The 65530-nt window shown below is 62.5% G+C and overlaps 5 protein-coding genes and 1 long non-coding RNA gene across 15 annotated transcripts; 4 read left to right on the top strand and 2 right to left on the bottom strand.

The window, feature by feature from the left end:
- Positions 1–7136: 7136 nt before the first annotated feature.
- On the bottom strand, positions 7137–37682 carry COL11A2 (collagen type XI alpha 2 chain). Its single transcript, XM_036414728.2, is given in 68 exon segments — positions 7137–7612; positions 7954–8160; positions 8895–9007; positions 9821–10088; positions 10177–10230; positions 10378–10413; positions 10638–10691; positions 10788–10895; positions 11085–11138; positions 11267–11320; positions 11401–11508; positions 11774–11827; positions 12166–12219; positions 12330–12383; positions 12519–12572; positions 13026–13133; positions 13662–13715; positions 13835–13888; positions 14116–14169; positions 14389–14442; positions 14570–14677; positions 14824–14877; positions 14962–15015; positions 15945–16052; positions 16126–16184; positions 16187–16232; positions 16386–16439; positions 16996–17085; positions 17400–17507; positions 18005–18058; positions 18198–18251; positions 18427–18480; positions 18573–18617; positions 18691–18744; positions 18822–18866; positions 20520–20573; positions 20730–20783; positions 21959–22066; positions 22373–22426; positions 22624–22668; positions 22768–22821; positions 23005–23049; positions 23269–23322; positions 23421–23465; positions 23653–23706; positions 23871–23915; positions 24297–24350; positions 24506–24550; positions 24631–24684; positions 24763–24816; positions 24981–25034; positions 25130–25183; positions 25272–25325; positions 25487–25543; positions 25779–25865; positions 26356–26430; positions 26746–26808; positions 26984–27025; positions 27126–27185; positions 29715–29894; positions 30568–30630; positions 30863–31114; positions 31242–31319; positions 32181–32372; positions 33926–34088; positions 34509–34719; positions 34845–34994; positions 37420–37682. Coding segments are annotated over 68 exon segments (5451 nt in total). The 5' UTR covers positions 37493–37682; the 3' UTR covers positions 7137–7471.
- Positions 37683–38738: 1056 nt separating this feature from the next.
- On the bottom strand, positions 38739–45680 carry RXRB (retinoid X receptor beta). Of its 7 annotated transcripts, none has more exons than XM_036414671.2 (10): positions 45277–45680; positions 44377–44624; positions 43747–43903; positions 43280–43459; positions 41532–41704; positions 40990–41119; positions 40671–40803; positions 40464–40567; positions 39954–40059; positions 38739–39816 (listed from the first exon to the last, which is right to left on the bottom strand). In XM_036414671.2, exons 1-10 carry the CDS (start codon positions 45506–45508, stop codon positions 39669–39671), a joined length of 1611 nt encoding a protein of 536 aa, XP_036270564.1. In that variant the 5' UTR covers positions 45509–45680; the 3' UTR covers positions 38739–39668. The 7 variants fall into 7 exon arrangements, with proteins under 7 accessions (XP_036270564.1, XP_036270565.1, XP_045428758.1 ...); XM_036414672.2 differs by having other exon boundaries at positions 40464–40555; XM_045572802.1 differs by lacking the exon at positions 45277–45680 and adding an exon at positions 44755–44961 and having other exon boundaries at positions 43747–43800.
- A 130-nt stretch (positions 45681–45810) lies between these two features.
- Positions 45811–50254, top strand: SLC39A7 (solute carrier family 39 member 7). Its single transcript, XM_036414678.2, has 8 exons — positions 45811–45958; positions 46249–46651; positions 46739–46907; positions 47524–47577; positions 47701–47853; positions 47970–48110; positions 48309–48505; positions 49515–50254. The coding sequence occupies exons 2-8, from the start codon at positions 46253–46255 to the stop codon at positions 49785–49787; spliced, it is 1386 nt and encodes a 461-aa protein (XP_036270571.1). The 5' UTR covers positions 45811–45958; positions 46249–46252; the 3' UTR covers positions 49788–50254.
- A 291-nt stretch (positions 50255–50545) lies between these two features.
- Positions 50546–52662, top strand: HSD17B8 (hydroxysteroid 17-beta dehydrogenase 8). Of its 3 annotated transcripts, XM_036414684.2 has the most exons (9): positions 50546–50675; positions 50803–51020; positions 51109–51225; positions 51340–51432; positions 51522–51607; positions 51709–51793; positions 52011–52053; positions 52224–52298; positions 52475–52662. In XM_036414684.2, exons 1-9 carry the CDS (start codon positions 50630–50632, stop codon positions 52489–52491), a joined length of 780 nt encoding a protein of 259 aa, XP_036270577.1. In that variant the 5' UTR covers positions 50546–50629; the 3' UTR covers positions 52492–52662. The 3 variants fall into 3 exon arrangements, with proteins under 3 accessions (XP_036270577.1, XP_045428764.1, XP_045428765.1); XM_045572808.1 differs by lacking the exon at positions 52011–52053 and having other exon boundaries at positions 51361–51432; XM_045572809.1 differs by lacking the exons at positions 51340–51432; positions 52011–52053.
- Positions 52663–54152: 1490 nt separating this feature from the next.
- Positions 54153–59506, top strand: RING1 (ring finger protein 1). 2 transcript variants are annotated; one of them, XM_045572807.1, is made up of 8 exons: positions 54153–54313; positions 54406–54523; positions 55345–55505; positions 55601–55816; positions 57403–57792; positions 57941–58211; positions 58619–58750; positions 59500–59506. In XM_045572807.1, the coding sequence occupies exons 2-7, from the start codon at positions 54446–54448 to the stop codon at positions 58718–58720; spliced, it is 1218 nt and encodes a 405-aa protein (XP_045428763.1). In that variant the 5' UTR covers positions 54153–54313; positions 54406–54445; the 3' UTR covers positions 58721–58750; positions 59500–59506. The 2 variants fall into 2 exon arrangements, with proteins under 2 accessions (XP_045428763.1, XP_036270575.1); XM_036414682.2 differs by lacking the exon at positions 59500–59506 and having other exon boundaries at positions 58619–58975.
- Positions 55823–57315, top strand: LOC123651344. Its single transcript, XR_006739989.1, has 2 exons — positions 55823–56415; positions 56451–57315. It is a non-coding gene; the product is annotated as an uncharacterized LOC123651344 (long non-coding RNA).
- Positions 59507–65530: the final 6024 nt, after the last annotated feature.

Here is a 65530-nt window from a genome sequence, read left to right as displayed (position 1 = left end):
AATCCAGTGTGCTGCCTCTTCCTCAAGTTCTCCGTCTACCGAGTGCCCTTTCCTGAGAACGTAAACCACTTAAATCCTGGCAGGAAGGCATGGTAACGTGGCCATGTTTATCCTCCAGGGCTCGGTGACCACTGCGTCCGGGGAGGAGCCTGGGATGTCATTGCCGTTTTACCCAGGCCTGGAGAAATAAACTTCTTGGTGGTAACCAATGCTTCTTGTTGAATAGGAGGACAACTGATAGCAGACCTCCTGAAATGTGCTTTATTTCATTGTTGTGCCCAAGTTCATGTTGTACTCTAACCAGGAAGGCGTGGAGCCATTCCTCCTAGTGATCACAGGTGGAACTGACGCCGAGCCTGAATGTTTAAAAAATACCTTTTATTGATGTTTTTAGAGATAGAGGAAGAGAGGGGGAGAGAAATGTCGATGTGAGAGTGATACATTGATCAGTTGCCTCCCGTATACACCCCAACCAAGGATGGAAACTGCAACCTGGGCACGTGCCCTGACAGGAATCAAACCGGCGACCTTGTGGTGCACGGGAGGACGCTCAATGCACTGAGCCACACCAGCCAGGGCTGAGCCTGCAGCTGCTGCTAAAACTCACACAGGACAATGTGTGTCAATCATTAAGAATGTTTTCTAAGTTTAACAATCACCATAAGCTCAGGATTATAAATAACAGGCAGGAGAGCATAACATATTATTGTTATTTTAAAATATTTTTATTGATTTTTTTACAGAGAGGAAGGAAGAGGGATTGAGTTAGAAACATCGATGAGAGAGAAACATCCATCAGCTGCCTCCTGCAGATCCCCTACTGGGGATGTACCCGCAACCAAGGTCCATGCCCTTGACCGGAATGGAACCTGGGACCCTTCAGTCTGCAGGCTGACGCTCTGTCCACTGTTTGGCTAGGTCTATAGTTATTTTTTATATTGTTGTTTGCATCAGCTTCTGGGAGCAGACATCCCATAGCTCTGTGTTCATCAGATCTCCTTAAACTCCTCTGAGTCGGTCAGTGGGGCGTACATCTCCAGTTTCAAAGATGTGTGCATATCAGTTTTTCAGACATAGGCCGGGTTTAGAATAGTTCATTAGGGTTTTTTTAATCATTTTAATTAATATTTGAGACCAGGACAGAAGTCATATTTGTTTCTGTCATTTCATCGAGCTGCGATATCCTGGTTCCTAGGCTGATGCTCAACCAGGGAACCAGGGCTAAAGTGTTCTTTAAAACGGGGGAGTGTTAAATAGGTCCTGTCTCCACCTAGAGGCCAACAGCGGGACCTGGACTTGGAACAAACAGGAAGGGAACTTGTCAGCACTGTGAGAGGGTTGGAGTGACAGGCAGGCCTGCACAGGACGTGGGTTAGAACAGATGTGGCTGAACGTGTAGGCTGCGGCAGCACCACGCCACCGACATGACTTTGCTTCATTCCCACTGGACGGCTGTTGTTGTGCTGGCTGCTGTCATTTTCTTACTGACAACCTCGAGGGAAAGGTCCGTGCCCCTGTATAGTGGGGTGCTGCATGTTTTAAAAATTCTTGTGGCACACCAGTTGGAAACGGCTGGTCAAGACAAACCCAGTAAACAGGAAAGGGGGTTTTATTAATAAAGTACAGAACCTCCACAAAGACACAATCAGGGCCCACTTATCTACTAGGCATAGCAGATACCATGCATAGGACCCACAATATTTTGGGGGTTCATGAAAATGTTTACATCTTTTAAAATACAAATAAACTTTTAGAATGAAGAAAATATCTTAATTTACAATATTAACATATTATGTATGACCAACACACTCATAAAATATACTTCTGGGTTTTTTTAGGAAAGTGTCCAGAAAGGACAAAAATGCCTAGGGCCCATGGACATAAGGGTCACGGACATTCACGTACTGAAGAGCAAAGCAGCAAATGACAAACAGTAGAGGTGCTGACTCCAAGGACAGAGAGCCCATGACATCGTGGCTACAGTGCTGAACATGACTTTGGGGTGGCCCCGGGGAAGAAGGGGTGGGGGAGTGCAAGTCATGAAGAGGCTGGCTGGAGCATGCTGGTCAAATGCACAGAGAGGGGAAAGATGCAGACACCTCTTGGTGTACCTCAGTAATCCCACCTATGCCCCCAACACTTCTCTACCCCTCCCCCGTGCTCCATATTCACTGAGTGGACAGATTATTATGATCTCTGAATGAGTAATAATCTGGCCATTCAGTGTGTCCCCTCTAATATACATATTAGAGGCCCAGTGCATGAATTCGTGCATGGGTGGGATCCGACCAGCCTGGCCAGGGGGAGGGCACATGGGCAGTTGGCCAGCCTGACTGCTGGTCGAACTCCTGGTTGAGGGGACAATTTGCATATTAGCCTTTCATTATATAGGATATACACTGAGTGGCCAGATTATCATGCGCTCAGAGGTCATAGTAACCCGGCCACTCAGTGTGTACTGTATGTATACATATATTTCACTGGGCCCAACATGGAAAGTGGGTTCTTGGGTTCTCAGGGCCACAGCTGACCCAGCAGCTAAGCCAACCAGATTGGACCTCAAGGAGCCTGAGCGTTGGCAGCCAGACGCAGAGACCGAGGGCAGGTCTGCCGGGCGGTGGCCCCTGCTCCCGGGACAGAGCCTGCGGAGAGGCCATGAGGTCCCAGACTGTCTTCGCTTTTCCCAATACAGTCAACCCTCCCTCCAACCCCCAACTACCCCAATATTTCATAATAAATTCCCTCTGGAACTTAATCTGTTCTGAATCAGTAACAAAACAGATTACAGCCGAAACCGGTTTGGCTCAGTGGATAGAGCGTCGGCCTGCGGACTGAAAGTTCTCAGGTTCGATTCCGGTCAAGGGCATGTGCCTTGGCTGCGGGCACATCCCCAGTAGGGGGTGTGCAAGAGGCAGCTGATCGATGATTCTCTCTCATTGATGTTTCTAATTCTCTATCCCTCTCTCTTCCTCTCTGTAAAAAATCAATAAAATAAAATAAAAAATAAAAAATAAACAGATTACAAACAGCTGTTTGTAACAAAAACTCAAAAAGCGCCAAAACTGGTTTGGCTCAGTGGATAGAGCATCGGCCTGCGGACTGAAAGGTCCTGGGTTCGATTCTGGTCAAGGGCATGTACCTTGGCTGCGAGCACATTCCCAGTGGGGTGGGTGTAGGAGGCAGCTGGTCGATGTTTCTCTCTCATTGTTGTCTCTAGCTCTCTATCCCTCTCCCTTCCTCTCTGTAAAAAATCAATAAAATATATCTCTTGAAAAACAATATAAACACTTGAATAAATTTAGTTTTTAAAAAAAACTCAAAAAGCATGAGTGCGGACAGCTCTGAGATCAAGAGGGAAGGGGCGCTCTGGCCCGGTGCCAGTGTGTCCGGTAACCAGGGCAGCGTGGCAGGGTCGCCCGGGTCTTCCCAGGGCAAAGGTGTCGTTAAGCGGGAACTAGTCCCTTATGGTCTATGATGAGGAACTGATGCTGGGATTGAGCAGCCCAGTCAGAAGCAGAGCCCACTGGGAGCTAAATGAAGGAGGGGCCTCGCTGGGAAGGCGGAGAGGTCTCCTGCCAGCCTGTCTGTGCCAGAGCCACCACGGGCCCCAGGTCTGCTCAGCCAGGCCGGCGGCCTCTGCAGCTTTGCTGTCTGACTCCTTTTAAACATGGCACCACCTCCCATCTTCTCCCAAACCCTGATATCTCCAAAACACGTTTCTTAGTTTTCAGTTTTTGTTGGTTTGTTTCTATATATTTTTACTTTTGGAAAGTAAGAAAAATCTTGAGGTATTCATAAAAACAGCCACAAGTGGAAAGCTGCAGAGTTATGAGAAATCTCTAACACACTAGTAATGTGTATACCTCCCTCAGGGAGGAGAGTTAGCCAGGCCGGGCACACACAGGAACACGGAGCCGGGAGCCGCACGCTTCGGCCCGAGCTCTGAGGGACGCAGTGGTGAGACCTGGAGCCTGGCCTTTGCTCCAGCCTCCGTAGTGTCCCACGTGGCTTCTGCTTTCATGCTTTGGAAAACCGCCTTTCTATTTCTTGGGAATCAAAATACTTCAGTGTGGAAGCAAGATGTGCTCATAGACAGAGGCAGGACAGAGTGGACGACTCAGCCACCTGATGTGGGAAGGCGGTGCGGTGGCTGGCTCTCACTGAGGCCGACTCCTCCGGCCGTTTGGGGGCAGCCGTAAGGAGGTGCCCCTGTAGGTGCCCCGGTCTTCACCCAATAATATGAATGAAGGGGAGGGTCTTCCCCACTCTGCCGGCAATGCCAGTTCCCACGAAACTGCCCGGGAGATGAGAAAAATATAACAAAGGTGAGGGGAGGGCAAGCACCGGGGACACACACACACACACACACACACACACACACACGCTGCACCCTGCACACAGGAGCTTCTCTCTGGGGCAGCTGGAGCCTTGCTTTGACCCCTCCCGTCCCTGTCTCCTCCACCCACCCTGCTCTGCCCGTTCAGAAACTGCACATCCAGCATCCAGCTGGCCAAAGCGGGAGGACGGGACAGGAAGCCCAGGGCCTTCTGGGACCCGCAGTGTGGCCGGTACAGCGATCTAAGTGGTGCACATGTTACAAGTTGTTTTTTACCATAGGTCACAGAGGCCCAAGTCTGAGGAGCAGCTCCGGGCGGCACAGGCTAGCGGACCCGTCCCCAGCCCTGCGGCTTCCTCCTTCCTCCGCCCTCCGCCACCCTGACCCAGCTCCCTCAGCTCCCTCAGCTTCTAACACCAGCGAGGACTCCCCCTTCCTGGTTGGATTCACGTTAAACTCCCTTAGAGGCCGTCAGGAACCCGGGCCCTCCTGCAGGCGGTTATGTTCTGGCCCAATCAAACCCCAGATCCTCAAGGTCTCGGCCTCTCTCTGTGTGTGTCCCCAGAAGCCACTGAGCCACTGGCATCCCGCATCCAAGTGCGGGGAACCTGCACTAACACGCCAGCTCCACCCCAACCCCAGCCTGGAGCCCGGCCCTCACCCGCCTCTCCTCTCCCCGGGCGCCCCGCTCGCCCCGCGGCAGAGGCTGTGGTTCCGGCTCCTCCGGACTCCTCCGGGCACCGGGCTCCGGGCACCGGGCACCGATCGCTCTAAGCCCTGCGTCTGTGCACCGGCCCGGGCCTAACGCCGCGCGTGCCTGTCACCGAGCGACTGTGCGGCCCTGCGTCCGCGGAGGACAGCTCCGAGCCTGCGTCAGACCGGAGGTGGTCTTGGGGATCGCCCCTTTGCTCCAGGGACGGCCTCCAGGGGTTCGGGCCCCTCCGCTCGCAGAGAGAAGCTGAGAAGCCTCCGCTCCGCAGGGCGAGGGGGGGGGGGGAGAAGACGGATGGGGGAGGGGGCGGGGCGGGGCGGGGGGGAGGGGGCGTCTACTTAGGTCTGATCACTTCCTCAGCGGAAGCCTGGGAAGGAAGGTGGTTGTCAGGGTTGGGGATTGAGATGGAGGGCGTGGGGTCCCCAAAACCCTGTCCTGACCCCAAATAGACGAGACCGGGGCTTCCCTCCCATCGTCCCCTCTTGGGCTGGGGGTGGGAGTGGGGATCAGTGGGGCGGAGGAAGGTGGAGGTTCTTGGGCGTCTCGGGGCCCTTTAGGGGCGACGGTCTGGGCACGGCCACCAGGGGGCGCCAGAGGCGGGGAGACGCGGGCGCCGGCGGGGCGGGCGGAGGGGTTTCGCCTGAGACCCGTTTTCCGTGGAGGTTTCTATGCACACCCCCATCCACCCCACCCCACCCCACCCCTCCCCACCCATCCCAAGAGAGCTTTGCTCGGAGAAGGATTTAGCCCTGCACTAGGGTCTGGGGTTTGTCCTTGGGGTCAGGTCGACCCAGGCGGGGTGGTCGGGGCTCCGCGGGAGGAAGTGGGGGGGGGGGGGGGGGGGTCCGTGGGCCCAGGGAGCCCCTCCGGTGCTGACGCGAACCCAGAACGCGCCGCGCCCACCCCCCGGCCCCGCAGCCGGAGGGTGACTGGGCCGAGGTCCCGGATACGTGGAGCCGCCCCGCCGGGCGGGCGGGAGGCCCCGGGGGAGGGAGGGGGAGGCCCGGTGGGGGGGAGAGGCCCGGTGGGGGGGAGAGGCCCGGTGGGGGGGAGAGGCCCGGTGGGGGGGAGAGGCCCGGTGGGAGGGGGAGGCCCGGTGGGAGGGGGAGGCCCGGTGCGAGGGGCAGGCCCCGGGGGAGGGGGAGGCCAGGTGGGAGGGGAGGCCCAGAGCCTGGGGGAGGCGGAGGGGGAGGCCCGGTGGGGGCGGGGGGCCGCTAGGGGGACCGACCAGGTCCCGGAGGGACCGCGCGGAGCCGCCCGCAGAGTGAGCCCGGGGCGGGACGGGGGTGGAGGGCCTGGGGGAGGAGGGGGGGGAGGCCCAGAGCCACAGGGGCGGGCCGGGTCACCGAGAGGAGCCTCAGTCCCGCACGGGCCACCTAGGCGCCCCCAGCCTGAGGCCCCTGAAGGGGCCGGGAGCCGGAGGCACGCCTCCCGGAGCCGGCCAGCGCGGAGTCAGAGGGAACCGGGACGCTGTGACACCGGCTGGACAGGCCCTCCTGGGAGCGGGTGAAGCCACCATTTCTGGCCACAGCTGGGCCCGGAAGGGTGGGGTTGGAGAGGGGTGTGGGGATGGAAGTAACCCATGCAGCACACATCCACCCTGGGGGGAAACGGTCACGTTTTAACCATCAGCCAGAGCGGACGCGGGTACCGGGCTGGACAAGGCCCCGAGGCCCTTCCACCCTGGCCGCACAGGTCCTCAGCCGCAGCGCCGGGGAGGGCGGCCCGGGGCCAGGGGTCCTCAGGGCCCGGCCGGTGACCGCCCAGCTGACACTTTGGTGCTTCAGCAGCCGGTGCACAAGCCCGCACACCCCTCCCTCCCCGGCCCCCCCACCCCCAGTAGCCGCGTTCCCGCGAGCCCGGGCAGGTGACGGGGAGCAAGTGTGCGGGTCGGAGCCAAACAGCCAGTAAGTGGAGCGGAGCGCCCTGAGGCAGGAGGCGTGTATTCCGTGTTCACAGTGGGTGCCGGGCGCTGGGCAGGAGTGGAGTTCGAGTCACTGGGGAGCCCTGAGGCCAGGACGGACCCGGTCATCCCTGCAGAGCCCGTCCCAGGTCCGCTGGTTGGCATCTCTACCTTTGTTGTTACTGTTTTCCACTCTTTAAATAATTAATATAATTACTTTTAAATACAAAATACACAGTGTCCTTTCTTCTCTTCCTCTTGTTTGGGGTGGTTGGGAGGTGAGTTTTAAATAAGTGTGTCAGCTGTCTAACAGGTCACAGGCGCCAGGCGGGGGGCCCTGAGCCCCAGACGCCACCCCTCCCGGGGCGGCCTGGCACGGCTCCCCCGCCCCCGTCTGCCCTGACGGGGGCTCTCCGTGCTCGGAACCAGGGCCCCGCTGGCGAGGAGCCCTCCAGAGTGGCCTGGAGCTGGTGGTGGGGCTCGGGGGCCTGGTTTCCACGGCCGGGGTCCGAGAGACGTCCTAGCCCATGAAGCAGACCGGCCCCAGCAGCACCCCGCCCCGCCGCGGGGGGGCGCCCAGGTCCGAGAAGGAGGCGTCCAGCACGGGCAGCTGCTCCAGCACAGGGGTCCGCACCTCCAGCACCGTCCGGCCTTGCTGTGTCTGCAGGGGGAGACGGGAGGGCGCGCTGGGCGGGGGGCACACCCCAGGCCGGCCTCTGAGCACGGCGAGCGGTGACCCCCAGCGCCCCGTGACGGGAAGGCAGGGAGGTGGATGTGAGTGTGTGTGTGTGTGTGTGTGTGTGTGTGTGTGTATGGGGGGTGATTTTAGCTGGCATGATTCCCGTGTGCATGTGCCTGTGTGACCTGTGGGGTGGTGCCCAGTCCTGTGTCTCCGCTGGGCCACCTGTGTAAGCTGTGTCCTTGGTGATGCTGCTGTGCACACAGATGAGCCCCATTTCCATCCCCCACCCACACCCCCTGAGCTCCTCCCGTTCCGCCCACCTGACAGCCAGCCGTGAACTCCTTGACGTAGGGGCTGGTGTCAGGGCTCAGCTCGTCCTCGTTGGCCCCCCGGAGCTTCAGGGGGCCGTCGCGGGCCGGCCCGGAGCACGGGTACGAGACGTCCTGGTGGGCGGAGACGCTGAGCAGCCGCAGGAAGGTGAGCTGGACCACGCCCACGGGGGAGCCCTCCGAGTCCACGTAGGAGAACTGGGGAGAGGGCGCAGTCAAGGCCAAGGAGGGGGCCGGGCCGGGCGTGGGCAGGCGTAGGAGGGGGCGCGGAGAGAAACGCCCGAGTGGGAGCCAGTCAGGCGAGTGTCTGCCTGGGGCTGCGGGTGGTGAGCACAGGGGCTGCGGGTGGTGAGCACAGGGGCTGCGGGTGGTGAGCACAGGGGCTGCGGGTGGTGAGCACAGGGGCTGCGGGTGGTGAGCACAGGGGCTGCGGGGTGGTGAGCACAGGGGCTGCGGGTGGTGAGCACAGGGGCTGCGGGTGGTGAGCACAGGGGCTGCGGGGTGGTGAGCACAGGGGCTGCGGGTGGTGAGCACAGGGGCTGCGGGGTGGTGGTGAGCACAGGGGCTGCGGGTGGTGAGCACAGGGACTGCGGGTGGTGAGCACAGGGGCTGCGGGTGGTGAGCACAGGGGCTGCGGGTGGTGAGCACAGGGGCTGCGGGTGGTGAGCACAGGGGCTGCGGGGTGGTGAGCACAGGGGCTGCGGGTGGTGAGCACAGGGGCTGCGGGGTGGTGGTGAGCACAGGGGCTGCGGGTGGTGAGCACAGGGGCTGCGGGGTGGTGAGCACAGGGGCTGCGGGGTGGTGAGCACAGGGGCTGCGGGTGGTGAGCACAGGGGCGGGGGAGGAGGGAGGAGGAAGGCGCAGGCATGGAGAGGGCACTGCCGGGAACTGGTCACGTGAACCCAGACCCGCCCTCCGTGCGCAGGCCGCACCTGAGTGACATCGTCCCTTGGCTGCACGCACGTCTCCCCGCCCGCCGTGAAGTTGCAGAACACCCGGAAGGCATCGCGGGCGCAGCCCTGGTTGGGGTCCACCCAGTACTCTCCTGGGTGGGGGGGGCGGCTCAGACCGAAGATGCTCTTTGCACCACATCCCTACCCCCGCTCCCTACACGCTCCCAGCCTCCGCCCTGCTCTCCCACCGGAGCCCCTAGCACATCCGGCACTGTTTCCCTCACGGCCCCCCTCCCTGACACCCCACCAGCAGCATGCCCCGCTCCTGAGCACGATGAGTGTGAGGCTGTAGGTTTGCACACGTTGGCTGTAGTTTTGCACACACGTGTAGCTGTAGGTTTGCACATGTGTTGGCTGTAGGTTTGCACACGTGTGGCAATAGGTTTACACATGTGTTGGCTGTAGGTTTGCACACACGTGTGGCTGTAGGTTTGCACGTGTTGGCTGTAGGTTTGCACACATGTGTGGCTATAGGTTTACACATGTATTGGCTGTAGGTTTGCACACACGTGTGGCTGTAGGTTTGCACATGTGTTGGCTGTAGGTTTGCACGTGTTGGCTGTAGGTTTGCACACACCTGTGGCTATAGGTTTGCACATGTGTTGGCTGAAGGTTTGCACACACGTGTGGCTATCGGTTTGCACGTGTGTTGGCTGTAGGTTTGCACATGTGTGACTGTAGGTTTGCACACGTGTCCGACTGTGTGAGCGCAGGCCCTGTGCACACATGTGCTATCTATCTCTGCAGATGGCAGGCTGGCAGAGGCTGCACACTGGCAGGACTGGTGCTGGTGGGCGCCAGTGTTCCAGTCCCCTCACCCCACCCGACATCGCCCCTGACTGCAACACCACTCTCTCGTCACGCCTGGTGGCTGCGCGTCTCGCCATGTGCCCGCTGGCACTGACCATCGGGCAGCTCTGGGTGGCAGAGCTTCAGGTCCTGGCAGGTGCGGCCAGGGCTGTCCTGGGTGCCTGTCGGCCGCCTCATCTGCTCGATCTCCTCCCGCAGGGAGTCCAGCGAGCCGAAGACCTCCTCCAGCGCCCCCGGGCTGCCCGGGGCGCCCCCGGCCGGCTCGGCCGCGTCTTCCTGCATCAGGCGGCTGCCGTCCACGGAGCGCCGCGTCTTCTTGGGCATCTGGATGGGCAGGGGCTGGATCACCTCGCCTGGGGGGCCCTGGCGGAGGGGCAGACGGAGAGGACGGGTGAAGCAGAGAAGGTGCCGGTCGGGGGACGCCGGGACGCGGGCCGGGCCTCTAACTCACCGGGTGTCCCGGAGGGCCCTGGACGCCCTTCTCCCCCTTCGGTCCTGCAGGGCCCTGCAAAGGAGTAAACGAGGTCACGGAGGGGTCAAGGCCACAGTGGGGTCAACTCCAGATCCAGGCTGGGAGTGCTCCCCCCGGGGGCACTGCTCTGGAGAGACTGCGCCACGTCCGGCTGGGGGCGGGCAGTCGGGGGTCACTCACTGTGGCTCCTTTGGCGCCCTTGGGGCCGGCGGGTCCCTGTGGAGGGAGGAACGAGGAAGGGAGGTCACACGGGGAAGGTGGGGCGCAGGCATAGAGGCAAGGCCAGGAGCCCACGGCCACAGGCAGGGGGTCACAGGAGGGCGCGAGGGAGCAGGGGGCAGGGGGCCTGGGGAGGGCGGAGCCACTGCGGGTGAGCCTGTTAGGCTGGCATCGCCATGGGAGCGGTGGGGGGGGTTTCGGGGGGAACAGGTGGTACTCACAGTGAGGCCCGGGGGCCCTCCGGGGCCGATGGGGCCAGAGGCTCCGGGGATGCCCTAGGGAAGGGGGGACCAAGTTCAGCTGGTTCTCCCCACCCCCAGCCCATCCCGACGGGAATCTCCACCTCACCCCGCCAGGACAGCCTCTCTCACCGTCTCCCCCTTCTGTCCGGCGGAGCCCTGTGGGCCAGGGAGCCCCCGGTCCCCCTTCTCCCCTTGCTCCCCAGGGGGCCCGATCAGCCCGATGAGACCTGGGTGGCCCTGGAGGAGAGGGCGGTCAGGGAGAAGCAGAGGGGACGGGCGCGGGGTAGGGGGCAGGGGCCACGCCCGGAGCTCTCGCTGAGGCCCGGAGGCCCGAGCGGGGGCCAGGGCAGCGGGGACTCAGGTCCCAGCTCTCGGGGGGGAGGGCGGGGGGGGGGGGGAGACACTGGCCACTCGTCTGTCACTCACCTTCTCTCCTTTGGCCCCAGCATCACCGCGGAGGCCAGGGAGCCCCGGGGGGCCCTGTGGGGAGAGAGAAGTCACTCTTTCCGGGAGAGGAGAGCCCAAGCCCCCCACCTCCCGCTCTTCCAGGTTTCACTCCTGCCCCCTGCCCAGCCCCCTCCCCCCCCCCCCCCCCACCAGCCACTCACCACAGGACCCGGGGGCCCGGCCTGGCCCGTGGCCCCAGGACGACCTTGCTGGCCCTACAGGTGGGAGGAGACCCAGAGTGAGGCAGAGCGCCCCTCCCATGGCACCCCAGCCCAGCCTCCCCCTCCAGACTCACCACCGAGCCCGGGAGCCCCCTCAGGCCATCGGGACCGGGCTTTCCTGCTGGGCCTGCGGGACCCACGGGGCCCGTCTTCCCCGGGGCCCCCACAGCGCCGGGATCCCCCTGAAACGCACACGGGAGGTGTTCTAAGGGGCAGGAAGGGCGATGGGGCGATGCAGGAAATGGGTCTGAGCCCAGGAGCCCCGGGGCAGGAGCAGTAGAGGGAACCCCCTTCCCACAGGGGCTGGGGGGGTGGGGAGGAGGGAGACAGAGGACTCTGAGGAGCAGAGGAGAGGGAAGATGGGGGGTGGGGCGGGGGGCAGAGGACTCTGAGGAGCAGAGGAGCGGGAAGACGGAGGACGGCCCAGCACCCAGGCGCCTCGCCCACCTTGGCTCCCTTCTCTCCTTGGCGTCCCTCGGGACCAGGCGTGCCGGCAGGGCCCTGCAGGCGGAGGCAGGAGGCGGATGAGGGCACAGGGCCCATCATGGGCGGTGGGGGGAGCGGGAAGCCAGGTGTGAAAGTGCGAGTGGCCACGCCCCCCTCCTGCCCGGGAAGCCAGCCTTCCCGTCTGCTCTGACCGGTGTGTTCACACCGCGCCCCTGGCAAGAACTTACACACGGCACCCCGGAAACAAACACAGCCACGCATGCTCAGCACTCACACACACGTGCTCCAGCACACACACCCAGGTCAGCCCGGACACAGCTCTCCCTGCCCGGCCACGGCGTCGCCCACCCCTGCCCCCACCCAAGGGCGCCCCCAGGTGTCACCTCACTTACCCGCTTTCCAAGAGGCCCGGGGGGTCCATTCTCCCCAGTGGGACCAGGGGACCCCTAAGGAGGGAGGATAAGTGTGGGCAGGGTGTAGCTGCCAGCCAGGCCCTCAGGGGGCACAGAGAGGAGCAGGGCTGAGGGCTCGGCTCAGGGGGGCACTGGTCACTCACCGGCTGCCCCGGCTCGCCGTCCTCTCCGCGGTCACCCTTCGCCCCATCCTGGCCCTGCGGGGAGGAGGCCAGGTCAGGGCCCGGCCTGGGGGGTCACCTGAGCGTGCTGACCCCCCTCCTTCCAGCCGCCCGGCCACCCCCGCCCAGCGGCCAGAGGCCTGTCCGCCCCCCACACTGGCCGAGACTCACGCGAGGGCCACCTTCTCCAGGAGGGCCAGGGTCACCGGGAAAGCCGACAGGGCCCTAGCGGGAGGGAAAGCAGGTCATACCGCCTGGCCGCCCAGAGCCACGCAGACCCCGTGGGCCCAGCACACCCCAGCGCAGTGCCCACGCCCCCCAGCCCCAGCCCCAGCCCCAGCCCCCAGCCCCAGCCCCCAGCCCCCAGCCTCCAGCCTCCAGCTTCCAGCCCCAGCCCCAGCCCCGGCCCCCAGCCTCCAGCCTCCAGCTTCCAGCCCCAGCCCCAGCCCCCAGCCCCCAGCCCCAGCCCCCAGCCTCCAGCCTCCAGCCCCCAGCCCCCAGCCCCAGCCCCCAGCCTCCAGCCCCAGCCCCAGCCCCAGCCTCCAGCCCCAGCCTCCAGCCTCCCTAAACCCCACAATCTCCCCAGGGGCCTCGCTGCCAGAGCCCTCCTCCCAGGGCCCCCGCCAGTCCTCACACCCCCGGCCCCAGTCCCAGACCTCCTCCCGCCCTCGGACTCACCGGGTTCCCCTTGGGGCCGTCGTCCCCGGTGGGGCCTTTGGGCCCGGGCGGCCCAGCCTCTCCCGGCTGCCCCGACTCGCCCTTCTCCCCACGCTCCCCGCGAGGGCCCTGCAGGGAGAGGGGGACAGGCGGGCCCAAGGTCAAGGATGAGCCCCTGCTTCCAGGACGCCTGCAGCCCCCAGGCCCCACGACCGGAGGAGGCACCAGACCGGCAAGCCCACCGGTCCGGCCTTCCGCCCGGAAAGGGGGCAGGGTGCGCAGAGGCCCAGGGACAGGCCCTGAGAAGGCTGGGCACTGCTCCTGCTGAGGAGCCGGTCATGGGGAAGGGGGGCTGAGGGGGGGAAAGGGGGCTGAGGGGGTGAAGGGGGGCTGAGGGGGGGAAGGGGGGCTGAGGGGGGGAGGGGGGCTGAGGGGGGGAAGGGGGGCTGAGGGAGGGGGTTGAGGGGGGGGGAGGGGGCTGAGGGGGTGAAGGGGGGCTGAGGGGGGGAAGGGGGGCTGAGGGGGGGAAGGGGGGCTGAGGGGGGGAAGGGGGGCTGAGGGGGGGAAAGGGGGCTGAGGGGGGGAGGGGGCTGAGGGGGGGGGAGGGGGGCTGAGGGGGTGAAGGGTGGGGAATGACACCTCAAAGCCATCACTCACCTTGGCGCCTGGCTCCCCCTGGACCCCAGGGGATCCTGAATCTCCTGGCTCCCCCTGCAAGGAAACTGGGGTCAAAATCCCCTGGCCCCAAACTCCTCATGGTCCCCACACCTCCTCTCTCCGGACCCCAACGGAACAGCCAGACTCCGGGCAGGCCTCGCCCTCCTGCTCACCTTCTCTCCAGGGGGGCCCAGGTTCCCCACGCCTCCGGGGGGGCCTTGAGGACCCTGGGAGGGGACAGAAACGGGTCATGGCTCAGCGGGGAGGTGCCGCTCCAGGGAGGGCCAGGTGAGGCCCCCCCAGGTCTCAGGAGCAGCGGGAGGCCTTCCCAGAGGTGCCTCTGAGATGAGACCAGTTTATGGGGGGGGAGGGGGGGGAGAAGGAGGGAGATGGGGGGGGGAGGCAGAGGACTGGCCACATCGGTCTGAAGGGACCAGAGGCCACGGGGACTCACATCAGCTCCATTGGGTCCAGCGGGGCCTCGAGGTCCTGGGGGGCCAGGTGGTCCCTGGGGGGAAACAGATGCACCGGAGCTAGCAGGGGGGCAGGGGAGGGGGGGAGGGGAGCGGGGGGCACGGTGGAGGGGCGTGCACAGACACGTGGGGGTTGGGCAGGGCAGGGACAGGGCAGAGAAGAGGGGCGGGCAGAGGCAGGGAGCAGGTGCGGTGGGCTGGGCGGGTGGGTGACCAGAGGTGGGGTGGGGCGGGGCCAGTGGGGTCACACTCACCATAGGGCCCACGTCTCCTGTTTCTCCCTTCTCCCCCGAGGGGCCTGGCAAGCCCTGAGCAGGCAGAGGGCACAGACCGGGTGAGCAGCCCAGGCCCAGCTCCCCTCGGACCCACCGCCTGCCCCACGCCCTTTCCCATCCGACGGGCTCCTGGCCCAGCTCTTGGCCGGCTCCCCCTCACCTGCAGGCCGATGGGCCCGGGGGGCCCATTGAACCCTCTCGTTCCCTCGTCGCCTTTGGCTCCAAAGTGTCCCTGAGGGCCCCGGGCCCCGGGCTCCCCGTCTGCGCCCTGCAGTGGGGGCAGGGACAAGGGCCCAGATGGCCATAGCGCACACCCAGGTCCGAGTCCCTCCTGCATCCTCCATCCCACCCCAAGCAGCCGAACGGGACCGGGAGCGGGATGCGGCTCCGGCCGGGCGGGCGTGGGTCACTCACCGCGGCGCCGGGCTGCCCCACAGGCCCGAGGGGTCCGGGGGGTCCGGGCGGGCCCTGGGGGAGAGGAGAGTCAGACAGCAGGCCGGCAGGCCGGCCGGGGAGAGGCGGGCGGGGCCAGGCTCAGCTCAGGGCACTCACGTGTTCGCCTTTGTTCCCTTTTGTGCCCTTCTGTCCGGGGTCCCCCACCTCGCCCTGCAGGGGAGGCAGGCGAGTTAGGGGAGGGGGGCGTAGAAGGTGGGGAGGAGGCGGTAGGAGGTGGGGAGGGGGGACAGGAGCAGGGGGGGAACAGTAGGAGGCAGGGGGGGATGGTAGGAGGTGGGGGGGACAGTAGGAGGCAGGGGGGAACAGTAGGAGGCAGGGGGGGTGGTAGGAGCGGGGGGGACAGTAGGAGGCAGGGGGGGTGGTAGGAGCAGGGGGGGACAGTAGGAGGCGAGGGGGGACAGTAGGAGGCAGGGGGGAACAGTAGGAGGCAGGGGGGGTGGTAGGAGCAGGGGGGGACAGTAGGAGGCAGGGGGGGATGGTAGGAGGTGGGGGGACAGTAGGAGGCGGGGGGGGACAGTAGGAGGCAGGGGGGGATGGTAGGAGGTGGGGGGACAGTAGGAGGCGGGGGGGACAGTAGGAGGCAGGGGTGATGGTAGGAGGTGGGGAGGGGCAGTAGGAGACGGGGGGGACAGTAGGAGGCAGGGGGGACGTTAGGAGGCGGGGGGGGACACAGTAGGAGGTGGGGAGAGATGGTAGGAGGCGGGGGGGACAGTAGGAGGCGGGGGGGGGACAGTAGGAGGCAGGGGGGACGGTAGGAGGCGGGGGGGGGGCGGGAGGAGGCGGGGGGGGACGGTAGGAGGCGGGGGGGGACAGTAGGCGGGGGGGGACGGTAGGAGGCGGGGGGGACAGTAGGCGGGGGGGACAGTAGGCGGGGGGGACAGTAGGCGGGGGGGACAGTAGGAGGCGGGGGGGACAGTAGGAGGCGGGGGGGACAGTAGGAGGCGGGAAGAAGGGGGGAATGGTAGGAGGTGGGGGGGATGGTAGGAGGTGGGGAAGGGGGGACACAGTAGGAGGCAGGTGAGGCTGTCAGATCAGCACTGCCATCTGGAAAGAGGCTGGTCGGGCTGTGGCTCCCTCACCTTGTCCCCGTCTTCTCCTGCCCCGCCTGGGGGCCCAGCGGGCCCGGGAAGGCCCACGGGGCCCTGCACCCCGTCGCGGCCGGTGGGGCCGATGGGGCCCTTCTCGCCCTGAGGAGGTGGACAGAGGGGTCAGGCCTGGACGCCCGGTCGTGGGCGGTGCCCAGCCCCGGCCCACACTCACCGGGACGCCCTTCTCGCCGGCTGCTCCAGGGGGGCCCTGAGGTCCTGGGCGCCCGGGGGGCCAATGGGTCCCCCGGACCCCGCTCCTCCGCGCTCCCCGGGGGAGCCCTAAGAGAGGAATCGAGTCAGACCCCAAGGAGGCCAGCCTGCACTCCAGAGAGCCCCCACGGCTCCCAGGAGAATACCCCAAATCGGAGGCATACGGCTGGCCCTGCCTCCCTGCCAGACCGGCCGCCATGCCCCCAGGGGCCCCAGACTCACCGCGGGACCGGGGGGACCGGCCGGACCTTCATTCCCCTTCAAACCGGCTCCACCCTACAAACCGGAGATCCAGAGCAACAGCTGAGACCGGCAGGGGGGCACCGGGGCAAGGGGGACACCGGGGCAGGGGGACACCCGGGCAGGGGGGGCACCGGGGCAGGGGGCACCAGGGCAGGGGGACACTGGGGCAGGGGTCACCGGGGCAGGGGGCACCGGGGCAGGGGACACCCGGGCAGGGGGGCACCGGGACAGGGGACACCGGGGCAGGGGGCACCGGGGCAGGGGGGCACCGGGGCAGGGGGACACCGGGGCAGGGGGGCACCGGGGCAGGGGGGCGCCGGGGCAGGGGGGCGCCGGGGCAGGGGGCACCGGGGCAGGGGGACACCGGGGCAGGGGACACCGGGGCAGGGGGGCACCGGGGCAGGGAAACCGGGGCAGGGGGCACCGGGACAGGGGGGCACCGGGGCAGGGGGACGCCGGGGCAGGGGGGCGCCGGGGCAGGGAACGCCGGGGCAGGGGGACACCCAGGCCAGCCCGGAGACACCAGGTTTGGGGGGGGGGGCTCGGAGGGGGTCTGGGGCTCAGTCTGGCGGCCTCGGGGTCCACTCACGGCGGTGCCGGGGAGGCCTCGCTCTCCTGGGAAGCCCCGCAGCCCGGCGGGCCCGTCCTTCCCTGGGGCCCCCGGAGGGCCAGGGTCCCCCTAGGGGGAGAGGGAAGGTGGTGAGCACTGCAGAGATCACTGCCCCCTCACATCTCCACTCTCCCAGCCCCCCTCGGCCGGCCCCCACTGAATTCTGTTAAGTTGAACTTATTGGGGTGACATTGGCTCGCAAAGCCACCCCGGCTTCAGTGTGAGCTGGTAAAGCGGGTCTGCAAGGCATCCGGGCCCATGGCCCTGTCTCCTCCGCCCCGCCTTGCCCGAAGGTACGGACGTCAGGGATTCGTGTCACCCTCGCTGGGCCGGGCCGTCCCGTGTTCCCACTGAGCGGCTGCGCCCCGCACCGAACTACTGACCTTCGTGCCTTCTTTTCCAGCCGTTCCCGTCAGCCCCTGCTCTCCGGGGGGCCCTGGGGGGCCTGGGTGACCTCTCTCCCCCATGGGCCCCGACTCTCCTGCTGCTCCCTGGAGAGGGGCCGAGAGACCCCAGTCTCAGACCTCTCCTTCCTCCGGGCCCGAAGCAGCCACCGGGCCACCCTAACACCCTCCCCCACCCCTCACCCCTCACCCCGACCCCTCACCCCCAACCCCTCACCCCTCACCCTGGCCCAAAGCAGCCACCGGGCCACCTAACACCCTCCCCACCCCTCACCCTTCACCCCTCTCCCCTCACCCCTCACCCCTCACCCTGGCCCAAAGCAGCCACCGGGTCACCCTAACACCCTCCCCCACCCCTCACCCCTCACCCCGACCCCTCACCCGGCCCAAAGCTGCGGGCAGTCCCGCCCGCCTGTGCGGCCCAGTGAGGAGCCGGCACCACCTGAGCCCAGTGGTGGGAAGGGCCCAGGACACACTGAGCTCAGCAGCAGAGCCCAGCCCGCCCCCACCCGCCAGCCCCGAACGGGAAGGCAGAGGACGGGGCCCGGGGCCAGGCCGGTCCACTGTCCGCCGGGCAGACCTACCTGCGGGCCCACCACCCCCGGGGGCCCGGGCGGGCCGGTCTTGCCTTGGAAGCCCTGAGAGGAGAGGGAGCAGTCAGGCACCTGGAGGAAGGCAGGTCCTCCCTCCCTGCCGCGGGCGTCCACCCCGGAGGGTGCTGAGAGCCGGCCGGCTCCCTGCGGCTCTGAGTCCGGGCCGCGGGGCCGCACCACTCACCACTTCTCCTCTCTGGCCCGGGTGGCCCGGCAGCCCGTCCTTCCCGGGGGGGCCCTGGAAGGGGTCTGTGTCAGGGATTCCGCGGGAGGGACGGGAGGGCTCAGGGACCGGGGAGGCAGAGGGCAGAGGGCAGAGGGCAGGGGGCAGGGGGCAGAGGGCAGGGGGTAGAGGACAGGGGGCAGAGGGCAGAGGGCAGGGGGCAGAGGGCAGAGGGCAGAGGGCACCTCACCGGCGGTCCTTTGGGGCCAGGAAACCCGTTGGGGCCCTGAGGCCCGGGGAGGCCCTAGAGACAGAGCTGGGTGAGCGCGGGCCGCGGCAGGGCGCTGGGCTGGCGGGGAGCCGCCCCCCGGCTCCGGGTCCGGGGGCCACACTCACCCTCTCTCCGGGCGGCCCGTGGGGGCCGTCGCCGCCCGACGTTCCCTGCGGGGAAGCAGAGTCAGAGGGGCCGGGGCCGGGCTGGGGGCAGGCCCGGGAGCCCGCCAGGGCCACTCACCTTCGCTCCGGACTTCCCAGTGGCGCCCCGGGGCCCCCGCTGGCCCCGCGGACCCTAGAGGGGAGAGGGGAGAGGAGTTGCCAGAAAACCCACGGCCCCTTTGGCCTGACCCACCGCTCCCCGGCACTCACCGTGGGGCCCCGCTCTCCCCGCGGCCCTGACTTCCCGGACAGGCCCTGGGGGGAGAGAGCACATCACCGTCACCGTCACCGTCACCGCCACCGTCACCGTCACCGCCACCGTCACCGTCACCGTCACCGTCACCACCACCGTCACCTCCACACCCACCGCCACCGTCACCGCCACCGCCTCCGCCACCGCCACCGCCACCGCCACCGCCACCGTCACCGCCTCCGCCACCGTCACCGCCACCGCCACCGCCACCGCCTCCGCCACACCCACCGCCACCGCCACCGCCACCGCCACCGCCACCGCCACACCCACCGCCTCCGCCTCCGCCACCGCCTCCGCCACCGTCACCGCCACCGCCACCGCCACACCCACCGCCTCCGCCTCCGCCACCGCCACCGCCACCGTCACCGCCACCGCCACCGCCACCGCCACCGCCACCGCCACCGCCACCGCCACCGCCACCGCCACCGTCACCGCCACCGCCACCGTCACCGCCACCGCCACCGCCACCGCCTCCGCCACCGCCACCGTCACCGCCACCGCCACCGCCACCGCCACCGCCACCGCCACCGCCTCCGCCACCGCCACCGTCACCGTCACCGCCACCGCCACCGTCACCGCCTCCGCCACCGCCTCCACCACCGCCTCCACCACCGCCTCCGCCACCGCCACACCCACCGCCACCGCCACCGCCTCCACCACCGCCTCCGCCACCGCCACACCCACCGCCACCGCCACACCCACCGCCACACCCACCGCCACACCCACCGTCACCGCCACCGTCACCGCCACGGCCACACCCACCGCCACCGCCACCGCCTCCACCACACCCACCGCCACACCCACCGCCACCCCCACCGCCACGGCCACACCCACCCCCACCGCCACCGTCACCGTCACCGCCACCGCCACGGCCACACCCACCGCCACCGCCACCGCCACCGCCACCCCCACCCCCACCGCCACCGTCACCGCCACCGCCACCGCCACCGCCACCGCCACCGCCACCGCCACCGCCACCGCCACCCCCACCCCCACCGCCACCGCCACCGCCACCGCCACCGCCACCCCCACCCCCACCCCACCGCCACCGCCACCGCCACCGCCACCGCCACCGCCACCGCCACCGTCACCGCCACCGCCACCGCCACCCCCACCCCCACCGCCACCGCCACCGCCACCGCCACCGCCACCCCCACCCCCACCGCCACCGCCACCGCCACCGCCACCGCCACCGCCACCGCCACCGCCACCGCCACCCCCACCGCCACCGCCACCGCCACCGCCACCGCCACCGCCACCGCCACCGTCACCGCCACCGCCACCGCCACCGCCACCGCCACCGCCACCGTCACCGCCACCCCCACCCCCACCGCCACCGTCACCGCCACCGCCACCGCCACCGTCACCGCCACCGCCACCGCCACCGCCACCGCCACCGCCACCGTCACCGTCACGGTCACCATCACCGCCACCGCCTCCGCCTCCGCCACCGCCTCCGCCACCGCCACCGCCACCGTCACCGCCACCGCCACCGCCACCGTCACCGCCACCGCCACCGCCACCGTCACCGTCACGGTCACCATCACCGCCACCGCCACACCCACCGCCTCCGCCACCGCCTCCGCCACCGTCACCGTCACTGTCACCGGGCCGCCCCCACCCAGCGCCCTGCCCTCCGCGCCCTCCCCGCCTACCCGGGCTCCCTTCTCTCCTCCGGCTCCGGGGAAGCCAGGAAATCCGAGGGAGCCCTGGAAGACAAGAGGGAGCAGAGAAGTCGGTCAGGAGAGGCAGTGAGGCGGCGGGAGGCTGGCTCCAAGGCGAACCCTGCTGCTCGCCGCCAGCCCGTCCCCACCGGCAGGTGTCACGGGAGGGCAGGGAGGAGCGGGTCATGGGCATCACGTCACCTTGGGACCCTGGCGTCCGGGGTAGCCAGGCAGACCAGGAACTCCCAGCTTGCCCTGCGGAGGGACAGGGAGCCATCAGGACTGGAGGAGCCACAGGCACCAGGGGGGCCCTGAGGTCCTGGGGTCCCCAACCCTCCGGGCGGGAGCCAGCCGCACCCAGCACCGTGCCCACCAGGCCCTGCCCGTCTCCCGGCCAGCGCTGCCCGCTTGTAAGCTGCCCTCCCGGTGTCTGCCACTCAGCCAGGTTCCTGGGGGCTGTGACCCAGTCCCTGCCTGTCAACACGGGCTCCACCTGCCCCTGCCCCTGCCCTGCCCCTGCCCCTGCCCCTGCCCTGCCCCTGCCCTGCCCCTGCCCCTGCCCTGCCCTGCCCCTGCCCTGCCCCTGCCCCTGTCCCTGCCTCTGCCCTGCCCCTGCCCTGCCCCTGCCCCTGCCCTGCCCCTGCCCTGCCCTGCCCCTGCCCCTGCCCCTGTCCCTGCCTCTGCCCTGCCCCTGCCCTGCCCCTGCCCCTGCCCTGCCCCTGCCCTGCCCTGCCCCTGCCCTGCCCCTGCCCCTGTCCCTGCCTCTGCCCTGCCCCTGCCCCTGCCCTGCCCCTGCCCTGCCCCTGCCCCTGCCCCTGCCCTGCCCCTGCCCCTGCCCCTGCCCTGCCCTGCCCCTGCGGGCCTCCACACAGCTGGGGACACCTCTGCCTCCGCTCCGCTCGCACCCCTCCCTCAGCCCCCTGCACCCCGGCCTCCGAAGCTGCAGGCTGCGGTCCAGGCAGCTGTGGGCTGCGCTTGGAAGCAGGGACTCCAGCCTGGCGGCCTGGCTCAGGCCGGGCTCCGCCCTCCCCGGCTGTAACTAGGGAGCACCTTCACCTCCGGGGCCTCTGTGAGGCCGCACCTGCAGCCTTCGCCCCGGCCTCTCTGTCTGACGGCCCCGAGCCCGCTCACCACTCCCGCCTCTCCTCTCGGAACGCCTGTGCCCTCTGCCCTGCGCCTCAGTCACCTAGGGCAGCCTCGGCCTTGTCCCCATCGGCCTCAGGACGGGGACTTTTCCCTGGCTTCTTATCCATCACCCCTCAACCCACCAGCGTCCAGGAGGTGCCGCATACAGGAGGAGCATAATGAATGCACGGTCGTCTTCGATCGACTCACTGGCTCCAGCTGTTGGCAAGCCTGCCCGCCCTGCCCCCAGGCCAGGCCCGCCTCCCCCCTGTCCGGGAGAGCAGACACGGGTCCCGCCCTGTCACCTTCTCGCCCACAAGCCCCGTGGGCCCAGGGTCTCCGGTGGGCCCAGTGCGACCCTTCGGCCCCTCGGGACCATCCTCTCCTCTGGAACCAGGGACTCCAGCCTCGCCCTGCACGAGAGGGTGAAGGTGAGGGTCAGGGCCTGGGTGGGGCTGGGCCCCAGGGGAGAGGCCGGCCCCAGTGGCTGAGAGGGCGGCAGGGGTCCCAGAAGCCGTTGCAGGCCAGGGGCCACAGGGGGGGAGACTGCGGGGATCGGAGGGACTCGGGCTGTGGGGCTGTTACCCTGCTGGGGTCCGGCCTAACGGGTGCAGAGCACCGGAGACTGGGCCCGGGGCGTCAAAGGGATCGGCCGGGGGCTCCAGAGTGAAGGATCGTTAGGACTCGGACTGGGGGGCAGTGTGGGGGCTTCTACTCACCCTGTCACCTTTCACACCCATGTCACCTTTGAACCCAGGAAAGCCATCGTCGCCCTAAAGAAGGTGGGAGAGGACACCCCGGATGACAGAGGGTCGGGAGGCTGAGACGGAGGGTTCCGGAGACTGTGTGTGGAAGGCAGGTGTCCGGAGCGGAGGGCAGCAGGGGCAGCAGGAGGGGCGGGTGAGGAGGAGGGGACAGAGGCTGGTGGAGGCAGAATGCAGGTGGTGGGAAGTCGGGGCACATTGCTCACCTTTTCACCCTTATGACCCTTCAGGCCCCGAATTCCGTCCACACCCTGGAGTCAGACAGGGCGCAGAGACAGCGGTCAGGGACGGGCTCCCAGACCCGCCTGGCCCCCCGAAAGCAGCCCTCTATCTCCCGGCTGTGGTCTTACCTTGACACCTCGGGGCCCGGGGTACCCGAGAGGACCCTGAGGTCCAGAGGGGCCCTGGAGGAAGACAGAGGGATCGGTAAAGGGGTCGGGGTGCCGTCCTGGTGGCCTCAGGGCGTGGGAAATCGGAAGTGACGTGGACAAAAACAGTCAGAGCCTCGTTCATGACGAGACGGGGAATCCCAGGGACCTGAGGCCCAGGCTGGGGAGCGCCCCGAAGGTGGGGAGGTGGAGGCTCACCTGGTTTCCTTTGGTTCCTGGGGGGCCTTCCTTCCCGGGGTGGCCCTGGGGCAGGAAGAAGAATGTGAGCGCTGGTCCCTTCGCCTTCCTCACCCTCTACACTCCTTCACCCGAACGCCCGTGAGCTGACGAAGCCAGCTGGCCACACAGGTGCCACAGGGACCTCCCAGGGACGGGACGGGATGGACGGGCCCTGGGGCCCTGGAGGCCGCTCAGTGGGCTGGGAGGCCGAGGGGTGTTGGGACAAGAAGTGGGTGCACTCACCGGGAGGCCATCGGAGCCGGGCATGCCGGGGAGCCCTGGCTTTCCGAGGGGGCCCTGCGGGAGGCGAGGAGGCCCCGGTTCACGAGGGCTCAGTCCCAGCCAGACGGCCCTCCCCGCACCCGCCCGCAGCCCTGCTCCCACAGCGGGCTCACCTTCTCTCCGTGAGGGCCGATGGCACCCTGAGGCCCAGGGAGACCCTATACGCGGGGAGAGAGAAGTCACAGGGGCCCCGCCGTGGGGGCGCTCTCTCCTGCGGCCAGCACCCCCCTCAGAGCACCAGCAGCGAGGACTGGAGACCCTTCGCTTCCGGTCCCCACTCAGGTCTGACCACGGGGCAGCCCAGGGAAGCCGCTGGGGTCGCGGAGGGGCGGGCAGACCACTCACCTGGGTGCCAGGCGTTCCCTGCTGTCCGGGAGGCCCTGGCTCCCCTTGGGGTCCCTACAAACAGGCAGCAGGCAGGGTCAGAGGCGGCGGTGGCCAGTCAGACGGGGAGGAGCGGGCAGGAGGGCCCGGGGGCGAGACCGGAGGGCAGGGCTCAGCGTGGGCAAAGGGAGCAGGGTTGGCAGGCCCAGGGCCGGGTGGAGTCGCCAGCCATCACTCACCAAGCTCCCTTTGGGGCCGTGGGGACCGTCCATGCCGCGCACGCCCTGGAACACGGGAGGGTGTGAGCGGGAGGCAGCCGCCCGGGAGGCCCTGTGGTTTCCCGGAGCCGGGCCGTCCCCGAGGGAGCGGGTGGGACGGGCAGAGCCACCGGTCAGTCCTCCGTCCCTCCCAGACCTCAGCACACAGCCGGCCCAGAGCCGCAGGGCGTGGGGCTGTGGGGCTGTGGGTTTGTGGGTTTTTGTTTTGTTTTTCTTGATGATTTTTTTCCTGGCTCTTCTCCGAGCCTTTGGTGCCCCACACCAGAAGGCCCTAAGAGGGCCCCTGGGGCAGAGGCTGGAGCGGGAACGGGAGGGGAGGTGGGGCAGTCAGGAAGATGAGAAGTCAGGGGGTGAGATCAGGGTCAGGAGTCAGGGGCAGTCACTCACCGGGGGTCCAGGAATACCAGGCGGGCCTTTAGGGCCAAGGAGACCTCGAGGCCCCTACACTCGGCGAGGAGAGGACAAGGCACACATGAGTGTCTCTTTCATATCTATGCCCTCCTCTGGCGTTCCCAGGGCCCCCCCCCTCCTGCCCCCACCCTCCTGCCCTCCCTGCCCTCCCCCCGCCCCCCGGGACCTCGCCCCTGGACACTCACCGACTCTCCAGGCAGCCCCCGAGGCCCGATCTCCCCGTCGTCCCCCTGGAGGAGGAGGACGTGGTGACGTGCCTCGCCTCCCAGCCTCCCCCAGGCCAGCCCGGCCCCGGCCCAGCCACACTCACCCGCTCTCCGTCCTCGCCAGGGGGCCCAGGGAGGCCGTGGGCACCAGTCTCGCCCTGGGAAACAGGGAAGGGGCTTCAGAGCTCCCAGCACAGACACCGGCCCTCTCCAACGTCCCTGCCCAACGTACTCACCCGGTGCCCCTTCTCCCCGGGAAGGCCTGGGAGCCCATCAAAGCCGCGGTCACCCTAGGGGAGAGGGGCGGCCACGTGAAGCCCCAGCCCTTTCCCGCCCCACCCCCTAGTGCCCTGAGGGGGGGTGCCACTTCCTGGGGGAGCCCGGGAACCCAGGCCTCCTGAGATGACGAGCTTAGAGGGGCTGAGCTGAGCATCAGAGGAAGGCCAGCTGTCACCTTCACACCAGGTTCTCCGGGCATCCCTCGGGCTCCGTCAGCACCCGCCCGGCCCTGCAGATCCAAAGGAAGTGTCAGAACAAGCAGGGGCCAGCCCTCCACCCTCGGTGCCATCTCCCACCTCGCCCGCCCCACACTCAGTCACTCACCCTTCGCCCAGCCTTGCCGGGAGGCCCGGTGAGGCCCTGAGGTCCCCTGGGGCCCTGGGGAGGGAAAGTTGAGGTCAAGGTTAACGGGCACAGACAGGGGAGGAGGCACAGCGTTGGGGATCAAAGGGGTGGGGGGTGTCACCTGAGGTCCTAGGTCTCCAGACTCTCCCTTCAGACCAGGGCTCCCAGGTTGTCCCTGTGAGAGAGAGAGGTTGGCTATATGGAAGGACATCTCCAACAGTGACCCCGAAACCTCCCCAAAAAAGCAAAATGACTTTGGATTTGGGCCCTTTCCAGAACTGTCCATCCCCCACACACACACAAAAAGTACCTCCTACCCCACCCCCCTTCGCTCACCAAAGGTCCAGGGCGACCTGTGTATCCCATGGGTCCAGGGGGTCCACGGAGCGCCATCTAGGGGACAGGGGACACAGCAGAGGTGAGAAGAGGCAGCTGGAGACTCCCTCGCCAGGACACCCTCTAAACTCACCCTCCCACTCCTAACCCGTGTTTCACAGCCTTACGTGGCCCTCCCCAAACCAGCCCAGACCTTCCCCTTCCCCATATCCCTCCAGCCTACCCTCCCAACCCCTGCTAGAATCTTTCCTTCTCCCCCACCCCCACCACAATGCTCTCCAGCCCTACTCACCCGCGCCTGCTGCAGGATCGCCTGGGCCTGAGCCTCCTGGGCGGCCACCACAGGGCCCTTGTCACCCCCGCCACTGCCAAACCGGAACTGACGGGCAAGGAGAGAAGGCCCAGTTCTTTCCAGGAAATCCCTGGGACCTTCCAGCCAGAGGTCCTCCAGCATTTCTGCTCCAGCTCCCAGGCCGAGACACACACACACACACACACACACACACACACACACACACCGCCTTTTGCCCTCTTCCATATCTTCCAGTGGAGGTGTTCAGATAATCACTGAGAGGTTTTCAGAAACTCAGCTTCTGTCCTCCTCCCCCGATGTCTAGCCTCTTCCTCCAAAAAGACTCTCCTTTGGTTCTAGACCCCCGAAATATACAATTTCCTGCTCCACTCTAGATGAACCAAGCTTGACTCTAGATCATATTGGGTTCTAGGTCATCTAATGAGGCCCTCGTCACCTCCACCAAGAGGCCCATTTCTTTGCACTGATGGTCTTTAGAGACTCCTGGTTCTCGGTGACACAGCACAATCCCCTGCCCTCCCCCGCAGCCCCTCCCAAAGCCCAGAAGACAACTCACCGGGAGCATGAGGGATGTGCCGGGAGGGCCAGGCGCCCCATCTGATCCAGGGAGCCCTGCCCGGCCGGGAGGACCCTGGAGTGGGAGAGAATGAGGAGGGTAGGTGACAGATAGGGGAGTCTTAGGCCTAGAGTCCTCTGGGAACCCTCCTCAACAGGACAAATGCAGACTTCCCTAGATCTTTCCTGAGCCTCACCCCAGCCCTCTGGAGAAAAGTCAGGGTAAGACCCAAGACCACTGTCCTCCCCAACCAGTCTGCCCTATTTGCAAGTGCTGGGGACACCAGTCCCTGTTCATTGATCAGCCAGCTAATGAGAAATCACTAAGCATGTGGCCCCCTTTAGTGGCTCCTTTGCAGTGCCCCCTCCCATACAGAAGACACTCCCTTACCCTCTCGCCAGGGTCTCCAACTGGGCCTGGGTTGCCCTGGATGCCAGGGGGACCAGTCAGTCCCTGAGGAACAAAGGAGTAAGGGGTCAGCTGTGGGCATTCAGAGAGAAAAGGGGATGTAGCTGAGGGGTGGTCTCTACAGCAGAGAGAGCTCGGATTGGAAGAATGCTCTGGAGTTCTGAGAAGGAGGCCTGGGCATACATGGGGAAGACACGGATGAAAGAGTGTTCAGACTCACCGCAGGGCCTTCTGGGCCAGGCGGCCCCTCCACTAGCATTCCCTGCAGAGTCAAACGTTAAGAGTCAGAGGCCACGGGACTAGCACACCTGCCTTCTTCCCTTCTTCCCACTGCCCTCAGCTCAATGGCCAGAGTGACTTACAGGTTCCAGAACTGCAGGCTCCCCCTTCTCTCCCTTCAGCCCCCGGGGTCCATGGGCAGCCTGAGGGAGACACACATGTAACCCCCAGTGGGGCCTGTGAGCAGCCAGGACAAGGGGACTCCGCCCATCCCACCTCCCCACTTCATTCTCAGGTCTTCTGGAGGCCTCCTTGAGCCTACCTCCAACCCAGTCCCTTCCCCAAGATTCTCTTCACAGACCCCAGGCCTGCCAAGGAGACCTCAGGGCTCCCCACACCCCAATCCTCAGCCCCACCTCAGCAAAGACAACCTCCTCACCTCCCTGAGAACTTCTTTCAGGAAGGTCCCCACGTTTCCTGGGAATCCAAAGCCCTAACCTTCCCAAAGCTTCTTCTGGAGGACCCCACCCTACCCCCCATACTCTCTCTGACCCCAAGAATCCCTAGAACTTTAAGAAACCATCAACTTCTGCACCCTTACTCCAACCCACCAAATAAAAATCTCTCCAAGATTATGGATAGATTTTTATTGGAGTTTGAAGGGAGAGTATGGATCCATATGAGAATATGCTGTAATCTATAGTCTTCAGAAAAGAAAAAAATGTATGCCCTTACTCACAGAATTTTCCCTAGAATTTCAAGGAGTTCATAAGCTTAAAAACTTCTTAACATCCATACTCTAAGTAGATTTGGAGGGCAATCCCCACCGATATCTGAAACTTCCACCCCATAATAGGTTCTTAAAAAAAATACAGCTCTTGCCAAAACCGGTTTGGCTCAGTGGATAGAGCGTTGGCCTACGGACTGAAAGGTCCCGGGTTCGATTCCAGTGAAGGGCATGTACCTTGGTTGCGGGCACATCCCCAGTAGGGGTTGTGCAAGAGGCAGCTGATCGATGTCTCTCTCATCGATGTTTCTAACTCTCTATCCGTCTCTCTTCCTTTCTGTAAAAAATCAATAAAATATATATATTTTAAAATACAGCTCTTGCCCTAGTTGGCCTGGCTCAGTGGATAGAGCGTTGGCCTGCAGACCAAGGGTCCCAAGTTCAATTCTTGTCAAGAGCATGTACCTCTTGTCAGGCAGCCGATGGATGCATTTCTCTCACCTGGATGTTTCTCTCTGTCTTTCCCTCTCTCTTCCACTAAAATTCAATAGGAAAATGTCCTCAGGTGAGGATTAACAACAAAAAATACAGCTCTTGGGCTAAGTTGGTCAAGCCTCAGAGCAGATCTCCCTCAAGTCCCCACAGTTCCTCTCTCATCAAGGACACTAAACTCTCACCCTGGTGCTCATTTGTACTGCGAGCCTAGCAGTTGCCCCTCTTCCACACTTCCATTCAGGTGTCCACCCCCAACTCCGGGGCCAGAACCAAGACAAGGTCAGGGAGAACAGAGGACATTCACCACCACCCGCAACTCTCCCATCGGAATGTCCGCCGTCTCCATCCTGACCGACGGTAATTTCCAAACTCCCCCATATTACAGCGCAACCTCACATTTCCAGAAAGCAGCATAAAAGCAAGGCAGCGGAGGTGAAGGGTGGCAATGTTAGAGAAAGGAGATGCAGGACGATGCAGGACAGAGAAGGCAGCTCTAACTGCAAGACAGGCCAAAGATGCAGTGGTGTAGACAGGAAATGCCCCATCTAAGAGGGAGTGGTTGGAGACACGGGGAACAATTAAGGGAGACAGAATGAGGGGACAAACACTTGGAAGCAAGAATGATGCCAGGGCCAAGAAAAATTAAACCTGGCCAAAATGGCTAGAAAGTGAACTGAACAAACAGGAAGTGGTTGGATAGACAGGAAGCAGCCAAGAAAAGAGACTTCAGGAAGTGGACCTTCAATAACAACCTGGCTACCATGACCGATGGGAGAAATTCACAAAACAGACAGAAAGTGAGTCCTGGATAGGAGCTGATGACAATGCAAGACAATTCTTCAGAAAACACAAGCAGCAAAGTGAGTACACACAGGAAGTGATCATGATAAATATCTAGGCCCATAACGGACCCTTTATGATTTGGATGGCCTGAGACACACTGGAAGTAGCTCATTATCAAAGGAAATTGTCACAGAAAGCATGAAAAGCTAGAGTCAAAATACAAATAGTAAGTCCCTTTCTATCCAATACGGCACAGTCACCAAGACAGACGGCATGGCTGGAGAAGACCGGAAGGGACAGACAGGTTAGAAGCTGAGACACTTGGCAGCAACATGGATAAAAAAATTGTTTTGTCAAGAAGAAACGATGGAGACAGACTGAAAATGGGCATAAGGTCCTTACCTTATTGACCAAAAGCTTTATGAAATCCAGCTTGATTGAGACAGGAAGTGACCAAAAAGACAGGAAGTGGCCATAATATATATATTTTTTAAATCTCATTGCCCTGGGCAGAAGGATTCATAAGAAGTCACAGGGTAAGATATTGCACAAGGGAAGGAAGGAAGGAAGGAAGATGTTCAAGCAACACATACATCTTCTGTGGACAGAAACGGCAAACCACCAGTGGGAAGCAGCTCAGAGCCGACAGACAGCGATCAGAAACAACAAGAGATTCTTGCGGCTCCCATGGGAGGGCGCGAAGACTGGAGGAGCGCCTCTCACTTACGGCTCCGGGGTGGGCTGTCTCCGCAGAGAGGGCAGGGCCAAGGTCCGTCTCCTCACGGTAATCGTCCCCATAGCCATAGGTGTAATCGTAGGGCCCTGCCGGGGGCTCTGTGCCCCCCTCCCCATATTCCTCTGTCAGGAACCTGTCAGCTGTGGAGGGGACCTGGAGATCTGTCTGCTCCTTCCCGGGGATGGGGATGGGGAGGGAGAGGGGTAGACGGGGGCGTTAGGGCTGAGAGGAGTTTCCCCCTGGACCCCAGGTGTGACAACTCCTCGCCCAAAGGATCCTGAGGGTGACTAGGACTGGAGTTTCTCTCCCAAGAAGAGCAAGGGGAGCAGCTGTGTGGAAAGGCGATGGCCGTCAAAGACCAGAATCGGGAGAGATGTCCGGCAGACGGGCTTGGTGGAAGAAGTGGTGCACAACCAGAAGGGTGGCCGGAGGGCTGGACACAGAGCGGACAGTCCATGGACATAAGATAGACAGCAGAGTCCAGGGAGTGACCAAAGACATGATGGAGAGAAGGGCAGAAGAGAAGAAGACAGCACTGGACAGAAAGTGGCTCCTAGGAACAGAACATGACACAGGAAGTAAAACCATTTCACACCAACATGAAGAGGAGGCTACTCCAGAATCAAGGAGCAATGAAAGGAGACAGGACACTAAGGAAAATGGCTTACTGAGAGGGAGAGGCGAGCAGACCCACTGGGCTGGGAGGACCAGGAGCAGAAGGCCGTAAGTGCGTATGACAAAGAGCCCTCCGGCCGGAGGGGGCTGACTCGTCCAGATGACAGGGGGCCTGAGGGGTGGGTCACAGCCCCCCGCTGCCCCCCGCTGGGTGGTGGGGTGGAGTTACCTCCTCAGGGGGTGGCAAGGGGCTGGACTCCAGGATTCCTTCCTCTTCTCCTGGGGTGGGGTACTAATCCCAAGGGGAGGGGAGCAGAGTATGGGGGGAGGGGGGACAGGTGGAAGGAAGGAGAGAGGTTAGCCAGAGGAAGGCGAAGCAGCACTGTGTCCCTCGCTGGGGCAGTGTCTGTGTGTGGGGGGTGGGGGAAATCGCAGATCTTGCAGCCCCTTAGGACAGCGGAGGGAGAATGACTCTCCCGGGCCATGAAGATTTGGGGGCAGAGATCTGGATGCCCCGGCTCTACCTGCCGGTAACTGCTGCCTCTGGTCCTGGGGGGGGCCCGGGCAGTGTGGGGAGCTGCCCGTCGAGCTGGGCGCCGGGAGGGGGAAGGCTGGCCCCACGCTGGCCCAGAACCTCCAGTTCGAGAGGGTCTCCAGCCTGATGAGGGGGATGCCTGCCGGGCTGCGGACCTCTTAGCAGGTGGGGTAGGCTTTCGGGGTGGGGTGCGACGGCCCCTGGGGGAAGCGGGAGCCCTGTGGGTGGGGCTCCGAGGCCGCTGCAGCAGAGACATGGGAGGCGACAGTGAGGAAACTCCCGTAATCTAAATGCATGGCTTCTCTCCTTGAACTGGGGGTCAGAGATGGGGGGGGGGACGGGAGAAAGAAGGGGTCCCTCCAGTTTACCTGGTAGTCAGGGGTTGTCCCCGCAGTCATCTCATCGTAATAGAGGGGCCCGTAGTCATAGTGGAGAGGCTCAGTGGGCTGGGTCCGGGGAGGGGCAGTGGGATAGGAGGAGGGGCGGGGGCGGACGAGGGAGGTGAGATGGTACGGGATTGGGAAATGAGGTAGGGGAGGAATTGGAAAACAGAGTTGGGGATGAAAAGAGAGGTTGGGGGACAGGAGAGAGATGGGGAGAGGCAGGAAGGGGAGGTGGGTCCCGCAGGTGAGACAGAAGCAGACATAATTAAGAGATTGATGCTTCAACTTCAGACTACTGACCCCACATCATATCTGTCACCCTAACCTTCAGAGCTCCACCAACCCGGAATCTTCTTGTCCTTCTCCCTCCCAGCCCCTTACCCTACGCCTCCGTGCGCAGGGGCCAGAGATGGCCCCAGCCACCTTCCACTGGCTCACCACCCTTTTGGGATTCCCTCTTTCTTCTCTTCCTCCCCCATTTCTCCTCCTAGGTCTTTCCATTGCAGCTTCTTTCTCCCTGTTTCTGTCTCTCCCCTAATCTGCCCTTCCCTCCTGTGTCCCCAAGTCCCACCCACACCCTCTCTCCCAATCTCTTAATTCAAGGAAGGGTGGGAAACCCAACGGCATAGTCCAGGAAGACTGGCAGAGGAGACACAAGGAGGGGACACAGCTCCCAGCCATGAGTTCTTCATAACAACTTTTTATTTTTAAGTGAAAATAAAAAGGTTGATGAATGAGGACTGGGGGTGAGTGATGGGAATAGAGGGGTATGACTGGGGATGGGCATAAGGAAGGGGCTAAAAGGAGCCCAAAAAGAATGGGGAGCTCTGGACATTGGGGGATTTCCTCTGGGGAGATATCTGAGAATCTTCCCTCCCTGGGGGAGGGGGGTACTGCAGTTTGGGGTCCACCCAACTTCCTCACCTGTCTCTGGGGCTCCTGGTTTTGGGGCCTGTGAAGTCTCGCTGATGGCTGCTTTGGAGACCTCTGTGCTCGGTGAGACTGTTGTTTCTGAGGCCTCTCCCTCCAGTCCCGCTCACACTCCAGCTCCTTCTGTTCACAGGATCCATAGGCAGCTTGCACCCCCGGAGCAATGACAAGCTCTTGGATGTCACCCTGTAGAGATACGAGGAAGGGATGCCAATGGAAGGAGACAGAAAGGGCTTCAGAGCGAGACAAAGGGTATATACAGTCCGGGACAAAAGGCAGGAGGCCAGTCCCAGGTAAACTACATAATGGAAGGTCATTACCGGCCCTCCATGGCACAGCCCTGTCCAGTGCCCATTGGACCATCACAACCACTGGGAAAGCCAGTGGCAGGGTCTTTATGCCACTTTCAGACACATTCCATTCTGAAAAGCTCAGAGGCAATGGCTGGCCCAAGGTCACTCAGAGCGGTACAGTCAGAACTAGAATTCCGTCCAGCTCTGCCTGTGCCCCTGCCCTGGGGGGGTTGCCTGAGCCTTGTCACAGGGGCTTCTGGAGACAGTGGCCCAGCTTAGCTTTGACCTTCCACTGGCAGTAATGATGAGAAGTCTCAGGACTCTAGAAATGAGGGAGGGGGGTCCCAATGGCTTTTGTTTGTGATCACATGTGATGCTTAACACAACCTACCTTGTTTGGAGATACTGGCTCATCTCCTTGGAATGATAGAAACCTTATATTATTCTTCTGTTTTCCCCTTGGCATTGATAAGCAGGTATTCAGAAAATGTTAACTGACTAGCCTGGTGGGTGGGTAGGTGAGTGAATGGGGGTTCAAATGCATGACTGAATTGGAAGGTTGATGGATGGTGGAATGAATGAATGAATGAATGAATGAATGAATGAAGTTGGTGAATAGATGGAATCAGATTGGTGGGTAGGTCGATAGAAGTGAAAATGTGGATAAATGAATGGTTGGATGGAGGGTGGGTAGGTGAGGAGGTGGTTGTGTAAATGGTGGATCAATGGTTGCATCCATTCTTATATGCATGGGCAGATGGGGTAAGTGGGTGGATGGATGAGTGAGTAGATGGACGGATGGGTTAAAGAGGACAGATGGATGAAAGGACAGATTGATAGCTAAGTGGACTGAAGGAGTAAGTGGCTGAGCAGGGGAAGGATGGGCAGATGGATGGATGCAAACCTGGATGCTTGAGTAGGTGGGTGACTGCGTAACTGGACAGACAGGTGAGTGGGTGAAGGATGAGTGGTAGAAAGATTGGTTGAATGATGGATGGGCAGAGTGATGAAGACTGAGTGACAAAATGAGTGGCTGTGGATAGTCCTGCAATATAAGTGGACACCTAGCTCTCCTAAGAGAAAATTAGCCCTGGACAGGAAATGGAACTATACATTCAAGAGAGGAAAAATGAAGAGGTAGGGCAGTGGTAGGCAAACTGCGGCTTGTGAGCCACATGTGGCTTTTTGGCCCCTTGAATTTTTAGCAAAGGTGAGCTTAGGAGAACCCTAATTAAGTTAATAACAATGTACCTACCTATATAGTTTAAAACATTTGGCTCTCAAAAGAAATTTCAATCGTTGTCCTGTTGATATTTGGCTCTGTGGACTAATGAGTTTGAGGACCACTGAGCTAGGGCATGGGAAGATGGCATGCTGGGGCCAGAAGGATAATGGACACAAGATCCGGGGCCAGAAATCACTCTGTCTTCTGGTTGCCCTGGTTACCTCAAAGACTTCTTCATCCAGGATGCGGGCACCGAAGATGACCACGCCATGGGTGTCCAGCACCGGACGGGCGCTTCGGGGGAGGGGCCGGGTGACGCGCTTCTTGCAGTCAACAATGAGGGTGACAGACTGGCCCTTCACAGCCACACCCACACGGTGCCACCTGGTCATGGTGGGAGAGGGGCATGTGACTGGCTGAGGAGGGAAGGTCTAAGAGCTGGGAGCAGCTGAGGGAAGGATCAGGACCAATAATAATAATAGTAATCACAGCAGCCCGTATTCATCGAGTACTTACAACGCACCCGGCACCAAGAAACACATTTCTCTTGATTGCATTATCCCTCTCTTACGAACACAGAATGGAGGCACAGGAAGGGAAGGAACTTGTCCGAGGTGCAGGCCAGCACCACACCCAGGATTTACACTCTGAGCCACAAGTGACTGAAGTCTGAGCAGCGGGCAGGTGCTTATGGCCAAAGGCTGGGCAGGGTTTTCTAGCTTAGGGAGCAGGGGCCCTGGGCAGTGGCCACGGGGAGTTCCTGGCAGCGCAGGCCGGGCAGAGCCGAGGAACACACTAACTTACTTGCCATCTGCTAGGTTGAGGCCTCTGAAGACGGGCTGAGCTGGAGGCCGAGGCCGGCCAGTCTGGTCCTCATACAGGAAGCGGACGGGCCGGCCGAGCTCCAGGCCCAGCTGCCGGACGCCCTGGGCGCTATAGAGCGTCAGGAGGGGGGCCTGGAGGCCAGGGCGCGTCCGGACCACAGCCAACAGAGAGAAATCTTTGGGAAAACCTCCTAGGACCCAAGAGAGACACACGCCGGGGAGTGAACGGCGAACAGAGCCAGAACCCCTTCCCTCGGGTGTCTAATCCCAGACCGCCCATGCCCGGCCCGCTCCCCCGCTCCCCCGTCGCCCACACCTGGGAAGAGCTGGCGGGTGGGAGCGCTGAGCTGAGCAGGTCGAGACACTCGGTAGGCCAGGTCAGCGGGACACACGCCTCTCGCCCTCCGGACACCATCAGGGAGGGAGGGGAAGCGCAGGGCCCGGAGCACATCCACGGGGGGCGCACCTGGGGGGGGTGCAGGCGGGTCAGGGGGAGGGACACGCCTCGGGAGGGCCTAGGGGGGACTCTGTGGTGCGGAACTCAACGCCTGGGCTCACGCCCTCACCTGCTCCTGACGGATGGAACCTGGAACCGCCTCAGGAGCACAGCGGGGACCTGTGTTCATGCCCCCCCCCCCCCGCCCCATCTCTGCCTAAGAATCTCTCTCAAGATCTCTCTCAACTCTCCACCCACCTCCCCGTCTTTCCCTCACTGTCTCTTCCTCTTCGTCTCTGTATCTGTTGGTCTTCTGTCTCCCCGTCTTTTCCATCCTCCTCCACACCCCTCACACTGTCCCCCTTTTTCTTTCCTGGTCCTTCTCCCTCTCGCTGCCTGTCTGTATCTCTGGGTCTCTGGGTCTCTGGCCTCGGCCCACGTCTCCAGCACAAACAACATCTGGGCAATCGATCACCCTGGGCACGGCAGGAGCAGGGTGCAGGGGGGTGGGGGGTGGGGCAGCGGGGCGCCCCGCGGGGAGCAGGCTTCAAACGGCTGCAGCCGCCTGACGGGGAGGTGGGGTCGCACCCCCCCCCCCAAGAGGCAGGGACGCCAGAAGAACCCCCAGGCCTGTGTCTCTAGCTTGAGGGACGGCAGGGGAGGGAGGTGGAGGGGAGCGTGCAGCTGCCACGGGGAGCCAGAGCGAGTCCAGGGCTCCGAGCCACACATCTGTGGATCCCATCAGAGTCCTTGCCCAAAACCCAGCGAGCTCCCCACACCTGGAACTCCCACCCTGTCCCCCCCACCCCCGCCCCTCAGCACCCAGGACTCAGGCCACCGGCCTGTCCCCTGGCACCGGCTTCCTCGGGCTGAGACTCGGGAGACAGAGGGCACCACCCCGCTTCTGGCTCCCACTGCTCACGCTCCTCACACCACCAGCTCCAGGTTGGAAAAGCCCCAAAGAAAGTTCCTGCTGAACCTTCACAGAAGCAGGGCCGGGCAGGCAGAGCGGTCTGGAGAGCGAGCTGGGCGGGGTGGCTGAGGTGGTGCCGGCAGGCAGAGAAAAGGCCCTTTGAGTCCAGGAGCCGGGAAACCGCGGCCTTGCCCCCCCACCTCACCCCCACCCGAGCCCGGCCCTGAGTGTGGCAGCTCCGCAAACACCACACACAAGGGCCGCTTTGAGACAGCGGTGAGTGAGACACAGAGACTCAGAGACCCCGGCCAGAGACCTCGGAGGTGCGTCCACCCTCCCCCTGCAAAGGGCAGCTCCGTCCTCCAGGGGACTCCACGCTGCCCACCTGTCTCCTTACCTCGGCTCATCGCTGCCCCAGGGTCTCCGGCCTCAACTGCCCCACCGGCTCCCCAGCAGCCCCATCGCCCCCTCCACGCCACCTCTGGGCCCCGAGGGCCCCCTCCTTACTCTCTGAATTCGCCTGTGGAGTCCCATCTCCACCTTCTCAGCATCTCCCACCTCCCTGCGCCAGGTCCCTTCCCCCAAGAAAGACCCTGGAGCCTAGACACTGCGCACTGGCTCCCGTCCCTGAGCTCACACGGCTCACAGCTGGGAAGTTCTTCCTTCTGCGATCTGATCTAAGTCCTTTCTGCTGCTACGCTGACCGCTTTCTTTCCAAAGCGGAGGAGAAATGAATAGTCAAGTTATATGCAAATCAGTCTCCAGAGTTTCCAGGAGTGGGGGGCGGCTTGCTCAGCCGGCCTAGCACCCAGGTGCTCTGAGTCCTTCTCACCCCCGCCCCCGCCCCATCAAACCCCCTCTCCTAGGGGCCAGGAGCCCTGGGTCCTGGGAAAAGGAGGAAAAGGCTGGGGTTGTGGACACCGGGGTCCCAGGAGAGCCCGGCTGGCCGGAGGGGGAGGGGCGGGGCAGGAATGCGAAGGGTTGGCTCCCACCTCAGACACCTGATCCCCCTCCGTCCAGCGGCCGTCCTGTTGGCAGCCAGCCCCAGTGCTCCCCAGAGCCAGCCGCGTGGCAGCATCGAGGGCACGGGGAGGGGGAAGGGGATCCTGTCCGAGGAGCCAACGGAAAAAATAGCCCAGGCACCCCCTCTCTGCGGACTGGCTCTGCTCTCACCGGCAGGAATGCTCCCCTGGGCCCCAAGACATGGATAGAGAGTCCCGAAGACATGCACACCCCCGTCACCATCCATCTCCCCTCGCCCGCAGGCTGGACCCCACGGCCTGGCCGCTGTGCTCTCGCCAGGACCCCAGCAGCAGCCCCCCATGGCCCTCTAAGCTGAAGCCCCACCTCAGCCTCAGCTGCCCTCCCGTCAGCTCAGTGGAAAGGAGCCTACGCTGGCACCGGCGCCCAGGGTCCTGCCCTCCACCCAGACCTTTGGTCCCCGGAGCCCCGGCGGGATCAGAAGCTCGCCCCAGGCATTCGCTGTCCCGGCGGGTCCTGGGGCTCCAGCCCGACGCCAGGGCCGGGGCGCGGGGCGCCTACCTGCCCGGGCCGGGGCCCCGCTCAGCCCCAGCACCAGCGGCAGGAGCAGGAGGAGGCGGCCGCACCGCTCCATGGCCGGACAGACGGACGGCGCGGGCTGCAGGGACCGAGGCTGCCGGGAGCGAGCGGTGAGCCCCGCTGAGCCGGCGGGTCCGGGGGCAGAGGCTGGGGCTGGCGGCGCTCAGCGGCCCAGCTCCATGCAGCGAGGCGCCGTCGGGGCTCCGCTGCTCGCTCCTCCGCGGCCGCCGCTCCTGTGTGTCCCCGGCCACCCCGGCGGCCGGAGCCCCCACGGCGCCCCCGCCCCCGGCCAGCCCCCGCCCCCGGCCGCCGCCCACACCCGCCAAACCCCACCCCGCCTCCACCTGGCCCGGGCGGGCGGGGGCTCCTCCTGACCTGCTCCTCGCGAGGACCAGGGGACTGCACCCCACGATTCTTCGGGAACCCCAATATCTCCCGCACGCCCCGTCCTTTTCCAGGACCCAGACCTGCAGTCACAGCCCCCCCCCTTCCCTCTCCCTGGGGGCCAGGACCCTCCTTCGGCAGCGTCCTGGGTGGGGTTTGGGTGCAGGGGGAGGGGATGGGCGGGCCTGGGGGTCGCTGCCCCCCCATCGGGTCCCCATAATTACCTCCCGGCCGCCCCGCCCGCGTAATGACAGAGCGGCCGGCGGTATTTATAGCCGCGGCGCGGACAGCGCTGGGGACCCGCACCCCACGGGGGAGGGGGGGCAGACCGGGGGCGGGGGGGTACCCGGGGCCGGGGCAGAGGTCTCGGGAACGCGTGGGGCAGAGGTCGCAGACAAACGGGTAACCAGTCCCAGGAGATGGAAGGGGGGCGGGGGGTCCCCGGAGCCCAGGTGGACAGGGACCCAGGGAGAGCGAGGGGGCAGCGGCCGGGCTGGAACAGGGTCACCCAGGGACAAGAGGCCGCCTCCCTCCGGGCGGGCCCGCGGCCGCGGCGCCCAGGAGCCCCTCGGCCGGGCCGGGCACGGCGCCGGGTCTGCCGGAGCCCGGGCAGCGGAGACGGAGACGGAGACGGAGACGGGGCAGGCGAGGCGCCGCCGCCCGCTGGCGCTAGGAGGGCGCAGCGAACAAGGCGCCTTTGAGAACCGCCGCCCCCCTTCCTCCCGGCCGCCCCGCCCCCGCCGCCACACCTCCTCCCCCTCCCGACAAAGGGCGCCTTGTGTCCCCCACCCTGCGCCGCCCGCGGGCCCCAGGGAGCCTCAGGCTCCGTTAGTGTCAAGGGAGCGTGTCTGGAGGTCCCCACCGCCCGGATACCCACACCCGCGAGACGCAGCACTGTCCACGCCAGTCACCTCAGGCCAGAAAACAGCGTTTTAATTCGAAAGCAGTTTTATACGAGAGGGAAAGAGGGAAGAAACCCCGGAGAGAAGAGCTGCAGGGCAAAAATCATGCAGCCCGGCACCCATCTCCACAGGCCGCCCCTCCCCTCGGTGCGGACGGGCTGCCCCAGCCTAAGGTGTGCCCGGCCGGACACCCTGCCACGCAGCCCAGGCCCTTCCCGTTAGACAGGAAGAGATGGGCGAGGGGTGAGGCCCCCGCCCGGAGGCCCTGCCTTCCCCAACCCACCTCCACCACTGGCATCGAGTCAGCGGGGCGTACAGTACTTCTTTGAGTCTAACTGTAAGTCTCTATCCTCATAGGAAATTAAAAATAGCAGATGGGTCCTACAGCCCTACCCACCCTTCACCACCACCACCTTGTTCCCAGTCTGACTGCGGGAGGTGACGTGCGAGTGACTCGGACAGTGACGGAGCAGCCCTGATCCGCCAGCCGTGGTGAGAGGAAGGCCTGTCGGAGCCTTACTCTCATGTCCGTCATGGAAGTAATGGGGGGCCTGCCCCCCAACATCCATCTCGGGGAGAGTTCCCGTATCCGCTCTCCAGACAGGGAGCCAGTGAGGCAAGGGAGAAGGAAGCAAGGCCCCGGAGCAAGGCCAGTGCTCTGTGCTGGGAAGAGCGTTCCGGGCCGGTGAGGACGCACCCCGGCCACGGTGGACCCAGACAAACTCCGAGAGGTCCAGCTCTCACAGGGTCTGGGGTCCCCTCTGACTTGGGATATCACGCGAACCCTTTGGAGGGTTGATGATCCCCTGGAGGTCTCGGTCCTGCTCCCTAGTCCTCACCCCACCAACACTCCAGGCACACGGCCCCTCCCCACCCTGCCCCCAAGGCTCGGAGTCCCCCGGATGTGCACTCCTCCAGTGTGGGAAGCACCACGTCTGTCCGGGCTCAGGCCAGCTGGTGGGGCGCCTCGAGCATCTCCATGAGAAAGGTGTCGATGGGGGTGTCACCGATGAGCTTGAAGAAGAACAGGTGCTCTAGACACTTAAGGCCAATGGATCTGAGAGCAGGAAGACGTAGCAGCAGCTTAGCAAACCTGAGGTGGGGGCGAGAGAACGGGAGTGAGAGCTGGGATCGCATAGGCCCTAAACACACCTCCACCCCTGTGGCCCCCCAACCTCCACCCCCCTGGGATCCTCAGTCCCCACAATCCCTCACCCCACCCCTCCTCACCGTCCCTGCTGCTCAGGGTACTTCTGTTTGCAGTAGGTCTCCAGTGACGCATACACTTTCTCCCGCAGGATCTCCACCTCACTGGGGTTGGAGAGGCCCTTGGCATCTGGAACAGCAGGGGAGGAGGGGAGGAGGAGGGGGAGGAGGAGGAGGAGGAGGAGGAGGAGGAGGAGGAGGAGGAGGAGGAGGAGGAGGGGGAGGAGGAGGAGGAGGGGGAGGAGGGGGAAGGAGGCGGCCGTCACATCAGCCCAAACGGGGCGACGTGGCCCACATGAGCAGCTGTTGCCTTCGGGCCCTCTACTGGCCCTTCTCCGGATGCCGGTCAGGGAACTGGGTTTGTGGGAGGGGTCGGAGGGGAATGCGTTAGTGGACAGGGGATGCGTCGGGTTATGTGGGAGATTTCCGGCAGAGGGTCTCACTGAGGGGAGAGCTGGGTAACTTAGGAGTCTCCGGAGATGAGGAGGCTCCAAGGTTGCTTTGGTCTGGAGAGATGGGATGACCTCCTCTTACCTGGATTGAACAGAATGATTGCCCTCAGGCAGCCAAGCTCTGTCTTGTCCATCCTCATGTCACGCATTTTGGACACTAGCTCTGTCAGCACCCTGGAGAGGGACCTGCAGGTCACTCAAAGGTCACAGCTCAGCCAGCCTTGGACACGGACCAGCCTATAGCCCCACCCCCTCTACCTATAGGCCAGCCCAGCGGAGGGCCACTGACCGATCAAAGATGGCTCCCACGCCTGCGGAATGGGCAGAGTTGCGGTGCACGTGAAGACCTGTGGCAAGGAGGATGCCATCTCGGACATCAATGGATCGATGGGAGAAAGAGGCAATGAGGAGCTCATTCCAGCCTGGGCGGGAGCAACAAGGGCCAGGGGCCAGAGATCAGGCCGTGGGATTCAAAGTGCACCAGGGGGAGAGAGGAAAAGGCGGCCAAGTCAATGAGCCTGGCTCCCCGAGTATGCAAGTGTGCACTGGGGCCACTGAAGGTCGTGTCAAAAAGGGTCAAGAGGTCAAAGGGACCCAAGGTCACTGACCTGCCCGGAGCAATATGACCTGATCATCCAGAGGCAAGGAGGAAAAGTGTGGGATCCTCTTCGCCCACTCAACAAGCGTGAAGAGCTGTTTGTCAGCTGCCTGGCAGATGTTAGTCACGGGGTCGTTGGGCTGCGGGAGATGGGGTGAGAGTTATGGGAGGTTTGGAAGTACGCTGGGAGCTCCCCTTGTAAGACTTTGACACCCGCTCCTACAACGTGGTATCTCTCTTCAAGCCCCATGTGACCGACCCCTGGGACTCCCAGGGCCTCGTCAGGCTTTTCTCCCGGCATTTGTGAGAACACTGACTTGGGACTTGCCTGTGGTTCTGCCAACCAGGGGGCTGTCTGGAGGGGGACAGAGGACACATTCACCCACCTCAGGTATTTCAGAGACCTGGTTTGGCAGCACTTCCAGTTCCAGGCAGTGTTAGGACGGTTGTGAGGGGGAGGCGGGGAAGGGGGGGGCGGAGAGGCAGGACAGACCCAGGTTCCCACGCCCCCACCCCCATCAGGAAGGAGAGCGGATTGACCCCATCACTCACGCTGCTGCCGCTGCCCCCGGTTCCCCCGGGACCCTCAACGCCCTGGTCACTCTTCTGCTCCACGGCAAGCTCTGCCTCCAGGATCCTGTCCACAGGCATCTCCTCGGGGGCTCCCCCAGCCCCCTCTCCGTCCCCGTCCTTGTCCTTCCCCCGTTGCCGTTCCTCCTGTACCGCTGGGGGGAGGGGACAAAAAGTGGAAAGTCAGCAGCCTGCCAGGAGGAGATTCTGCAGTGTCCTTAGGGCCTTACCAGCATCTGATGGCCCTAGGAGATATTTATAGAAACGGGGGAGTCACTACAAATAATAGAGACTAGGGACCTCTGGAAGAGGGATTGTAAAAGGGCACATAAACCAAGAAGGAGAGGGAAGGAGAGGATAAAGGAATTAGGGAGAAAGCTAACATTTAATAAGGGCCAAGCACATTTTAACATTCATTCTATTATAACAACCCTATGAGTCCTTGTATCCATTTTTCCTTTTTTTGTTTTGTTTTTGTTTTGTTTTATCTTGTTTTGTTAATCCTCACTCAAGGATATTTTTTCCATTGATTTTTAGAGAGTGGAAGGGAGGATGGGAGGGAGGGAGAGAAGGAGGAGGAGAGAGAAACACTGATTGGTTGCTTCCCTAAATCCTGATCACACGTGCCCTGCCCATCTAGGGTGGGGATCCAACCTGCAACACAGGTATGTGCCCTTGACCGGAATGGAACAGTGGACCCTTCGGAGCGCAGGCCAATGTTCTAACCACTGAGGAACACGGGCCAGGCTCTTGTCTCCATTTTTAAGGATGAAGAATTTCAGGCCTAGAGAATTAAATAGCATGCCCAAGTTCACACAATGGTAAGTCATACATCTGAATCTAAGAGTGCCTGACTGCAAATCCTGTGCTCTCTGACCCAACACAGAGGCAGTGGAAGGAGCACTGGCCTGGATCTTCAGAGACGTGAGTTCTCATCCCAGCTCTACCACTCGTTTACTGCATGACCTGGGAAGAGCTAGGCCTCGGGCTCATCTCTAAAATGAGAGATTTAGCCGAGACCGGTTTGGCTCAATGGATAGAGCGTCGGCTTGGGGACTGAAGGGACCCGGGTTCGAGTCCGGTCAAGGGCATGTACCTTGGTTGCGGGCATATCCCCAGTAGGGGGTGTGCAAGAGGCAGCTGATTGATGACTCTCTCTCACCGATGTTTCTAGCTTTCTATCTCTCTCCCTTCCTCTCTGTACAAAATCAATAAAATATATTTTTAAAATGAGAGATTTAATCAAGATACTCTCTCTAGGTGCCTCTCAGAATTCCAGAGGCAGACTGAAGAAGATAAGATTTAAAAGGGGCGGTAGCCCTGAGGTCTTCATAAAGTCTGTAGCTTACGAGAGCGGACTCCAGAGAGGAGTTTGGAGGAGACCAGAGAGGGAGCACTGGGTCAGAGAGGAAGGGCTGCTCAGGTCAGAGAGGGACACAGAGATGCCTGTCACGGGAGGAAAGTTATCCACCCTCACACCAGACTGGGCAGGGTCACAGGCACAGGCCAGAGGCAGAGGCAGAACCATTAAGAAGGAAACTAAGGGATCAGATGAGGGTTTCAGGAGAAGAGCTGACGAGGAGGGGAGAGAAATCAAATATCGCCCTCTGGAGGAGAGAAAACGTCCAGTCTTCCTGAGAGGTGAGAGGTCCTAACCTTCCTCCTCCCTCCTCCCTCCTGCCTCCTCCCCCCTCCCAGAGGGTGGGCAGCCTGGGCGGGCGGGCCCTTACCTTCCCGCTTCATGCCCGTGGCCAGGCACTTCTGGTAGCGGCAGTACTGGCAGCGGTTGCGCTGGCGCTTGTCCACGGTGCAGTCCTTGTTGTCCCGGCACGAGTAGGTCAGGTCCTTGCGGATGGTGCGCTTGAAGAAGCCTTTGCAGCCCTCACAGCTGTACACGCCGTAGTGTTTGCCTGCGGGGAGGGGACGGCAACAGCAAGGCTGCATGGAGATCGCTCACCACGAGTCTCCTGCCAAGTCTACTCTGTGCTTAGCTGGGAAACGAGGACGGGAGGTGGTCCAGTCCCCTCTCCCCTCTAACCGCCCCACCGCATCTGAGCTTCGGTTCTTTAGCTCTCACTGGGCCTCCCCTGCTCACTTGCTCCAAAGAAAGCCCATGGGGCCCTGGGAATCCCACGGGGATGGTGAAAGGCAAACAGGGTGCCTCTCTTCCCATCTGCTGGTCTCCTGAGCCCCATACCTGAGCTCCGGTCCCCGCAGATTGCACACAGCCGTTTGCCAGCCCCAGGGCCACCTGGAGGGGGTGGACAGTGCAGGCCCCGGACCCCTAAGACTGGTGGCTTCACATCTTCAGGGGGGCCAGACCCACCCCCAGGGAGCGACACTGTTGAGTTAATCTGGGATAGGGGAGATAGGGAAGTCATGGGGAGACTCACTGGGAAAGAGAATCAGAGGAGACGGAAGGCATGCCCTAACACCCAGGCAGGGCCCTGCACTGCACATCCCAGAGGGCACCGTTACAGCCGTCTGCGTGGAGGGCAGGCCTGGGGCACAGCCCGGAGCCTGGACGCACAGTGGCCCTTGAAATAGTGCAACACAGTGGCCCTGAGGTACGTATCTCAGAAGGGCAGATGGGACCAAAAGGGCAGAAAACCACTGACAGATGAAAGGACATTAGGAATATTGGGGTTCCTTTGGGATTGGGGTGGACTCATGCACTGCAAGATCAGTCACCTCAGGGGGTCTCACAAGGACAGCAGGCCTGCCAGAATTAGGTCTGGAGGCCACTGGGTCATGGGGAAGTTCACACGAGGATCTCAGGTCACAAGGAAATGAAAGTGGAGGCAGAATGTGGATCACACCCTCTCACCTGGGGACTGCTGACAGGCCCGGAGAATCCTGGGGGAGCTGGAGGGGGCAGGCCAGGGGAGCCCATGGAAGAGCTGATGACGGGGAAGGGGGAGCCCAGGGGAGGGGGTGGCATCGGGGGTGGGGGTGGGGCCCCAGAGCCTCCAAGGGAAGGGGCTGCTGACGGGGGCAGAGGCGGCCCAGGAGGAGAGTGGGGAGGAGCACCCTGGGAAAGGGGATTGGGGGAGGAACTGTCTGGGCTTCGGGAGTCTGGGGGAGGGGCACACAGAGGCACAAAGACACACAGACAGGAGAGACAAAAAGAGAAAATGAGTCCTCCATCATTCAACTGAAGACTTTTTCAAATCCTCCACTGCTCCCTGCCCCCCCCCCCACCTACCCCGTTCCCATGCCCAGAGACACCCGGTTATCACACAACAGTTCAACTTCTAATTGTGGCGACAGGAGGGATTCACAAAGGAGAGAAGGACAATTCAGGCGAGGAAACCTCCAAGCAATGTATTTGGTCACCCCAAGCCAGACGCCCAAGCCAGTCTCCTGTGGGTGGGGCAACACGTGGGCTAGGCCCTCCACTCCCATCGTGGCCGGGGCGCGCAGGAAAACAAGGCAGGCGGGAGACACCTCTCCCAGAACGCAGGACCCGCCTTCCAAAGCCAGGCGCCTCACACGCCAGGACTCCGGCCCCAGCCCCGGAGGGCGGTGTGCCGCCCCGGAGCGCAGGGGCCGGAGGGCGGAAGTTCCCCCGCCCCGCCCCGGAGGGAGGGCGCCAGGGCCCCGGGGAGGGAGGGGACGCGTGTTTACAAACAAGGGGGCGGGAGCGCAGGGGGAAGAGCACCCCGAGAGGGGGAGGGGTGCAGGGAGCGCGGCCCCTGGCTCCCAGGGCCGCTCGCTGGACACTCACCCCGCCCGCTGTCGCCCATCGCGTCCAGTCCAGGCTCCCCCGGCTCCGGCTCCGGGGTTTGTTGTCCTCCGGCCGCCGCCGCCGCCGCCGCCGCCGCAGGATCCAGCCAGGGCCGTCGCCGCCGCCACCGGGACGCGACCCCACAATGCATTTCTCTTCGCACCCCCACCGGCCCACACTGCCCCGCGGCATGCCGCTGGGGGAGGAAGGGCGGGCGAGCAGCCCAAGACATGGTTCCAGGCTGAGCGCCGGGATAGCGAGGAGGTACCAGAGGTCCCCAGGGGCTGACTGAGAGGCCAGCTGAGCACGAAGCAGCCCTAGAGAAAGAGACTCCGGTCTGACCCGGGTCGAATTAAGCGCTTCGCTTTGCTCTGCACCAAAATGACAGCGCCGATGTGGCAGCCATCTTGGTACAGAAGGGAAGTCGCCGAGCTAGTTCCCGCCCCCTCGTCTAGTTGAAAACGGAGGAGGCGGTCTCCGGCCTGGGAGCCGGCCGCGCCCACCCTCCCCTCAAATAACCTCCGCACCCGCGCACGCGCGCCGGGGCCGGCCCCCCGCCGCCGGGGCGCCGCCATATTGGTAAAGGACTGGAGCCGAGAGACGAGACTTCCTGTTCCCGCGAGAGCTAGAGGCGGGACTGCCACGTCCGAGTAGACCTGGCGTGGAGAGGATCCCGGAGCCGGTGAGCATTCCCCGCTTTCCCCCGTCCTTTCCAGGCTTTCCCCACCTCATCATAGAGACGAGGGCCCAGAGAGTCTGTAAGCGGAGGCTCGGAGCTTAGCGGGTGTCCCGGGCCCTAAATCTGGAGGAGGTTCGGAATAAAAAGAACGAGTTGGGAACCCCGAGGGTGGGGGCAACATGGAATGGGGGAGCGGCTCGTAGGCGTGGACGGAGGGCGCGAGCGGAGTGAGTGGACCCCGCACAGGTGTAGAGTTGATCAAGTGGAGTCACTGTTTCTGTCCCTCTGGTCAGCGTGATGGCCAGACGCCTGGGGGCCCCCCTCTGGGTGGCCGTGGGACTGCTGACCTGGGCGGCCCTGGGGCTGCTAGTGGCCGGACACGAGGGTCACGGCGACCTGCATGAGGACCTGCACGAAGACTTCCATGGCCACGGCCACTCACATGAGGATTTCCATCATGGACACAGCCACGCCCACGGCCATGGCCACACGCACGAGAGCATCTGGCATGGGCATACCCATGGTCATGACCACGAACATTTGCATGAGGATTTGCATCATGACCATAGCAAAGGCCACTCCCATGAGAGCCTCCACCACAGAGGACATGGACATGGCCATGAGCACAGCCATGGAGGCTATGGGGAGGTTCCAGGCAGCAAGCGGGACCTGGATACCATCACTCTCTGGGCCTACGTGAGTCCCTAGGGGATGGGGGAGAGAGGGACTGGTTCTGGATTTTGGGAAACCCTGCACACTTGACCCCTGACTCTCCCTTACCAGGCACTGGGGGCCACAGTGCTGATCTCTGCAGCTCCATTCTTCGTCCTCTTCCTTATTCCTGTGGAGTCAAACTCCCCCCGGCACCGCTCTCTGCTTCAGATCTTGCTCAGTTTTGCTTCTGGCGGACTCCTGGGAGATGCCTTCCTGCACCTCATTCCTCATGCCCTGGGTAAGTAACCTCAAGTCACTACCTCAAATCCTATATAATAAAAGGCCAATGTGCAAATCAACCAAACTTCAGAATGACCGGTCGCTATGACATGCACTGATCACCAGGGGGCAGACACTCAACACAGGAGCTGCCCCCTGGGGGTCAGTGCACACCCAAGGGGAGCACACCCAAGGGGAGCACAGCTCAGTCAGAAGCCACTCAATGAGAAGCCAGGCTCATGGCTGGTGAGCGCAGCAGCGGTGGTAGGGACCACCCACCTCGAAGGCAGTGCCGAGAATGTCCAACTGATGGCTTAAGCCCCCTTTGCACAGCCTAAGCCATCAGTTGGACATCCCCAAGGGCTCCTGGACTGGGCTCCTGGACATCCCCAAGGGCTCCCGGACTGCCAGAGGGTGCAAGCTGGGCTGAGGGACCTTCCTTCCCCCCACTTCTCCACCCCCCAACCCACCCCACCCCATGCCTGAATTTCATGCACCAGGCCTCTAGTCTTAATATACTTTGTTCTTTGGGTAAAGGGTTCTTCCCCCTTTGTGATCTCTGACCTTCCAATATTTCTGCAAACATATCCCCCTGGGGCAGGGATTTTCTCATCTGCCCTTTCCTCCCCTTTCAGAACCTCATTCTCACCACCTTCAGGAGCAGCCGGGACATGGACACTCCCACAGTGGTGAGGAAGGGGAGGATGGAGATAGGGATTGGGAGCTGGGGAAGGTTTATCCCTCCCAATTTTTCTACACCTGAGAGTCTGGAACCCACATCTCCCTTAATATCTCAATGCATCCATTCCCAGGCCAGGGCCCTATTTTGTCTGTGGGACTGTGGGTCCTCAGTGGGATTGTCGCCTTTCTTGTGGTGGAGAAATTTGTGAGGCATGTGAAAGGAGGACACGGACACAGTCATGGACATGATCACACACACGGAAGTCATGGACACGGAACACAGGGTAAGCCCAGGAACAACCTCACTGAAGCCGCCTCACTCGCCTCAGACTCCCTTCGTCTCATGGCCCTTAGGTGCGAGGGCAGTTCCCCACTCTTATCGGCTCCTTCCTTCTCTCAGAGCGTTCTGCAAAGGAGAAACAGAACTCCAAGGAAGAAGAAAAGGAAGCAGAGGGGTTGAGGAAGCGGAGAGGAGGGGGCACAGGGCCCAAAGATGGGCCAATGAGACCTCAGAATTCTGAAGAGGAAAAGACAGGCTCAGGTGAGGTCCAGAGTAAGCCTGGGCCCGGGGCATCGTCATGAATCACATGGAACATGCGCAGTGGGTAATGACGTGTCCGGAAAACACTGAAGGGCTGGTTGAAGTGGTCTCTGGGGGAAGATGTGAGAATGACTGACCAGGGCTGAGATGGGGTGATGGGGTGTCTAACTGTTCTGTCTTCCTTTCCTCCCGTGTAAGATCTCCGCGTATCAGGGTACCTCAATCTGGCTGCTGACCTGGCACACAACTTCACAGATGGTCTGGCCATCGGTGCTTCATATCGAGGGGGTCTGGGATTGGGGATCCTGACCACAATGACTGTCCTGCTACATGAAGTACCCCACGAAGTTGGCGACTTTGCCATCTTGGTCCAGTCTGGCTGCAGCAAAAAGCAGGTGGGTGATGATGTGCCTACTCCCCGTTCATCCACCCCAAACCCAGGTCTGCCTCTCCTTTCAAACAAGTCACACTGTTATTGACAGTAAGCCTGGACATGAGGGGAAGTTCGGTTCCTTTTTTCTATGCTTAGTATTTCTTTTTCTTCTTTTTTAATCCTTACCTAAGCGTTTTCTTTATTTTGTACGTGTCCCAACCAGGACCAAACCTGCAACTTAGGTATGTGTCCTGACCAGGAATAGAACCCAGAACCTTTCCGTGCACAGGACAGCACTCCAACCAACTGAGCCACATAAGCCCGGGCACTTAGCATTTCTTGAACTGTGGTCCATAAACCATCTGAATGGTTTATTGGGTCTTTCAGACCACACTCCCCACCTTAGATTACTGAATCAAAAGGTCTGTGAAAAGGACCTTTTTGATATCTAAGACTTTTCAGAAAATGCTTATTCTAGACCTCCTCCCTTTCTTTTCTTTTTTTTTTTTTAATTTAAGAAGAAGGGAGAGCCGAAGCCGGTTTGGCTCAGTGGTAGAGCGTCAGTCTGCGGACTGAAAGGTCCCAAGTTCGATTCCAGTCAAGGGCATGTACATTGGTTGCGCGCACATCCCTGGTAGGGGGTATGCAAGGGGCGGCTGGTCGATGTTTCTCTCTCATTGACGTTTCTAGCTCTCTGTCTCTCCCTTCCTCCTCTCTGTGAAATATCAATAAATTATATTTTATAAAATAAAAAAAAAGAAGGGAGAGAAAAACATCAATGATTAGAGAGAATCATTGATTGGCTGCTTCCTTTACTCCTACTGGACATGTGCCCTTGACCAGAATCGAACCCGGGACCCTTCAGTCTGCAGGCCAACACTACTACGGAGCCAAACCAGCTAGGGCTTTATCGTACCTCTTGTTTCCAAAGACATACACCCTGCCCATGTATACCTACCTCCTAGCAGCCATGTCTAAACTACCGATACCCTTTTGATGCTGAGTGCCTCTCTCTCTTTTCTGCCCACCAGGCAATGTGTCTGCAACTACTGACGGCAATAGGGGCGCTGGCAGGCACCGCCTGTGCCCTCTTAACGGAAGGCGGGGCAGTGGGCAGTGAAGTTGCAGGTGGTACAGGTCCTGGCTGGATTCTGCCATTCACTGCAGGTGGCTTTATCTACGTAGCAACGGTGTCCGTGTTGCCTGAGCTGTTGAGGGAGGCTTCGCCATTGCAGTCACTTCTGGAGGTGCTGGGGCTGCTGGGAGGAGTTGGCATGATGGTGCTGATTGCCCACCTCGAGTGAGAGGCGGAGTAAACTGCCCCCACCCCAGCCCCAAACCGTTAGCCTCTGAAGTCCTCTGGGTCCGGGGTCTGCGGAGGTTGGGGGCTCTGGCCAGATTCATCTGCCAAAGGAAGGAGTTGTTGCCTAGGGAAGTAGTCATTTCGGCATGAAAGCAGCAAGATTTGACAGTCTTATAGGAGCTGAGGAGATGAGCATGAGAGGCCAGAGGGACCATAGTGTTGGGCATGTGCTGACCACGTTGTTGGGTGTGGGGCTAAATGGGGCCAGGTGGAAGGCTGGAAGAGGCCATTGATGGCAGCCTACCGGGAGTCTCCTACCCCACCTGTTCTCGGACAACCAAGCTGCCCCACACAGGTTTCTCCAGGCCCTCTCCCTCCCCCCCCGCCTGTGGGTGGAGGCTGCAGGCAGGGCTAGAGCCCTGGGAGTCCCGGCAGCTGGAGTCGCGATAAACATCTACTAAACTTCAATCGTGTGTCTTGATTTGGGGGGGGGGGGGGGGGGGGCTTTAGTTGCTAATCTCGTTGCCTGATTTTTGTTTCTAATATTTTTTATATCTCTGTTTGGGTCGAGGGGGTGGGGTGGTGACCGGAAATAAAAAGTCCTCGGATCTCCCGCCCTGAATGCATTCTTTGTCTTTTGGGGGGAAATGGGGGCCCCTCATCTTCCCACTCCTCGTGGCCCCAAGTAGCGGCGCCTGGCCACGCCCCCGTGGTGGGAGGTCTGCTCGAGCGGGTGGCCGCCGGCGGCTAAAGCTGCCGCGGCTGCCATTGGCCAGGCTTTGCTCTCGCCACGCCCCCTCTGCGCCCGGATTGGCTCCGGGCTGGTCCCGCCCACAGCCAGCCATGGCGACTCCGCTCCGGCTGGGCTCCGCGCTGGCCCTGGTCACAGGTTGCGGGGTCCCTTTCAGGGCGGGTTGGGGTGCCCTTGGCCTCTGCAGCCGCTGGCCCGGATCCTACTAACCGCCTGTCCACCTCTGGCCCCTGCCCGCGCCCACCCCGCGTGTTCTCGCCCGCAGGTGCGGGAAGCGGCATTGGCCGCGCCGTCAGTGTGCGCCTGGCCCGAGAGGGGGCCGCCGTGGCCGCCTGCGACCTGGACGGGGCAGCGGCCCAGGAGACCGTGCGGCTGCTGGGCGGCCCGGGGGGCGAGGAGGGGGCGCCCCGTGGGGCCCACGCGGCCTTCCAGGCTGACGTGTCTGAGGCCGGGGCCGCCCGGCGCCTGCTGGAGCAAGTGCAGGTGAACGCGGGCGACCTCGCCCTCCAGGCGCTGCCCTCCACCGCCCGGGCGCTTGATGGTTTTGGTGTGTGACCTCCCTCTTCCGTAGGCCTGCTTTTCTCGCCCGCCGTCTGTCGTTGTGTCCTGCGCGGGCATTACGAGGGATGAGTTTCTGCTCCACATGTCTGAGGATGACTGGGACAAAGTCATAGCTGTCAACCTCAAGGTGGTGACCAAACCTGCCATTTCTGGCCCCTTTCTCTTGGGAAGGGAGTTGCAGGATGACTCTCGCTCCAGCTGATCCTTCTCCCTTGTTACTCTCCCCCGTCCCCCCAACTAGGGTACCTTTCTGGTCACTCAGGCTGCAGCCCAGGCCCTGGTATCCAGTGGTTGTCGTGGCTCCATCATCAACATCAGCAGCATCGTAGGGAAGGTCAGGTGGAGCTGGGATGAGGTCAGGGCCCAGAGAGGAGAGTTCTCCTGGGGCTCCTGGTTCATCCCAGCTCTCTGACTCACCTGCAGGTGGGGAACCTGGGACAGACCAACTACTCAGCGTCCAAGGCTGGAGTGATGGGGCTGACCCAGACTGTAGCGCGGGAGCTGGGAAGGTTGGTCAGACACCGGGGCCAGGACTGCTGGGGCTGTGGGAGCTCCGAGGGAAGGGTCATCGGTCTTCTTCCACAGTCAGCAGCTGCTCTCCCTCCCACAGACACGGGATCCGCTGTAACTCTGTCCTCCCAGGGTTCATTACCACGCCCATGACACAGAAAGTGCCACAGAAAGTGCTGGACAAGGTAGGCCATGGGCGAGGGCAGAGAGCTGAACGTGCAGAGGCCAGACGCTGGGTTTGAGAGAGCCAGAGAATGCCAGACCCAGCGCCTGGCTAGAAGCGGGCCATCAGGAAGTGCATAGGAATGAAGACAGAAGAAAAGAGGGTCAGGACTCAATCTAAAAAAAAAAAAAAAAAAGAAAGAAAGAAACTTTCAGCCACTCATGAGGGTTTCCTTACAGGTGACCGGACTGATCCCGATGGGACATTTGGGGGACCCTGAGGGTGAGCGCTGAGTGAAGGGAGGCTCTGGGGAGGGCCCTGAATGAGGTCCCAAAGCCTGTGGTGTCAGAGAGGGTCTCACAGGGTTTGGGGGAGGGTTCCGGTGAGAGATGATGGCTCTCTGGGTCGATGAGGGTGAGTAGGAGCCTTCACTCTCCCCACTCCTCCCATAGACGTGGCAGATGTGGTCGCATTCTTGGCATCTGATGACAGTGGATACATCACCGGGGCCTCAGTGGAAGTCACTGGTATGAGGCCGCCCTGGGGAGGGGGAGGGCTGGGAAGAGGAACCCCGCTGACCTGTGGGGAGTCTGGAGGCGCTGAAGGAAGGGCCAAGCTCCCGAGGGCCAGGGACAGAGGAGGGCGCGCGCCCCACCCCATTTGTCTCCACCTGTGCATCTGTCCATGTTTCTGCCCCTCCCAGGAGGACTTTTCATGTAACTGCCTCCAGGACCGGGACTCTGCTCGCCCCCCACCACTCCGCGGCCTCCTGCTGCTGAGGACTGAGTTCCCAGGCTACAAAAGAGGTGGCAGTGTATGGCTCAGGAATGCTGAATATGGGAGGCAGGGGTGCCTGTGACCTTAATAAATTCCAAATCCTCTTCCCTGCCACCTCCGGTTCTTCTTGTGTCCAAGCCCTCAGACCCTTCCCCACCTCCCCCTCTCCCCAAAGGATTGTTCCCTTTCACCGCCTGGTCTCCCAGGGCAACCCCTGCCGCCGGGTGTGAGGAGAGAGTGTATGTCACTGTGTATTCGTGACAATCTGGGTCTTTTTGAGGAAGGGGGTCTTTGGCCCACCCCCTACCACTGGTCCTGCAGCCCCAGTTTCCTCCCCCCAATACCCTGGACGTTGTGTTCCCCAACCGTGATTTGTTCATGGCCCCATCCCAGTGTCCAGTCTGGCCTTCGGAGGGGGTCTGGAACAGGTGGCCCTCCCCCACCGCTCTCCTTTCTCTGAGTCCCCCCTCTCCTTTCTCTCCACCTTACAATAGCTGCAGCCGGCCTGGGGTCGGCTGGGGGGATTATAGGAGGGGGCCAGGATTAGGGGAATGGACCAGCGATGAAAGGAGCTGGAGGAGAGCAGAAGGGAGGGGGCTGGGAGGAGGAGGAGGGAAGGGAGGGGGTCTGCGCTAATCGACTCCGGAGCCCACATAAGGACTGGCCACGGACTGAAGGAGAGGACAGGGAAGTAGGGGGTAACCGGGGGAAGGGGCGAGGGGACCCACTGCTGCCCTGTCCCAGAAACAGGCCACCCCCTGGCAGCTGCAGCCCAAGCCCGGGAGCTGAGGCTGGAGGAGACGGGGACCCCCTCACGGTCTTTCCCCCAGTGTCCCGCTCACCCCTGCCCTCCGTGGGGATCGCGCTGCCCCTTCCTCTTCTTTCCTCCGTCCCCGTCCTTTACCGCCCAGCCCCGGCGGAGGTTCTGCCCGCTCCCCCTGCAGACACTCGCCCCTGGGCCCCGCACAGCAAACCCCCTCCCCGGCAGGGGCCCCATCTGTGTCCCTCCCGCGTGGCGCCCCATCCCGTCCCTCCGCGCCTCCCCCCGCACGGGCCGCGGCTCCTGATTGTCCAAACGCAATTCTCGCGTCTCCGGCTCGGCCGAGAGTTGAGTCTGGACGTCCCGAGCCGCCGCCCCCGAACCTCGAGGGGGAGCAGGCGGAGGGTCCGGGGAGCCCAGCGGCGGGGAGCGGGGCCCGGGAGGCCCCGGCGCCTCGGGACCTGGTTGCACTCTCGGGGCGGGAGGCTGAGCGGAGGGTCCGCGCAGCTTTGTCCCCCAATCCGGGCCGGGCCGCCAAGTTGTGTGCGGGACGGGGAGCCGTCCCGAGCCGCCGGGGCCGCGGAGTGGGGGGGCGGCCCTCCGGGAGCCCGCGCAGGCCCCGCCCTCCGGCGGGAGGCCCGGGGGCGGCAGGGCCGGTAGCCCGGCCGGCGGGGGCGGGGGCCGCGGCCCACGTGGCGGGCGCCTCGGGGCGCTGCTCCCGGCGGCGCGGGCGCACCCGAGGGCGGGGACCGGGGCGCCCACGTCGCGTCCCACCCGAGCCGCGAGCGGCGGTGACGTCCCGGCGGGGGGAGCGGGGCGGCGGGGCGGCGGAAGTGACGTGGGCCTGTGCCTGTGCCGGGCCTGCGGCAGCGGCGGCGGCGGCGGCGGCGGCGGCGGCGGCGGCGGCGGGAGCTGCAGTCGGAGCGGCGGCCGCGGACCGGCGAACTCGGCCCGGGAGAGGGACCGGGCGCGGCGCTGCGGCGGCTGCGCGGGCTGCGGAGCGGGGTGAGGGCCGGCGGGCGGGGGCCGGAGGGCGCCGGAGGGCGGGGTCTGCGCGGGCCCCTAACCCGGTCCCTTCCCTCCCCTCCCCCTCCCAGCCCACCTCCTCCGCCGCGGCGGGGTCTGCGCCCCGTCACCATGACGACGCCCGCGAACGCCCAGAATGCCAGCAAAACGTGGGAACTGAGCCTGTACGAGCTGCACCGGACCCCGCAGGTGACGGTCCCTCCGCTACTCCCGCCCCACGCCCCCGGCCACGGGCCCGCGCAGCCTCCTCCCCACCCTGGGCCCTGCCTTCCGACCACCTTAGCCTTTCAGGCCGCGTCCACATTTATTTTCCTTAATTCTCACAGCAGCCGGAGAGGCAGAGCACACATTGCTGCCTCTTCTGAAAGGTGGTGAGCAGTTCCGTGTGGCAGAGGTGCGAGCCCTCCAGGGAGTTTACTGAAAACGGGCTTCTCACACAGCAAGGGGATGGAGCCCAGACCCTGACATAGGGCGCGCCATGACCACACTTTGAGAAACTCTGCTGAATAAGTCCCCAAACCACAGATCTGTGCCCCCTCACCCTCTGGTGGTTCTCCAACCTCAGGTCTTCCTCAAAGCGCCTACTCTTGATTAAGGGACATTAATTATCTTCTCTATTCCCTCCGATCAGTAGCTCCTCTCTCAGAATTCCCATCTTTCTCAAGTGGCCAACACGGGGTATCCAGATTCTGCCGTCTCAATGTATTTCTCAAAACTCCCATTTCACAGGCCACTTGTCTGTCTACTTATTTGTTTGTTTGTTTGTCTGTCTGTCTTAGAGAAAGAGGAAAGAAGAGAGGGAAATATCAATTTGTCCCACTTATTTATACATCCATTGGTTAATTCTTACCTGCACCCTGACCAGGGATTGAACCTTCAACCTTGGCATAACAGGACAATGTTCTAACCAACTGAGCTACCTGGCCAGGGCAGACCAATTATTTCTAAAACTCTACCCCAACCCACCGCCGCCTTAACCGCCACCGCCTTCCCCCCGCTGGTGCCTCCAGGAAGCCATCATGGACGGCACAGAGATTGCGGTCTCCCCTCGGTCGCTGCATTCGGAGCTCATGTGCCCCATCTGCCTGGACATGCTGAAGAACACAATGACCACCAAGGAGTGCCTCCACCGCTTCTGCTCCGACTGCATCGTCACGGCGCTGCGGAGCGGGTAACGGAGGGCTCCGTGGAGCTGGGTTAGAGATGCAGCGCTGAGGCCTCAGGGCCCAGGCGCCTGACTGCTTGGGCCCCCTCTCTCCGCCCCAGGAACAAAGAGTGCCCCACCTGCCGCAAGAAGCTGGTATCCAAGCGGTCTTTGCGCCCAGACCCCAATTTCGATGCTCTGATCTCGAAGATCTATCCCAGCCGGGAGGAATACGAGGCCCACCAAGACCGGGTGCTCATCCGGCTCAGCCGCCTGCACAACCAGCAGGCGCTGAGTTCCAGCATCGAGGAGGGGCTGCGCATGCAGGCCATGCACAGGTGCGAGAGGGGCTGTACATGCAGGCCATGCACAGGTGCGAGAGGGGCTGTACATGCAGGCCATGCATAGGTGCGAGAGGGGCTGTACATGCAGGCCATGCACAGGTGCGAGAGGGGCTGTACATGCAGGCCATGCACAGGTGCGAGAGGGGCTGTACATGCAGGCCATGCACAGGTGCGAGAGGGGCTGAACATGCAGGCCATGCACAGGTGCGAGAGGGGCTGTACATATAGGCCGTGCACAGGTGCGAGGAGGGGCTGTGCATGCAGGCCATGCACAGGTGCGAGAGGGGCTGTACATGCAGGCCGTGCACAGGTGCGAGGAGGGGCTGTACATGCAGGCCGTGCACAGGTGCGAGAGGGGCTGTACATGCAGGCCGTGCACAGGTGCGAGAGGGGCTGTACATGCAGGCCATGCACAGGTGCGAGAGGGGCTGTACATGCAGGCCGTGCACAGGTGCGAGGAGGGGCTGTGCATGCAGGCCGTGCACAGGTGCGAGGAGGGGCTGTGCATGCAGGCCATGCACAGGTGCGAGAGGGGCTGTACATGCAGGCCATGCACAGGTGCGAGAGGGGCTGTACATATAGGCCATGCACAGGTGTGAGAGGGACTGTACATGCAGGCCATGCACAGGGGCTAGGAGGGACTGTACATGCAGGCCATGCACAGGTGCGAGAGGGGCTGTACATATAGGTCATGCACAGGTGTGAGGAGGGGCTGTGCATGCAGGCCGTGCACAGGTGTGAGGAGGGGCTGTGCATGCAGGCCGTGCACAGGTGCGAGGAGGGGCTGTGCATGCAGGCCGTGCACAGGTGCGAGGAGGGGCTGTGCATGCAGGCCGTGCACAGGTGCGAGAGGGGCTGTACATGCAGGCCGTGCACAGGTGCGAGGAGGGGCTGTGCACGCAGGCCGTGCACAGGTGCGGCCGGAGAGGGGCCGGGCCGGGCTGGCGGGCGGACCCACGGGCCAGACTCGGTGCTGCCTGCCGCCTGCTGTCTTGTAAGCCAGCCCCCTAGGAGCTAACAGAGGCCTGATGGCCAGGCCTGGAAGTCATGGCTGTAAATGCAGCTTCTTAGCAAGAGGCGCTACTGTTCTTAAAAGGAAAACAGCTCTCCTAAGTTTCTACAAATCAGAATAGTAGAGTGGTCTGAAGTGTAAGCTCTGGACTCATTGCTGGGAATTAAAACACCCCCTAGGCCAGCACTGCTGGGTCTGTAATGTGTATGCAGGTTACCTGAGGGTCTGGTTTGAAATGCAAAGTGTGGTTTTGTAGGCCTTAAATTCTGCATTTCTGCCAGCCTATGCTGCAGGCTCCTTTGAAAGGCAAGGGACTACTTGATTTCAAACAAGTTATTTAACCTCCCTAAGCCTCCGTTTCCTCAGCCATAGAATAGAGGTAATGTAATTACTTGTATTATGGGAGAGGACCAATGCAAAATGCGTAGCAGTGTGCTTGGCAGGTAGTCAGTATTTAATAAATATTAGGTGTCACCTTTAAGATTCCCCTGATCTTTCCAACCTGAAGTTTAAAATCTGAGTCTTCTTATCCTTGATGCTTTCTAACCTCAACCGCTTGCTTCTACAGGGCCCAGCGTGTGAGGCGGCCGATGCCTGGGTCAGATCAGACCGCCACGATGAGTGGAGGGGAAGGAGAACCAGGGGAGGGAGAGGGCGATGGGGAGGATGTGAGCTCAGACTCTGCTCCCGACTCTGCCCCCGGCCCCGCCCCCAAGCGACCCCGTGGCGGGGGCGCAGGGGGGAGCAGTGTAGGGACAGGGGTAGGAGGCACTGGAGGGGTGGGTGGGGGCGCTGGTTCTGAAGACTCTGGTGACCGGGGAGGGACTCTGGGAGGGGGTACCCTGGGGCCCCCAAGCCCTCCTGGGGCCCCTAGTCCCCCCGAGCCAGGTGGAGAGATTGAGCTCGTGTTCCGGCCCCACCCGCTGCTCGTGGAGAAGGGAGAATACTGCCAGACAAGGTGAGAGCCCTGTCTCCCCAGGCCGCTGGGAAACCAGACGTATGGCCTCCCCAGGGTGGGCTTTGCCGGCCAAAAGCCCCCACCCAGCGCCCGGTGAAAGCCCTGCCCCCCCTGCCCTGGCTCCCGCCCTGAGCGCGCTCTCCGCCAGGTACGTGAAGACCACGGGGAACGCCACGGTGGACCACCTCTCCAAGTACCTGGCCCTGCGCATTGCCCTGGAGCGGAGGCAGCAGCAGGAGGCGGCGGAGCCGGGAGGCCCCGGAGGGGCCGCCTCCGATGCCGCGGGACCTGATGGTGGGGGGGAGGGCGGGGGCGCTGGCGGAGGCGACAGCCCTGAGGAGCCTGCCTTGCCCAGCCTGGAGGGCGTCAGCGAAAAGCAGTACACCATCTACATCGCCCCCGGCGGCGGGCCCTACACGGTGAGCCTTGGAGGCCCCGGGGTGGGGGGGCAGGGAGCTGGCTGGGGCTCCACAGCCAGCATCCTGATTTCTGACTGACCCCCTCCCCCTCTCTCCCTCCCTCCTCTTCCCTCTCTCCCTCTCTCTCCCTCCCTCCTCTTCCTCCTCTTCCCTCTCCTCTCCCTCCCCTCTCTTCTCCTCCCCTCTCTCCCTCTTCCCCCCTCCACCTCCCCTCTCCCTCTCCTCTCTCTCCTCTCCCTTCTCCTCTCCCTCTCTCTTCTCCCTCCTCCTTCACGTTTCCCCCCTTTGCCCCATCTCTTCATTGCTCCTTTCCTTGCCTCCTCCCATGGTCACCTCACTCATTTCCTTTCCTGCCTTCTCCAACTTCATTTTCTCTTCCCTGCCTCTTCCTCCCACGCCCTCTGCAGACACTAAATGGCTCTCTGACCCTAGAGCTGGTGAATGAGAAATTCTGGAAAGTGTCCCGACCACTGGAGCTCTGCTATGCCCCCACCAAGGATCCAAAGTGACCCCACAGGGGACAGCCAGCGATGGGGACCTCCCCAGCCCTGTCCCCGGTGCCCCCAGCCAGCCAGCCAGCAGGAGGACACACATGAGGACATGTGGCTTTTATACAAAGTATATCAGATTCTTCTATATTGTACAGATGCACCCACATCTACTGCCTTTTCTATTGCCCCAGACTCCCGTCTCCCCGAGGTGTGGGAAGGTGAGACCCTCCTCCAGCCCTCCCACCGGCGACAACAAACGTGCTTTTCCTCTTTCAAACCTGCAGTCCTGTGTGTGTATGGGTGCTAGAGGGGGAGGGGGTCCGAGATGGAAAGCCGGACGTCATGCAGAATCAGCCTTGGAGCCGGGAAAATGTCTGAGGTTAAAGGCGGGTCCTTCCCTTATCCTGAACCTCCCAATAGCAAATAAAACCGGGAGGGGAGGGGAGGGGAGGGCCGGCCGGGGAGGCTGGTGGAGGCAGGACGGGAGCGCAGGGCTGTGAGCTCAGGTCCTACATTTGCCCCTGAATCCTGAGTGGCCCGGGCTGAACTCGGAGTTCCAGTTCCACACGGAAGGCAGGGAGGTGGCGGGTTTGTGGAGGGGACAGGCCCTGAGGGTCTGGGGGAGAGGGGGGAGACTGGGGGGGGGGGGGGCTGCGAGAACCATCTGCTCCACCTCGCAGCCTCGGGCCGCGGGGAGGGAGGCCGCCCAGCCGTCCTGGGGGGCGGGGGCGGGAGGCCTCCCCGCAGCCCGGCTCCCATGGGTGGGTGGGAGCAGGAATCGCCTGTCCGCGGGGCTGACGGGCACACTCCACCGTTTGGGCCCCTCACTTCCTGCTTCCGTCGTGCCCTTGGCGCCCCCACCCCAATCGCCCCAAATCCCCGCTGCGCTGGGCCTGCCCCGCAGGCGGGGAGCCAGCGGGGGGGGGGGGGTGAGCGGCCCGGCGCCCGGTGCTCGCTCGGGTTCCCAGTTTGTTCCCGCACCGCTAGCCCCCCAGGACCGGGGACACGGGGACCCTCCAGCTCTGCGACCCGCGGCCACCCCACCTGCTGCCCGCAGGGTAGACCGCCCGCCCCGCCGTGTGCTCCCCCCGGACCCGGACCCCCACCTCCACCCCCACCGGGTTCCCGGGAGCGGCGGGAGGCGCCGCTGGGATTTCGGAGGGAAACGCCGAGGGGCCGGGGAGGGAGCCCCAGAGCTGAAACGCGGTGGATTCGCTGGTGGTTCCGGGAGGTCGGTCCCCCTCCCGCCGGCAGCTTCCCTCCGGGGCCGCCCGAGGCCGGCCCTCCCGCTCACAGCCCCACCCCCACCCCATCCCCAGGGCCCCCCCCCCCCCACCAGGCCCGGGCCCCGGCCGCCCTGGGAGACAGGCCTGTTGGGGTGACCCCGCGGGGAGGGCCCGGAGGCTGGCTGTGAGTGACCCTTTCCCGCCCCCGGGAGGAGTGACCGGCCCACAGCCTTCCACCCCGCTTCCCGGGGTCCCCACCTCAGCCCCCGGCTAGGCCGGCAGTGGGGGGGGGGGGGTGCACAGTGCACCGGGGAGCTGGAGGGCTCTGCGGGGGAGCTGCAGCATGGAGGCAAGCAATGCCAGGGGGCGGGTGGGGAAAGCGCTGCCCGCAGCCCGGGCCCAGCCCGGCCCCGCGGCCCCGGCCCCAGCCCGGCCCCGCAGCCTCCGCCCCAGCCCGGCCCCGCAGCCCCGGCCCCGGCCCGCTGGCCGGCTCCACGCGCCGTGCGCCCCCGGGGACCTGGTGTCACACAGACATCGTGTGGCCCCGCCTGCCAGGGCCCATCAGAGATGGTCACAGTGAGCACCGGTGCTGAGTCCAGACCCATCAGTGTGCCCCGTTACATCTCCCTCTGTCCACCCCCCACCCCCGCACGGGCCGCCCTCTGACCCCGGCAGCGGCAGGAACGGCTGCTGGCGGGCTGCTGGCGGGTCGGAGAGGCCTTTTGACATGCAAATTGGACTGTCGGCGACCACTGAAGCTCCTTCCCGGTGTCCCATTGATCTCCAGTTAAAGACCCCGTCCCTCCCGGCTCAGGCCCCGGGGTGGTCCGCCAGCCTCTCCAGACTCCTCACCCGCAGGCTCCTCCGGGCGAGCTCTGTGCCAGCTGGGCCTCGGGCTCTCCACTTCCCTCTGCTAGGCCTCTTCCTTCTTCAGATCGCAGCTCCTTACCCTCTCCCGGGAGGTCCCCTAACCTGCCTTTCAGGGTCACAGTACCCTTTCTGAGCTCCCACACCAAAGCACCTCTCCCAGCAGCTGCAGCCCAGTCAGCTCTGCACACCCACTGCGCACACAGCACAGCCGTGAGTGTGCGTGTCCCGGTGAGCACAGGGCACTCCCGGGCTGGGCCATGGCCGCCGTCTCACCCTGCATTCCCTGGCCGGGAGCTGAACTCACCACAAACAGTGAGCTGAAACATTGGTTGGAAGGACGCACACGCCCTGGGATCTGGGCAGGGTGCTAGGCGTTTCAGGCCTTAGATTCTAAGGCTTAGAAGCAGCGGGGATAATGTGGCAGCGGCACAGGATGAGGACTGGGAGAGCTGGGACCGTAAGGCTGAAAGCACAGGTGGCGTGGCCTCCCGCAGGCTGTGGAACCGCTCGGAACCCTCGCCTTCTTATCTATAAAGTGGGACCGCCTTCAGAATCCAGCCAGAGAGAAGAAAGAAAAAGCACCAAACTTGGAAAGATGAGTAAATTACCAGGACAATTAAACACGTGGCTGAGTCCTCAAAGGGGAAGTAAAGTCACAGGCTGGAGGAACAAAGGTGACCGGAGGCCAGAGGACGATCTGGCAGGGGCTCTGGTTACTGGAAGGGACAGGAGGGGACTGGTTCTGGGGGGGGGGGGGTGAGCTTTAGCCACCGGGGGCAGGAGGTGAGCTGGGAAATCAGGTGACAGGCAGTCCAAGGTGATTCACGAAGAAATAGAAAACCTAACAAACCTGTGAATTCTAATAAATTGAACTAGAAACCAGAAAGTGCGCACACACAGCTCCCAGATAGTTTCATAGGTGTGTCCCCCAACTCTTTTTTTTATATATATTTTATTGATTTTGTACAGAGAGGAAGGGAGAAAGATAGAGAGCTAGAAACATCGATGAGAGAGAGTCATCGATCAGCTGCCTCTTGCACACCCCCTACTGGGGATGTGCCCGCAACCAAGGTACATGCCCTTGACCACATGCCCTTGACCGGAATCGAACCTGGGACCTTTCAGTCCCCAAGCCGACGCTCTATCCATTGAGCCAAACCGGTTTCGGCGTCCCCCCAACTCTTAAAGAAACTGTTTGTTTACGTAAACTGCCCCAGACACTGGAAAAAGAGGGCCAATCACACTTATAAGACTAAAAATCCTAAATAAAATATCAGCAAACTGAATCCAGTGGAGTTTATGCAACTGTGTCTCTATATGTGTGTGTACATGCATATGTGTGACAAAGAAGAGTTTATTCCAGAAATGCAAGGAGGGCTACTTTAAAAATTCATTACTGAGCCCACTATGTGTGGCTCAGTGGCTGAGTGTAGATCTATGAACCTGGAGGTCACGGTTGGATCTGGTCAGAGCACATGTCCAAGTTCAGGCTCGATCCCGAGAGGGACATGCAGGAGGCAGCTGATCCATGATTCTGTCTCATCGCTGATGCTTCTCTCTCCCTCTCCCTTCCTCTCTGGAATCAATGTTTTAAAAATTAAGCAAGCAAATAAGGAAAGAAAGAAAGAAAGAAAGAAAGAAAGAAAGAAAGAAAGGAAGGAAGGAAGGAAGGAAGGAAGGAAGGAAGGAAGGAAGGAAGGAAGGAAGGAAGGAAGAGACAAGGCAGGAGAAAATTAGTGAAAGCTATGCCAGGCAAGACTCCACAGAGGGCTAGGAATAGAAAGAGCTTCTGATGTCAACGTAAGGATACGGGTGTCTACTACTTCTAGTCACCGAATGGCCAGTAAACATGGAAAAGATTCCCAACATCACCGGGAATATAGAAATGCGTATAAAACTGTGAGATGCTGCTGTACACACATGGAATCAGCAACAACCATCACGCTGCCGACACCAGCAGGAACTTCCAATGCTGTGACGATGTGAACAGCTCTAGCCAGTCAGTCGTTCAGCAAGGCCCGGTGATGCAGAAACCCCTGAGCCCGTGCCCACAGGTGTCCTCAGAGGGCACTCCACAGGCCATGGGGCAGGGGAGGAGGCCTGCGGACCGTGACCGGAAACCAGTTCACCGCCTTGGGTAAAGGAACGGGTAAAGGACGGTGTCTCCTTCCGACGGATGCTGACGGCCGTATTTATCAACATAGTGAGTAAGAGTTTGCGAAAATGGATGTTGTATGATACCATTTAGGTAAGGGTTTTTTGGGGGGCGGTTAATCCCCACCCGAGGATATTTTTTCCATTGATTTTATAGAGAGTGGAGGGAGGAAGGGAAGAGGGGGGCAGAGGAGAGAGAAACATCGATTGGTTGTCTCCCGAACCAAACCTGCCTCAAGGTTTGTGTCCTGACCGGGAATTGAACCCACAACCCTTTGGTGCATGGGCCAATGCTCTACTCACTGAGCCACACTGGCCAGGCATCATTCATGTTTCAAAATACACAAAACGACCATACATGTTCAGGAAAACGAACATTTTTTTTAACATATTTTATTGATTTTTCACAGAGAGGAAGGGAGAGAGATAGAGAGCTAGAAACGTCGATGAGAGAGAAACATTGACCAGCTGCCTCTTGCACACCCCCTACCGGGGATGTGCCCGCAACCAATGTACATGCCCTTGACAGGAATTGAACCTGGGACCTTTCAGTCCGCAGACCAACGCTCTACCACTGAGCCTAACCGGGTTAGGCAGGAAAACGAACATTTGTTAAAAGTACAAAATATGCGCGAGGAGGTCCCCACACTTCAGTGTGACAGCTGCCCCTGGGGAGCAGCGATGGGCGGGCTTTTGCCACTAGGCAGCGCTTTGTTTTTTGTTTTTTTTTAATATGTATTTTATTGATTTTTTACAGAGAGGAGGAGAGAGGGTTAGAGAGCTAGAAACGTCGATGAGAGAGAAACATCAACCAGCTGCCTCCTGCACACTCCCCACCGGGGATGTGCCCGCAACCAATGTACATGCCCTTGACCGGAATCAAACCTGGGACCTTTCAGTCCGCAGGCCGACGCTCTACCACTGAGCCAAACCGGCTTCGGCAAGGCAGCGCTTTGTTTTATTTTTAAAGAAAAACACACAAAGCAAAGGAGGCGGCTCAAAAGTGAGGGCTTGCTCGGCTGGGTTGCTGTGATGACTAAGGAGCCTGTAAACGCAGAACTGAAGGTTCCTGTTCATCTCGCAGGCGGAGAGATCAGACGTCCCTACCTACTGCCCCTCTCTGTGAAAGCTCACTCCCGGGGAGTGCCTATTCACTCACTTCCCTCCTCTGTGAAAGGCATGTATTAAACATGCCTGGCCCAGGCCAGGTAGCTCAGTGGTCAGAGAACTGGCACCTGGGGCCAAAGGGTCGCAGGCTCAATTCCTGGTCAAGGGCAGGGACCTCGGTTGCAGGCCCAATCCACAGCCCTGGTCAGGGAGGCAACCAACGGATGTGTCTCTCTCAGTGAAATTTCTCCTGCCTCCTCCCTCCCCTCGGTGCTCCCCAAAAAAGTCAGTGGAAAACGTATCCCCACCGGAGGATAGTGCCTCCCCTCCCAGCGTCGCCGAGAGCTGAATCAGCACCTGGGGGCCGCTGCTGTTGGGGTGACGGTTCTCTGGTTACAGCCCATTCTTTCCCACCTCAACTTGTAAGCTCTCCTAGGACCTCATTGGGCAACGCAAGTGCCAGTGTTGAGAAGACCTGGCTCCCTTCAAAGACCTTCACGGACAGTGGTCACCGGCAGGGCACGCCCCCCACCTGGAGGGGCAGCTCCCGGTCCAGACAGAAAGGATAAATCCCAGTTTTCTGTAAAATCTCTCCATTTTTAAGTGTTGCAATTAATGAAAAAGAATAATAAAAGCACATGTGAACCAAATGAAATACTTGAAAGGGTGTGAGCTTTGGAGCCCTAATGGAGCTGGCCCAGAGACAGATGCATGAGCGGGTCTTGACAAGGGGCCTTGTGAGAGCGGAGGCGCGGCGAGGAGCAGCAGGGAGGGTGCAGGGCTGAAAATGACAGCCCGTCCTCGGTCACTTCCCCCCCTCGGTGCACACTTCGCCCCTCCCCTGTTCTGGCTGGCCCTGGCCTGTTTTGAACAGAGCTGGGCGTGAGTGATGGTGTGACTGCCAAGGTGGGGTCATATGAGATCTGCAGCTCCCACTGTTGCCACTTGGAACATGACCCTTTGCCCCCAGCTGCCATGCTGTGAGGAAGCTCAGGCGGCCACGGGGAGACCTACACGGCGCAGACCTGGGCCACGGACCACACAGGGCCTGGCTGCAGCCGGCAGCCAATGTCAACGGCTGGTCAGCGAGTGAGGCCTCTGGGAATACCCAACCCCGCAGAGCCCAGCCAACAGGAAATGCAGACCTGCAGGGCACCTGCAGAATTGTAAGGAACAAGCACTTCTTTAAATATATTTTATTGATTTTTTACAGAGAGGAAGGGAGAGGGAGAGAGAGTAGAAATGTCAATGAGAGAGAAACATCGACCAGCTGCCTCTTGCACACCCCCGACCGGGGATGTGCCCGCAACCAATGTACATGCCCTTGACCGGAATCGAACCCAGGACCTTTCAGTCCGCAGGCCGACGCTCTACCACTGAGCCAAAACAGTTTCGGCTGGAACAAGCACTTCTTTAAATATATTTTATTGATGTTTTACAGAGAGGAAGGGAGAGGGAGAGAGAGAGAAAC

Source organism: Pipistrellus kuhlii, unplaced genomic scaffold, assembly GCF_014108245.1.
Source record: "Pipistrellus kuhlii isolate mPipKuh1 unplaced genomic scaffold, mPipKuh1.p scaffold_m20_p_5, whole genome shotgun sequence".
Taxonomy (NCBI): Eukaryota; Metazoa; Chordata; class Mammalia; order Chiroptera; family Vespertilionidae; genus Pipistrellus; species Pipistrellus kuhlii.
This window is presented reverse-complemented; position numbering and strand designations above follow the sequence as displayed.

Coding starts and splice junctions, on each gene's coding strand:
- RXRB (XM_036414671.2), bottom strand. CDS start 45,508: ATGTCTTGGGCTGCTCGCCCGCCCTTCCTCCCCCAGCGGCATGCCGCG. Junction 43,904..44,376: donor GGCCTGTCAGCAGTCCCCAG/GTGAGAGGGTGT, acceptor CCCCTATCCCAG/ATTAACTCAACAGTGTCGCT. Junction 40,804..40,989: donor GGTCATATTGCTCCGGGCAG/GTCAGTGACCTT, acceptor GCTCCCGCCCAG/GCTGGAATGAGCTCCTCATT.
- SLC39A7 (XM_036414678.2), top strand. CDS start 46,253: ATGGCCAGACGCCTGGGGGCCCCCCTCTGGGTGGCCGTGGGACTGCTG. Junction 47,578..47,700: donor ACATGGACACTCCCACAGTG/GTGAGGAAGGGG, acceptor ATCCATTCCCAG/GCCAGGGCCCTATTTTGTCT. Junction 48,506..49,514: donor CTGGCTGCAGCAAAAAGCAG/GTGGGTGATGAT, acceptor TCTGCCCACCAG/GCAATGTGTCTGCAACTACT.
- HSD17B8 (XM_045572808.1), top strand. CDS start 50,630: ATGGCGACTCCGCTCCGGCTGGGCTCCGCGCTGGCCCTGGTCACAG. Junction 51,608..51,708: donor GTAGCGCGGGAGCTGGGAAG/GTTGGTCAGACA, acceptor TCCCTCCCACAG/ACACGGGATCCGCTGTAACT. Junction 52,299..52,474: donor GGCCTCAGTGGAAGTCACTG/GTATGAGGCCGC, acceptor TGCCCCTCCCAG/GAGGACTTTTCATGTAACTG.
- RING1 (XM_045572807.1), top strand. CDS start 54,446: ATGACGACGCCCGCGAACGCCCAGAATGCCAGCAAAACGTGGGAACTG. Junction 55,506..55,600: donor GTCACGGCGCTGCGGAGCGG/GTAACGGAGGGC, acceptor TCTCCGCCCCAG/GAACAAAGAGTGCCCCACCT. Junction 55,817..57,402: donor CGCATGCAGGCCATGCACAG/GTGCGAGAGGGG, acceptor TTGCTTCTACAG/GGCCCAGCGTGTGAGGCGGC.